We start from the raw sequence: 72,089 nt of genomic DNA on the forward strand, positions 1-72,089 counted from the left end.
TTGTTGTGAGGCTTTGCAATGTATTTTGTCTAATATGACTGACCTGTTTGCACTTCCAACATTGTTATACAGCACTTCATACACATTTTATCTGCATACCACAGTGTGGGTAACACTGCTTACTACAACAGTACTATTTAATAACTTCAACAGTACAACAACATATGACTGCAGAGTAAACAGAAGCAATGCAGGGGTTACACCTTTATTCACAGCATATTACACAATTTGTATACTGGTACAACACTTTCTGAGGCTCTTCCATTTATTTGTTATGACAGTACATGCAGGCTATTTACTAACCTGCCTCGCGACGCATCCTTTGCAGCCTAGAATCATAGGCTTGCTGGTTTGCAGCACGCTCATCTGCAGCTGTCAGAGAAGTACAGTGATATTTAGCCATACCTATCCATAGTATACACAAGCTAGGCAATTATTAACTACATAGTGAAAGGAGTACTTACTCAGTTCTGGGGCATTCTGCATCTGCCTTGTTTCCTGGATCCACTGTTCCAGGACAGCCCCCTCTCCACCGCTTCAGGTCTGCATGGTGGTGCCTGACCTGCTCACCAGTCCGGGGATACCTGTGGCACTAGTGAGGTCATGGACGAGACTGTCCCAGGCCTCCGTTTCATACTGCGAGCCCTGGTACTGGCCCTGCAGTAGTCTCCTGTCATGGTGCTTTGCCAGGTGCCATACCATGAATTTGGACTCATGGATGCCCCAGAGCTGCGCTCTAAAAAGATTAAAATACCAATAAGGTATGTATAAAATTTAGTATGTCTGTGTATGTAGTACCTGTTCTGTAATAATTACAGTGTAATCAATGCATATAGTGGAAATAGCTATCTTGTAGTGATGTATTGTTGAGCAGTAGTAATGCTTGTAGTATTCTATGTGTGTACTGTTCATAGGTTCATAGGTTGGTACTAGGCTATCAGCCCTAGAGCCTATACAAGCCGAGCCATAACAATTCCCTGGCTATTTCTTCCCACACTATTTACTTCCCTGGACCCCTGTCTAGCAGGCCGACTGACGTGATCCCGGGGGTGAATTTTCTTTCTCCCATCCAATCGTCAAGGTTCCTTTTGAAGAGGGCCAAAGAGGCACTCTGCTTGACATGTATGGGCAATCTATTCCAGAGTCTGGGAAGTCTCTGGGTCAGGAACCTATCCCTCCAGCATGTTTTGTTTATTGTGATGACAAGGTTTAGATCCCTGGAGCTTGTGGCTCTGAGGGATTGGGATTTCTTTAAGTGTAGCATGTCCAACAGCTCTGGGTTTGACATGGCCTTGTATGTTAAGCAGAGATCACCTCTGAGTAGACGATATGCGACAGAGTATAGCTGGAGTTTTTTAAGGCAGTCAGCATAGGGCATCTGCTTTAGGCCTGTGATTCTTTTAGTGAGGTATTTCTGCGGCATTTCCAGTTGTTGCAGATGTCTTGAGAGGTACATACCAAACGGGGCATTGTATTCTATAATGGGTCTAATGAAGGACAATGACTTCCTTTTTTCTGGATTAAAAGCCCTTAGTGATGAGGTGTGCCACATAGAAGGATTTCCTGACTGTTGTGGCGATGTGGTTATCGAAGGTGAGACCACTGTCCACCTGTGTCCCTAAGTCTCTTATCACACTTTTGGTGTTTAGTGTACTGCCACCTAGATGGTAATTCACTGATACATGTTTTTTCCCAAAGGGATAACTATACATTTCTTGGCATTGAGCTTGAGCCCATGGCTCTGGCACCAAGCATCTGTTTCCGTAAGGCCCTTTTGTAGAGTATCCACATCATTTGGGGATTCAATAATGGCTCCTAGATTGCAGTCATCTGTGAACTTTGTTATCCAGAGTCCCTTAGTGTTGGCCTGTACTTCCGAGAAGTAGATGCCAAACAAGAGCAGTCCCAGGACTGAACCCTGAGGTGCTCCACTTGTCATTTGTCTGGAGCTGGATTTGGAGTCGGCTACTTTTACAGTGTGGGTTCTATCAGTAAGCCAGTTAGCAACCCATTGGATGATGTAGGGATTAATGCCCAGCTTAGTAAGTTTATCTATGATTCCAGAGTGGGGGATGGTGTCAAAGGCCTTGGCAAGATCTAGATAGGCTGTGTGGACCACCTTACCCTTGTCCATGGCTCTGGAGACTGATTTGAAGAAGTCAATCAGGTTCAGGAGACAAAATCTGTCCTTCACGAACCCAAACTGGGTGGGGTCCAGTGTTTGAAGGTTGCTAATGTCTTTGTTTATAAGTTCCATGATAATACGCTCCATGGCCTTGCATATAAGGCTTGTCAGACTGATGGGACGGTAGTTTCCAGGATCCAAGGTGGATCCCCCCTTGTGGAGTGGGATAACTGTAGCTCTGCGCCACTCAATGGGCACAAAACCTGAGGTGAGGCTATGATTAAACATGACACTTAGGTGAGGCGCCAGTTCATATTGTAGTTCATGTAGTACACAGCCCAGGATGTCATCTGGTCCCATGGATGCTGTATTCTTAGCTTTGGAGAGTGTGTTTTTTACCTGTGTGGCCATTATGACTGGAATTTGGCCATCTTCCGGTATTGAGATGGGCCATTTAGGGGGTGAGAGGAGAGTGAAGTTGGCACTGAATCGATCTGCCAGAATATTGGCAATATCCTTGGGATCAGTATATTTAATGCCATTCTGTTTTAGCTCAGAGCAGATATGAGCATTGCCATTTAGATTCTTGACATAGTTATAGAATGCCTTGTGGTTGTCTTTGGAATCTTTGGAAATTTTATTTTCGTAACTAGCTTTGGAGGATTTTATGAGGGATCTCAGTTTCTTACTGAGGCTGGTAAGGAAGTTTTTTGCATCCTGGGATTTTCCTCTTTTCTGCAACAGTTTCTTCCTTTTTGTTGTAAAGTTTGTTTATGGCAGGAGACCACCAGATTGGCTTCCTTTTTTTGGATGAGAGCATCTTGGTTCTATTTGGGATGTCACGATTCATGCATGAGTGAATGTGCTCGTACAGTGCCTTAGTGTAGGATTCAGCAGTTGAACTTTCAGTTCCCGTTTGCATGGGTGTCATGAAGTTTGTCACTTCTGACTTGAATAGCATGAAGTTGGCTTTGGAGAAGTTTTTTTATGGAGGTTTCCTTACTGGGGGGTGGGGGTGGGATGTGGATGTTAAGGGTGATTAGCTTATGGTCAGATCTTACTAATGAGGGGGTGACCATAGGTGTGGAGCATTGATTTCCCATGTTGGTAATGACCAGGTCTAGGGTATTGGAGCCCCTGGTGGGACTATGGATTAGTTGATCCAGGGCATTGGAATTTATGAATTCCAAGAACCGTTGGGCAAAGGTGTTGGTACATGAGTAGTTTTCCCAGTTAATGGCAGGGTAGTTAAAATCACCCAGTATTAGGGTGTTTGGTTCTATCTTAATATTTTCCAGTATGTTTAGAAAGGTGTAGTGAGAATCTTAGGATATGGTGGGGGATCTGTAGCAAGCTACAATTTGGATTGCAGTCTTACCTAGTGTTAGTTGCACCTGGAGAATTTCAGACGCATTGTGTTGGGCAACTAGCCTGGTGGTGTGAATATCCTTGGTGAATATTGACACTCCTCCACCTTTAGTGTTTCGGGCCTGCTTTGGTGGCCAGAAAGTGTGCTAAGAGTTGCAGCCTGGTATTACAGGGGTGCTCTCTGGAGCCTTGAACCAGGTCTCAGTTACTGAACAGATATCGATGTTCTCCATTTTTAGGAGTGCCTCGAGAGAGTGCATTTTGAGGTTTAGACTTCTAGCATTGAGTAGCATTACCTTCAGATTTTGCATGCTTGTACCTGTTACGGTGGTGGTTTTGTCATTTGAACTTTGCCTAAAAAATGCACTATAGGGGTGGCAAGAGCCTTAGCCAGTAACCTGAATCCCAGGGGCGGCAGGGGCAGACCATCTCTGGCAAAGCATCGTGATCTGTCAATCATGTCGTCCCAGGCAGACAGATACTGGATCCCCTTTGAATGACACCAGAAGCTTAGCCAATTGTTGAAGTCAATCATTTTGTCCTTATATTGTGGTATCATTCTGGGCGAAGGCAGGATGCTACTCAGGGCTAGGATCATACCTGCCTGGGCCACATGATCGGAGAGCTCTTCCATGTCTCTTTTCATGTAGTCCAGGGAGGTACGTCTCAAGTCATTCACTCCAACATGGACAATGACAGAGTCATATTTGTACTTGTTGTGGAGTGACTTGAGTGCATGCGTTATGTGACGGATCCTGGCACCCGACAGGCAGCTGCCTGTAATTTTCTCCTTGTTCAACCTGGTGAGAGGGACATCAGTATGCCGGACTATAAAGTCACCTATGACTAAAGTGTTAGGTACATTGTCTTGCCTTAGGGGCTGTTGCTGGGTGGCACACTGGTGTTGTGAACTATGTGACACTTTGGTTGTGATTGGTGTTTGTTTGCGTTTCAGCTACAGAGGTCCTTGTTGCTTGGACAGGTTACAGTTAAGGGCCTCTGCATATGTGGATTTAGTGTTGCTATATGTGGGTGTTGGTGGTGTGAGTTTAGAAGGGCTATGTGTTGCTTGAAGTGTAGTGTGGGTGTTAACCTTCTCCTCTTGACTGTCTAGCACAATCTTGGGTGGAGAGAGCTTTGCTTCCATTTTGGCTATGTAAGTGTATCTCTCACAGGTTGTAGTGTTGGGTGGTAGGAGGAGAGGGTTGTCTGTGTACATGAGGCAATTGCTGCATTGCCCCAGTATGCCCAGATTCACCAGGTGGACAGGAGAAATCACTGGAAGCTGACCCTTGTACATGCCTGGTTTGGTGCTTTTTTTTTTTTTTTTTTTTTTTTTTGTAAAGTAAAGAGCTGTTTTCCCTTACCTTAGCAAGGTACTTTGCAATTATAGGCTGTTTAGTGCCTACTATTAATTTTTCCTTATTAACAAGGAGAGTTGAGTGCTTGTATCAGTTTAAGGCTTCCTAGTGCTTTCCAGCAGGTATTAGAGAAAGTGCTAGTCAAAGGGATGCTTAAAGGTAAGATGAAAAACAAATGCACACTGCAGCGTGCACTAGAAAAGTTAGATGTGAAAGTAGGTAACTTAAGTTTTACCTGTTTAAAAAGTTAAGGTTTAGTGGAGAGTTACTATTTTTAAAACAGCAAGATGGGTTGAAAGGGATGGTCATTTTTGTATTCTGGTACAAAAGGTTTAAGGGGAGGGGTTTTTGATTTAGTGATTACTCACACAAGCCAGTGAAAGTAAGTCACAATGCAAACTCCTCATACACCACAAGGGATGATATATATGGGCTTGGAATTCACCAGTTCTTTTCCAGCCACTGTCAGTGTCAGGGTTGGTCCAACACGTATGTGCTATAACAGGGGATAGTATATGATGATATATTGTAACAGTAGACATATGTATGGGTGTATTAGTGAGATGAACATGTCAAAGGTGGGCTTACTTTGCAAATATGATTTACATTGTGGGATATTGTGCCAATAACTGTGTAATGTACAGTATTCTAGGCAGATCTGTATTCCATTTTACATAGCATTTCTGTTATGTTATGCAAACATTAGTTATGCCTATTGGCGATTACAATACTCAGTCACAGGATACATATGACTTGTATTCATGACAGTTTAGCAGCATGATAGCAAAGAAAACTGGAAGAGCTAGGTAACTATCCATGTACATAAGACAGGTAATATCCACCTCTCTAGTATTGTTTGCAAGCAATAACAGCTGTGCATGTGTACATGTTATGCAAATGTGTAGTGACCCTTGTTACAGGGCTGGGCCAAATGGCTATGTGCACACCTACATAGAGTGGATATTGAGAGTAGAGATACACTGGTTGAACTTTCAGGTTTGTGTAGCCTAACCTCTCATTGCCAACCTAACAGCCTCTTGCAAATACTGTATGTAAGGTTGTGCACAGTACTGTTAATGAAACAAGTTGCATATCATCTTTAACTCCAGTGTAACATCTGCAGTAGGAGTGTAAGATGTAGGAGACTGCTGCCCATGTGTAATAGCCGCTTCATAGGTGATGGCTTTCACTATCTGATTATATCCTGATCATGTTGATAGTGGCAGCAGAGTCTATTGATACTTGGCTCTGTTTGGGGAGTGGGTGTCTGTGCCCAACAGAGCTCATGGTTCTGGTGGATATGTGAGTATATACCCAGAAAGGGATACAGACCTGTTGACACTTGCATCATCTGTAATCAACTATCAGGATGTGATGTGCTCCTCAGATGAGGATTGCTGCTAAAAGTAGCTACTATGTTTCTGTAATAGCCAGTGTTGTCACATCCATAACACAAATATTTACTTGTGAGCATCACTGTCTAAAACATCTTCATAAGCAATAAGTAAACTAAGTACTTGGTAGTTGTAGTACTGAATGCTCATACAGGCATGTCCACTAGTCAGCTACTGGTGTTTATTAATGTCAGCTTTGTGTATGTGGCCATCCTGAGGGAATGTAATCTCTATGCCATGTACACTGCCAAACTCACCTAACACCACACACCACACATTGTCTGGGATGCAGCTACAGAGGAAAGCTGGAAGGCAGTCCAGATTACAGCCATGACTGGACTGGACAGTCATGAGGTGTAGGTTAACACATGCATCTCATCACCACAACCAACACATACCCTTACCAGAACACAGTAAGGACACCCACACATACCACCAGAAATCACACACATTCACAGAGGCTTCTAAGTGTCTGGCCAAGCAAGAGACCTCCCAAGCTGGAATAGACAGACAACAAAATACACGAACTGTATGACATAGTTTGCCAAATTGTGCCACACCTCAAAACACGTGGCCAGAAACATGTCCAACAGTACTCATTTGTGAATGCAAACTCTAGCACTATGTTACACACCAAGCTATACGAGGGCAAACATACTGTCAGCTGTCTGTCTGCCATGATTAGCCACATACCCATATACTCAGACCACCTTTTGAATTATACACATGGCTCTGGCATATTCCATGTTGTTGTGCAGGACCTGTGATGCAGTAGCCTGGACTGCATGGAAACACACATGTAGGAACTGTCAGGTCTTGTAGCCCATGCAGGTATGTCCCAAGGCCTGGGTAGCATTCTGCCATTGGCCAGAATGATACTGCAGTACAGGGACAAAAGGACTGTATTCCACAATTGTCTAATGCACTGGTGTAATTCAAAGGGTATCCAGTATCTCTCTGCCTGGGATAACATGGTTGACAGACCATGATGCTTTGCCAGACAGGGCCTGCACCTGTTACACCTGGGAATCTGGATACTGGCTAGGGCTCATGCTTCCCCTATAGTGCCTTCATCATGTAAAGTTCAATTGAAAGTCCACTGCTGTAACAGGGACAGCCAAGCAATAAACTTCAGGTCTCGCTACTCAATGATACATTTCAGAAACTCAATATGGACTCACTTACGTCAATCCTTAACATGGAGAACATGCCTGTGCAGTGACTGAGATATGGTTCAATGCTCCGGAGAGCACCCCTGCATGACCATGTTATAACACATACCTCACCTCTTGGCCATTATCCTTTATTGGAACACACAGGCCACAGGTGTGTCCATATTCCTGAAGGATATGTACACCCCCACGCTAGTTGCACTTGCATAACTTCAAATGCATTATGCTGAGCAGCTACCTTTGTGCCAAAGTGGAATCCAAATTGCACCTTGCGACAGATCACCCACCATGCCTCAGAATTCCCAACTGTCATATTGTGCTGTAATGGGGAATATTAGGTTTGAGACAAAAAAAAACATAATAATGGCTACTCTCAACTATCCCATTATGAACTGGGAAGACTCCTCATGTACCAACACCTGTGCTCAATCCATGTTGGATTTCATTAGCCCCAATGACCTGGATCACCACAGTCACACAAACAGGGCTAACGGTATGCTACACATAGTCGGTCTCCAAAGCCAATTTTATGCTTCTTAAGAGTGGAGTGGTGACTGTCATGGCACCCATGCAGATGGACAATACATTTGCAAATGCTGAATCCTACACAAATGCACTTTAAGCACTCACATACGTGCAGTGATTGTGCCATTGAAACAGAACCAAGATTCAACCAAACACAAACAGGAAGGCAAACTGGTGGAACCCTGCCTTAAACTGTACCACAGATGGTAGTAACTGTTGCAAGAGTGAACACACATGAGTGGAGGTGATCCCTGGTCAGCCTCAGTAAGATGCAGATACACCATATAAAACCACACAAAGCTACTGTGAAACTAATTAGCCACATATTATGAGGCCAACCACAGAGCATTCTATAGCTATGTCATGAATTGTAATGGCAACGGCAAGACCTGCTGTACTGTACAGCACTATGGCATGGGAAGTACTGCACCTACAGAAATAACACTTTTTCATCCAGATAAGATCTTGGATAACCTAAACCCACTCTCACCTCCCCCCAGCAGGTACACATATTTATATATCCATGTACACTACAGAGCCCCTGTAATAACAACTATGAAGGTACAAGCTGCACTCTCTAAAGCCATGCATACAGCTTGCATGGGACCTGTCAACATCCCAGGGTGTATTTTACACAAATGTCAGAACAATTTGCTCTCCACATACACATCGTGTTCAATCATAGCTTCATGTCAGGCTGTGTACACAATGAATGGTGCACAGCAACAGTTACCACACACCACAAAGGAGGAGATACCACTGATAATGAGAAATAGTTAACTACTACCCTGCTGAGTCTGGTCTGTAAGGCCATGAACCTTGATCAACTTATTTGATGTAGTCAGTACAGATGTAGATGGCAGTAAGATTGATTCACACAGCATATCATGACCTTGCCATGTCTTAGGACACCATCACCCATACTGTGTTCCAGCTACACTCAGTAAACTATGTGTATTCCTATGTAACAGGATAGGTTGGCAACTGGACTGCTGGCAGAACCAACACTACAGAAGGTGTCTGACTAATACACGCACATCAAACCAGTGCCAGCTACAGTAATACAGGGTTCATTCCTGGTACTCCCCCTCTTTGTTATTTATACCACACAGACTAACACAGAAGGCATCTGCCTACTGAAGTTTGCAAATGACTATGAACTAGGAGCAATAGTTGACTCAATAAGTGCTGCGGGCAACATACAGAAGGGCCTTTCTGGGTCAGATGTGTGGTGTGTAATGTATGGCCACAATCTCACAGCTAAGTATTACATTGTCATCCCCTATGTTAAAATCCCTGTACCCATGAACTACCACCTAGGCAGTGGTCAACATAATGGAAACTGTGTGTGTATGGGATGCAGCTGGACAGTAGTCTTTCCTTTGACAGTCACTTCACCACATCAGTCAGGTAGTGGTAAGTGGCACCCCTAATCATGACAGGGTGCCATCCATGAATATAGAGATCACTGTTCAGCCATACTCAACACTCAAGTGACCCATAATAGATCACATATTTCTTTAAGGGTTATCGGCCATGTTCAGACAGCCTACATCAGCCTTCCCAAACCCTAGCTCCACTATATAGCATGATGCCTACCCTGAATAAAGCCATGTCCAACCCAGAAATGTTGGACATGCTACTCTTACACATCCTGATTTCAAATAAACACATACTTCATGGACATCCACTACAAGGATCATAACATGCCTGACAGATCCCTGTCCCATACACTTTACATACTCCTGCCATACTATGCATCCCTGTCCAGCAAAGCTGCACATTGCCCCTCTTTGAGACATGGTGTAATGACCACATGGCAAATATATCAGTAACCCTGTGGATCAGTTCTGTGGCACTGCTTGAACTGGCCACTGAAAGTTACCTGTCTGTTGGCTACAGCTAGGTAACCTTTCAGCCTAGGCTCATAAATGGTCCAGGGCATATAGCCTACTAGTTCACTATGACCATACATGCTATAGTTGATATCCAACCCAGCAAATACCATCAAGCTAGCCATTGTCCCATGTGTTTCACATGTGCAACACAGGTAATACATGGCAGGATGCTATACTGCTGTACAGTGCCATGTAGATGTATATGGCAAAACACATACATGTAAAACTTTCCATGAGCAAGTCTGCAGGGTCACAGGTCATGTCCCTTAAGGCTGTGTATGACTATATATGTGACATATACACAGCATTATGGTCTCTTGCATTAATGTGAACATGTCCAGGCATGTGCTGATAGATAAAGACATCAGTACAGGCAAACAGACATGCCCACATCAAGACAACATCCACATGGAGTATGAGCAATGTCATCACTTGACACATACATATATGGTGATAACATCAAATCACCAGTAAGTGTCAAATGTGTGTGAGTTAAACATGTCAGTGATGTTAGTGTCATGCAGATTTGCAAAGACATATTTGTAATCATAATAAATGTGATACACATGTATGTGCAGCTGTACTTCTGTACTTCTCATTGAGTTACTGTGACCTGTCTCCATCATTATGTCTTCCAGGTATGCCACATGCCAGGCTGCCAGCATACACCCGCTTGGAGGATGAGGTCCTCATTCCATACCTCCTTGACAACCATGAAACACTCTTCAACCATGTGCCACAGGATGCACAGCAGCGGGATGAACTTCGCAGGAGGGTAAATGATGTTGGCAACCACAATCGCACCTATCAGCAGGTGTGCCTACACTGCACTGACCCCATTAGACGGGCGAAACAGTGTGCCATTGCAATCACCAGGGAACAAGCTGCAACAGGTGGGAGGCCACTCACCCAGCCCCCACTCAAACATACCGATGAGCTACTGGCCAACTTGGGGACACCTGCAGAACTCCATCCACAAGCTTTAGCTGGTATTGTGGAGGTGAGTGTCTCACAACCACTGAGCCAGGAGTTGCCTGGTAAGTCACTACTGCACATATAACACAACTATATTTCATATAGTTACATGTGTTACTGTACAATATTTAACATAACATCATATGCAAGGCATGTATGCACACATGCCACATACTATAGTTTGCTACTACATGCACATTGCACCCTGTAGCTATCACACGTGTGGATAATGATCTTACTGCTGTGACACTTCTATTTAGGTACCTCTGGCATTTCACAGTGACAGCAGCCTGTTGCAGGTGAGATTGTTATTATTTATCAGGCTTGATAATGTACAGATCATATTAATTGCATGCTATCTGCCATGTGGCCATTTAACACACATACACATAATGTATGGTGGTCCTATTAATATATAAAGGTCAGACCTGCAATGCATCACAGTGGTTACCCATGTGGAATAACTGAAGACTATATGAAACACCTACACTAAACCTTACAAACTGTCATTGCCACATGTGTGGACAGCTATAAATACAATGGTGGAGGTGTGGTTCACTGTAGGGGCATGTACTACAGATCAGCATTGCACATGTGGGGAATACAAACAGTACTATACAGAGAGCATATGTGTGCATACACTCTAAATGTTTTGGAGTTGGAGCATGACCAGCCCACAGGATTCACCCTTGTGGATTATACCCTTGCTATGAATGTCAAACAATGTCATTGTGCTATCTGACACATCCATGATATTTTGTGGGCTGATTGCAACACTGGTTAACTATCCTGCGAAACATGATATCTCACATCCCAAACATACCACCCTTTGTCTGCCTAACCCTGTCCTCAGTGCAGCATATGACATCTATGGGTGTATGTCATATGGGACAACACTGACATGTGAAATAGATGCCCATCACAACCATTGGACAAAACATGTTTACACATGGCCATGGAGGATGGCCAGAGACACGAAGCAACTCAGTAGAAGGGATGTGCATGTGTGTACACCCTGTTGTACATTGGCTCGACACAATACAACTATGGCCTTTGTGTAATGGTGATATTGCAGATATGACACACTAAACATCATACAGGCCTGTGCACAGCTTGTGTAGGCATGACATCAAACCACCACATAAAATGTCTTGAACATCTTGAGTGTATCACGACATGAAAGCTTTCACCTATACAGTATCCAAATACATACATGTGTTGCACAACATACACATACAACCACATCAGGCTACATATACAGTACATTCACCTTGCTGGCATCAGACATCACTGTCATGCTTGCTAATCATGTATGTGAGGTACACAGATGGCATGTGGGACATGGAGTACTGCTAAGCTAGCCATGTCTGGGCATAGTTTCCAGGCATCAGCAATATGGTTGCAGATGTACAGGGGTGTCATCTGTATACCCTTCAGTGACTTGTGTCACACATTCCACATTAGGGTTTAGTGTGTATGCACCTCAGTGACTTGGGTCACAGTCCACATTAGATATGTATTGTATCTGAACACAGTCATGGCTATGACCTGTGTCTGTAACTCATACTGTATAGCAAGAGTGAAGCCACATGATGCCCTGCAATGGCTATGCACATCAGCTCAATGTGCAATATGTCACTGTATATCTGTAGGGTGGACTGACAACATTGTGTCAGCTGAAGGTCCATGTTAGTATAACACATCCCTGCATTGGGATACCATTACCTCACTGTATATTTGAAAGGAAACCATTGTGTTAAACATGTATGCATGTCATTCAACACATCAGCAGAAGGCATGCCATACTACATGTGATTGGCGAGGTCATATGCCACACATCAGGCTGGTGTACTGTTAACCTGTGCTGGTCTGTGGCACCATTGCAAAGTAAGGACATCCATGTCAAACATGTGTGTACAGCCACATGCACATTGTCTGTAGACTCAGCTCAGGGGTAAGCAGAATAATGTTGAACAGACATGCACTGCTTTGGGGGAGATATGCAAGCTAGGGCTCAGGCAAACATAGTATTCACTCAGCATAACCTTCTGCTCATGTCCTCCTCACACATAGCGGCAGTGGCCAACACAAAGCATCAGTGGCAGATGTACACGGGTTAGCGATGGTCTGTTAAAATATGGGGTATATTGCACAAAACATGGCAAGTGCGGTGCAACGGTGCATAGTGCATGCATTGTGTTGCAGGTTTGGGGCATAACCTACTAACACAAATGGTCCAACACAGGGATGTATGCTAACTACTACTATAATTGTGTAAGGTGCATGCCTTCTGCTATAACACATGCATGCTGCTGTGTGCAACTCAGGGATATATGATAGCTACCACTATAATTGTCTAAGCTGAATGCCTTCTGCCATATCACATGCATGTTGCATGCTGTTGGGTGCCATATCATGTGTCTCTGTGTCTGTCTGTGTCTGTGTCTGTCTGTGTCTGTGTGTCTGTGTGTCTGTACTGTATAACTTGTAATGTACAGTTCTTGTCTGCCCCTCACAAGTGTTGATGTAGGTGCATTGCCCTCCTGCAGTCCACCTGATGTTAGTGTCCCCACAGACTCTAGCAGTGATTATGAAAGTATGATAGAGGCACAGGCAGGGTTGTCAGGGGCTGAATCTGTGCCATTGGTTGCCATTTCACCTGTATCCCCCTCATTCCTGCACACAGTTCCCATGCCTACACATACCCCATCACCAGTGGCCATAGTGGAAGGACAGTTGGTGGGTGGTAGCATGGAACAGGAATGTGTGGAGACTATGGAAGGTGTGCCTGCACACCATAATCCCAGCCAACTGACTGGTGATGTCCCACACAGGCATGTGCCCAGGGCTGCTTGTAGGAGGACTTCTGGCCAACATGCCCCTGCAAGACATAGCACATCAGCTGGTGTCACCAGATGTATGTTTTAGGCTATAATGTAGGCACAGACATGTGCTGAATGGCACAACAAAGAAGGTCTGAGGCTTCAGAGGGCTGCTGTCCATTCTGTAACTGACAACATCCAGGCAATTGCAAATGCTCACCATCATCTTGCAGATGTTTTAGATAGACAATTGTGTGACATAGTGGGAGTCCTTGACCGTGGCATGTTAATCCTCGAGCGTGTAATGTCTGTGCTGGAACATTTGGTGGGAGTGAGGTGTCGGGCACGTGGACGTAGGCCAGCTACATCACCTGTTGAAGGTCTATGTGAACATGCTACTTCACATGCCTGCTCCCATAGTGGTGGTAGTAGCAGTGCAGCTAGTGCTGTGCTGTCCACACCAGGACACAGCAGGCCACATGCACATTGTCCTGGACTGTCCCAACAGGGACACGGTTCCAGTGGACATGTGTCATCAGACAGTACCCAATCTGGAACTCTGCCTGGTAGTGGTCATGCAACCCCTGGCAGGCGCAGGTCACATGGCCGTGGTCAGACACCATGAACTGTAAAACCTGCCCTGTACAGTCTGCAGCTGTCAATAATACCCCTGTGTAGGCCAGCCACATGCCAGACCTGTGTGCATACATGTACACACACACCAGAAACAAATGTAGGGCACCTCAACACACACACACGCATAACATCCACACATGCCCAGTGAGATAAAAGGCCCTAACCCATGCACATGATGTCATACAATGGTGCAGCCTAGGCCTCTGGCAAACATTATCACCCTGTGCATATGATGATGCCTGTGCCACATCTCTGTCATCCACACCATCGGTGCAGGGACATGCTCATATGGTCTGATGCATAGGGTGAACATACTAGGAAGACAAATGCAGATTACCATTGTTGAGTAGTGTTGACAGGCAGGAGACATACCATGTACTACAGTTTTAGAATGCATTTTGTACTTTTGACAGTATGTATCATGTGCAACAACAGTAACTGTATGTTGATCTTGATGTTCTGCCTTCCTCTTTCAGGTGTAATTACATGTGCCAGGGGATGTCAGTGTTTGCAGTTAGTGTCCCATATGTAAATGTAGACTACTCACAGGTCTGTATGACAATACCTGCATGCACTTTGTAGCTTCCACATCACAGTTATAATATCCCAAGTTTCAAACATGTTTACTGATCTAATGATCCAAGAGCATGATAGCTGTGTAATAAGCTATTGTGGCCAGAGCCGTCACATCCATAGTGGGTGACATCACAGGTATAGTTACCTGGAGTGGGGAAGAGGAGGTAAAAGAGGGGTTTAGCAGATGACAAGGCTAAAGGCCAGTGGAAAAAGTGGTTTCTCAATGGGAAGCAGTAATACCCACTCTCATGACAGGATGCAAACACACATACACACCCAGAGATTCACAGACACAGTAACACACCCTCACACTCAGGGATTCACAGACACAGTAAGACACACACACACACACACACACACACACACACACACACACACACACACGGTTGCCAGTGTTGGGATGACAACCCCTGCCTATGTACAAATCATCATTATAGTACTATGCAATTACAAGACGCACCACAGAGATTACACATGTACAGGTAGTCAGAATGGCCTAATATCGAGGACATCAACATGGATACTAGATTGTGGTGAGTGTATGTGAGGATGGGAGGTTCATCAGTAGGCTATGGAACAACAAGATTCACCCCAGGGTGTACATGTTTATAGACGGTTAGAATGCCCTTCTAAGATTGATGACATCAACAGGGATACTAGATTGCAATGAGTGGATGGGTGGAGGGGTCTTATCATTTCACTATGGTAAAATACAGCCTCACTCCAGGGACCAGACAGCCATACACACACACACACACACACACACACACACACACACACACACACACACACACACACACACACACACTGTGGCATTCACAAAGATATACACCTATGTCACACACATACAGACACTTGACATGTGTGAGATTCAAACCCCTGCCTATGTCTTGCTTTCTACACTTCACTCTGTACAGATGTCTACAACAGTGTACAGGAGAGTGAAAAACAATTGGGATGTATTCCCCACCATATGTGACATATATGGACACACACACACCCACATGTGCCAGTACTGTGAATCAAACACCTGCCTATCTCATGATAGGTATTACAGAATTACAGCATTATCACACGCACTACAAAGCATACTGAATCTTTCCTTTGTCAACTGTGCTGATATATGCTGATATATGCACAATATATGCACAGGGCAGGTGTTACTGTTACAGGTATCAAGAGATTTGCCTTCAGTGTCACCCTTACTGCATTCTACGTGGTGTGTCTTCCCCTTCAGTTAACAAAACCACAGCTTAGCAGTTACACAGGTTATTGTAGGAATGGTTGTAACAGACCTGTGAGCTGTCCTCAGTAGTCATTCATCTGCAAAGTAGCCCCACCACTTAGTAGTTATGTCCAAACATCTGTCCATACCTAAAGTACAGCTTACTGTACTTTGAGCATATCACCATATACAGTTGGCAATGTTGAGGCTGCATTGCAACTGCATGATGTACTAAGACAACAGTCACCTTCAAACATCAGACACTTCACATGGATGGAATCTAAACACACATCAGTTCATGTACACATATACAGTCTTCATCAGTAAGTGGACTAGCAGGTCAAGAGGATACATTCCACACCTTCCCCACACCATGTGTGAAATGTAGCTGAGCATTACACCATAATGGATGCTGTATTCATGTACTGGTAAGACACACAACTACCTTCACTGAGTAGCTAAGTGTACATTTATGCCAACAACACATATCAGCAAGACACACACACAGCAATATTCCATGTCATGATCCCACAAACTGTTAGTTGACAGTTCCACTGTGAAGCCAGGGCACTGTAATGGTCAACAGTGAGCACATCATATTTGCTACACACACACATCATATTTGCCACACACACCTCATGATTACTGGAAGAGTGCCAGCAATGTGCTCTGTTTGAGCTAGGCATTACACTTATTCAAGCATGTGCAAGGTCTGTGGCTTATAAACATTTCACCCCAGCATGTTCTGGCTACTGTGATAATAAGGTTAATGTCCAGACAGCACACAGCATGCATGGCATGCAATTGTTGACATGGGGTATATGTAGGAGCTGTGGGTCACACATGGCTGTGCATGTCATGGACATATCACCTGTAACTACTCAGGAACATACAGAGCATAGCTGTATTTCCCTGAGTCTATCAATACAGGCCATGTGTGTAGGTCCTACAATCCTGTTATTTGGGTATGTTTGTAGACATTGCATTTGGTGGACATGTCTAATGACATACATGCCACATGGACTGTTGTATGATATGATAGGTGTCATGGGTGACCAGTAGAGAGGGAATATTACCTCTGTCAACATAGATATTAAACCTTATGTACTGTTAACATTCAGCAGCCATGGACCTATCTTCCATGTGCATGTGTGTAATGAATTTAGCCACCTGTATGTACAAATGACAACAACAGCTATGGTATTTTCATTTATGTTGTATGAGTGTGGGATGTACATATCCAGGGCAAGTACATCTAGGTCATATCCAACCATGAGGATGTTGTTTACTGGTGTACAGCAACAGTCAACTGTGTTAATGCTGACAACATCCGAGGGACCCTGGTATGTGTACAACTGACCTGGTTACAAACAGTGGTATTATTGCATTGCATAACACATTATGCAACCGTGTCAGTAAATGGGTACTTTGCACAGTTGATATAGGGCTAGGTACAGTCCACCAGTCGAAGGTTATTTGGTGTTGTACCATAATATTTCATACCACATTTATGGATGTGTGTTGTTAGCCTGAGGACATGATGGTGGATGCATATGAGGATACAACCTAGAATGCAGTTTTTGCCACTGTCACCTGTACCTGACTCATCTGTGATGAATTATGTTGGAGTAGTGGTCTTTACTTGTGAGTAGCCTTTATGAATATGTGGACACCACCACTTGAAGTGGTCCATACCAGTGTTATGGCCCACATGTCTGGATCTGAGTTATATGGTGGTAGTGCTATTGTGCACTACAGAGCCTTCAGCCAGGTGTTCCTCACTGCACAGATGTCAGTATTCCCCATTGTAGGTTCTACATTAAGCAAATGGATTACGAAAGCCTCACATCTAGCACTGGTTAGCATAAGCATCCAATGCAATTGTCTTGTAGGTGTCATGGTGTTACTTCTGTGTTTAGGACATTTGCCTTTAAATGGCACTATATGGGTAAATGCAACCTAGGTATTATCCACACTCCCTTGAATCATGGATGCATGTGATCTGTGACAAAGGCTTGTCCTCTTTCAACCATGTCATCCTGGAATGACAGACACTGGACAACCTCATAATTGCAGCAGGACATTGGTTCATTGTTTTGGTCAAGCAGTTGCCACTCGTACTATGACATCACTGTGAGTGGCAGTATTGTGCTTAGTATCAAATGCTACATCTAAGGTGAAGGACAGCAGAAGACATTGTGTAGATGACCAATGTCAGATATACTTAGTGGAGTGGCCCTGCTAATAATGACAACTACTAACACAGCTGGGAGAGGTCATCTTGACACCTGCATCTCAGTACCATTAGACAATGAGGCTCACATATTATGCTTGCACATGCCACTGTTCCAAGTATAATGCCACTTTCCACAACCTGATATCAATGTATGCCTTTCAGGGCAGCAATGTGTGTGACACATGCTGTACTTTGCATCCACCTGTGTGTCCCAGTTAACCAATTGTCTGTCACTTCCACACATGCATGATTGTGTATACTTCACATATATATGGCAGTACTTCATGTATGCATGTGTATCACACAGCACAGACACAAATATATAATTTACGGGCCACATGCAGGTATCTGGTAGTAAACCTGTTTGATGTGCATATATACTGACAGTTAAGATGTACATATCTGTAAACCTGTGTGTTTACAATAGGAGTCCATTACAATGTGTTCTGTACATCTAAGTGTATGAGCATGCACACTGTGGCCTTCTGTGATTAGAAGCAGAGTGCATCCCAAACAGCCCTGTGCTACTAAGTGTATGAGCATACCCACTGCCACCTTGTGTAATTTGAGTCAGTGCATCCAAACAAGCCCTTTGTTTCTAAGTGTATGAGCATGCCCAGTATAACCTTGTGTAGTTGTAGTCATAGTGCATCCCAAACGGCCCTGTGCTACTAAGTGTATGAGCATGCCCACTGTGACCTTGTGTAATTGGAGTCAACGCATCCAAACAAGTCCTGTGATTCTATGTGTATGAGCATGGCCACTGTAAGCCTGTATGGTGATAGTAATTGTCCATTCCACAGATGGGCACACTCCAGTTCAGGGCTTGTTGTGCTACAACTATATCTCTCAGGCCTACCTATGTCTTACCTGCAGAAGATGTGTCTTGTTTGTGCATACAGGTTGTAATGGACTCCTACTTTAAACACACAGGTTTACAGCTATGCACATCTTAACTGTCATAAGCATCAAATGCAATTGTCTTGTAGGTGTCAGGGTGTTACTTCTGTGTTTAGGGCATTTGCCTTGGAATGGCACTATATGGGTTGATGTCCTCAATCTTAGAAGGGCATTCTGACAGCCTTGCAATATGTAATCTCTGTGGTGCATCTCATAGCTGCGTAGTACTGTAATAGTGATCTGTAGATAGACAGGAGTTCTGATCCTACCACTGGCAATCATGTGTGTGTCAGCAAATGTGTGTGTGTATATTTGTGTCTGCATCTTGTCATGACAGTGAGTTTTACTGCTTTCCAAAGAGAAACAACCTTTTGCACTGGCCTTTATCCTTGTCAGCTGCTAAACCACCCTTTTCCCCCCCTCCCCACTGCAAGTAATCAGTTCTGTGATGTCACCCAGCTCAGAAGCAGAAGCAGATTAAGTGTAACTGTATGGGTTATGTGGCACATACCCCAACTGCATACCACTCTACTAGTTACCTTTACATAGGCAAGACTTGTAAGCACAATACTGGCAAGTGTGTGTGTGTTTGTGTGTGTGTGACTACCCTGTAGCAAGGCATACACATATGTTATGTCTTTTAACATGCTGCACACCATGGTAGTCATCTGTGGTGAGTGGAGTCAACAAATTATTAAATAGTTAGGAATAGAAAAGAAGTCAAGAATGACTACAGTTGCGTATGTTATTTTCTTGTGCCACTGTTGAGCAGTGACACAGAAGTGGTCCCCGGGGTCTATTTCCATACCCATCATTCCCCCACCCAAACTCCACAATCCCCGGGGTATATTTCCTTAGCCATCATTCCTCACCCCAAACTCCACATACACAACAACCATCCCTTCTCTGGTGAACTGATTAAGATTTAAATGTTATAATACAAAAGTTGCCTCTGTTTTGTGTACACGTCAATTCCTTTGGAACCCTTCTGTGTCACAAAGGGTGTTCAGACATGTTTATATATATGGCTATAGCTGTGTCTGTGTATATGCATATATATATATATATATATATATATATATATATATATATATATATATATATATATGTGTGTGTGTGTGTGTGTGTGTGTGTGTGTGTGTGTGTGTGTGTGTGTGTACACATCCCGTAAGTGCATATATGAATTTAGTATTTATTTATAACAGTTGTACATATGTAGACTTGTCTATGTTGTTTCACAGAGTACAGTACATTCAAGGGTACTGTACATATGTACACAAAGTGACTGTCCCATTTGTTTTCAGTACTGCGGAATACCTGTACCAAAATGTGTATTATAAAAACCATGAAACATGTATACAGCCCAGATGGCTTAGTGGTACGTCCAGTGAACATAGTGTGCATGGTTCAGGGTTCAAGATCTGCAAGGGTTGTTGATAATGTCATTTAGGACTGAATAAGGCAGTTGTAAGTGGGTGTAAATGTGTTTTCACAACAGTAAGCAGTGGGTACACACAGTTAAAAGACATGTACAACTTGCAGTATACTTGAAATGCCCTTCTTTGGTAATCCTGCTGATGTCATTCATTGTGACATACCTTTGGGGAAGAAGTACTTCAGTAATGTCTGTACTATAACTCTGTAGTGTACGAAACTAGTTAGGTAGGGGTTCAAATACCAGATATGACAGGTGTGTGTGTGTGTGTGTGTGTGTGTGTGTGTGTGTGTGTGTGTGTGTGTGTGTGTGACTTGTATCCTCTGTACTGGTGGTTGTAAATGTGTGGGAAATGTGGAGGGGGTTTTGCATATATTTTATGTTGGCCATACTCTATATCACAATGTCAACCATACAGGGATAACAGATGTACATTAGCTGTGAGGCTGGGGTGCAAAGGCATACCCATACATGTGATATCAAGGCCAGCCAATCACAGTTAGCAACCCCACTATTACCCAGAGCACACACTCACCCATGTGTCATACGCACACACATGCCTAGGCAACAGCCAATATGTGGGTAGTACACTGCATGTTGGCCACTGATAGTAACTATGCAGTTATAGCAGTGGGCTACAGAGGGCATGTCACCCTGGCCATCTGTCCAATATGCACGTACAATCACACAGTGCACCTCCACCATGTTCCCCAATGGACACCTGCACCACTTATGGTGCCTTTACATGTGACTCACAACGGACATACCATGCCTGACAACATGCTTACAACCACTTTACAGTGCCTTAATCACTCTGTATCCATCGGCCCTTGTTCTGCCTAGCAACAAAATAAGCAACCTCTGCTAGGCTTGAACCCAGGACCTTGCACACCATAGCCAAAGTGGTTTACTTCTAAGCCACGTCTGATACACATAGCCCTGCTGTATTCACAAACATATCATCCGGCCCAGTCATTCAGCAGTACAGAGTATGTATTCTAACATGCAGATGTATGTGTGTGTCAAAATATATTAATGTCTACACAGATACAAATGTATGTATATGTATATATATATATATATATATATATATATATATATATATATATAAGAGAGAGAGAGAGAGGGATATATATATATATATATATATATATATATATATATATATATATATATATATATATATAGATAGATATATATAGATATATATGTCCACATATGTGTAAGCAGATATTTATATCTATATAGGTATATACGGACATACATCTGTAGATAAGGTGGGAACATAGCAGAAACATATATGTCCACATGTACCATGAAAGGGGTTGACAGGCACAAACAACATAAGTCATGCACGAATAGGTATTCCCCCCACAACAAAACATGTCTGACCTGCAATACACTACCAACTGTTGCAGATTCCATAACCAGGACCTTACACAACAAGGCCACAAGATGTTAACAGTACCCCATCCCACCTGTATGATGTCAGGCTAGTATCAGTAACAAATCATGCAGTACAGTCAGGCTCATAATGACTCCCATTTTGCAGTCATCTTTTACCTTTGTTAGCCACAGTCCCGTACTGTTGGCCTATACTACAGAGATGTAGAATTCAAACAACAGTGGTCCCAGGATTGAACCCTGAGGTTCTCCACCTGTCACTTGTCTGGGGATGGATTTGGAGACAGTTACACCTACAGTTTGGGTTTTGTCAGTAAGCCATGTGGCAAACCATCAAGTAGCATAGGGATGTATGGCCGGATTAGTGTGTTAATCTATGCTTCCAGACTGGTGTATGGTATTGAAGGGCTTGGCGAGGTCCACATAGGCATTGTGAACTGCCTTACCCTCTTCAACAGCTAAGCAGACTGAGTCAAAGCAGACAATTCATTTCAAGAGGCATGACTGGCCCTCCATGAATCCAGTCTGTGTGGGGTCCTGTGTTTGAGGGTTGCCAATGTCTGTGTTCTAAACTTCACTGATAATGCATTCCATGGCCATGAAGATCAGGCTCATCACACCGATGTGACAGTAGTTCCAGGGATCCAAGGTGGATCTCCCCTTGTGGAGTGGGATAACTGCAGCTGTGCACCATTCACTGGGCACCAGGCCTGATGTGAGGTTATGATTACACATGACATTCTAGACCCATGGATGATGTATTCTTAGCTGTGGATAGTGCAGTTTCTGCTTGTGTGGTCATGATTACTGGCCAATGGAACTCTGTTCATATTGCCGTTGGCCCTTTTGAGGGTGAGAGGGGGTGACTGTGGCACTAAACCAATCCGCCAAGTTATTGGCACAATTTGTGGGAGCAATCTATGTAATGCCATACTGTTGTAGCTCAGAGCACGTCTCAGCATTGCCTGGTAGATTCAGGACATAACTATAGAATGGTGTGTGGTTGTCTGTGGAATCTGTTGTGATTTTAGTTACATAATCAGCTTTGGAGGATTCCATGGGGGATCTCAACATCTTACTGTGGCTGGTAAGAGAGTTGTTTACATCCTTGGAGTATCCTTTTTGCTTCAACAGTGTCTACCTTCTGTTGTATACTCTGTTAATGGCATGAGACCACCAGAGTGCCTTGCCTATTTGGGAGGTGAGCATTGTGGTTCCATGTGGTATGTCAGGAACCATGCACAAGTGGATGTGCTCATACAGTACCTTAGTACAGGAGTCATCTGTAGAACTGTCAGCTCCTATCTCCATGGGTGTCACAAACATTGTCACTTCTGCCTTGTGTAGCATGAAGCTGGCCTCGGGGAGGTCTTTTATGGGCAACTGTATATACATTCCTTTTGCATGTTCACTTTGATTAGCCTATACTGGGATTACTGTGGTGAAACCTTAGTCTCATGTACTGTTGTGAAGGCTTAGTGGTTAATCACTGTGACTATAATGTACAGTGTCCTGGGTTCATGACCTGCAAAGGTGGGGTATTGTTGTCTGGCCGGGACAGCAATTAATGCATACAAATTGTGGAAATTAGGTTGGTCACACTTAATACAATTCAAATGCCCTACATTGGCAATCCTGCTGATGTCAATCACTGGAGAGTAAACCTTTGGGGAAGAGAGTACTCCAGCAATCTCTGTGGTGCATGCTATAACAGTGTAATGCTGTAGTGTGATATAGAACTCTGGTATGGATTCTAGTCTCGAACATGGGAGTTGTGGATTCTTTGGTGTCTGTTCCTATGCCTGTGTAGAGAGTGCTGCCATGTTTGGCTAGTCACACTCACTACGATTCATTGGCACTACTTTGGCAATTCTGCTGATGTCACCCACCTAGAAATACACCTCTGAGAGTGCTGTAATCCAGTAATCTCTGTAGCATGTCCTGTAACTGCGTAATGCAGTAGTGTGATAAGCTAGTTTGGTAGGTGTTCTAATCCCAGACTTGCTAACTGTGTGTGTCTGTCTGCCTGAGAAGGGAACAATGCTTTTAGAGTAAGTACACGCCTTACAATTCATATACTCAACTTTGGCAAGGATGCTGATGTCACCCACCTAGAAATACACCTCTGGGACTGCTGTAACCCAGTAATCTTTGTAGTGTGTCCTGTAACTGTGTAATGCTGTAGTGTGATAAACTGGTTTGGTAGGTGTTCTAATCCCAGACTTGCCAACTGTGTGTATGTGTGTGCGTTTGCATGCCTGAGAAGGGAACAATGCATTTTAGAGTGCTCACACTCCTTACAATTCATTTACTCAAACTTGGCAAGGCTGCTGATGTCATCCACCTAGAAATACACCTCTCGGAATGCAGTAACTCACTAATCTCTGTAGCATGTCGGGTAATTGCGTACTGCTGGAGTGTGATTTAGAACTGTGGTAGGGTTCCATCCACAACCATGGCAGTTATGTATGTTTTGTGTGTGTTTCAATGTCTGTGTAGGGAGCAATGCATTATAGCCTACTCACTCACAGGACATTTACAATGCCCAACTTTGGTAATCCTGCTGATGTCATTCCTTGTCAAATACACCTCTGGGGAATGAGTTCCCTAGTAATCCTCGTGGTGCGTCCTATAACATCTCCATGCAGTAGTGTGGTATAGATCTTTGTCATGGGTTCTATACCCACACATGTCAGTTGTGGATGTTTTGTGTGTGTCTCACTGTCTGTTTTCTGAGCAATGCATTTTGGGCTACTCACTTGCAGGAAATTTGAAATGCCCTGCTTTGGTAAACCTGCTGATGTCATTCCTTGTGAAATACACCTTTAGGGATGGGGTAGCCCAGTAATCTCCATAGTGCATACTATAACTGCATAATGCTGTAGTGTGATAAACTAGTTAGGTAGAAGTTCTGTTCCAAGACATGGCAAGTGTGTGTGTGTGTGTGTGTGTGTGTGTGTGTGTGTGTGTGTGTGTGTGTGTGTCAGTCATATCCTGTGTGGAGGTGGCTGTGAGTGTCTAACCACTGGACATGTTGAGGAGCAGGTTTTGTAGTTTTCCTATATGGTGGCCATATTATATGTCACAATGTCCACCTCACGAGGATTACAGATTTCAATCAGCCAAGAGACTGGGTTGGCAAGCCATACCCCTACATCTGGCAAAAGGCCTGGTGAACAAAGTAAGCAACCCATCTGAACCCATGTGTCATAAACAAACACACTTGTCTAGAAAAATCCTGCTATGTTGCTAGTACCCTGCACATTGTTGACAGATAGTAGGCATGGTGTGATTGCAGTGGGCTGCAGAGGGCATGGCACCCTGTCCACCAGTACAATAGGCACATAATTGCGGAAAATGCACCTTCACTATGTTCCCCACTGGATGCTTGCAACATATGTGGTGCCATCAAATGTGATCCACAAAGGACATACAATGCCTTACACACATGCCCTGTATGGACAGATGCCACTGACACCAGGGAATACCTGTATCATGCTATCGATGCAGGTGCAGAGTCAACCTGCTGTCTATTAGCAGGTCTTGCCACACCAGGCCAGGATTGGCACATCTGATGATAACAGTCTGTGTACATAACATGTGCTAGGCAAACCAGGTACACTTAAACATGTCACTGTACATTAATGTGGGACATGCACATCTCAAGCAATGTCCATGTCAAGGACTATCAAACACAGACATGGCATGCATTGCAAAGCAATGGTCACACACAATAGTAACCAGGATGACAGGACGGTTAGTACAATACCTATCTGTGTGGAACATTGCAGACACTACACCCCTGAACCACACTGCAGACCATTGTCAGGTGGCTTGATGCCAAGGATTATCCCTCACCCAGCCTTGTACAGCCATCTTGCACAGCCAACCACTACACACCCATGAAGCAATGCACACATGCATGTCAGTACTGGCACCTTGTGTCTGCATATGGGGCATGATGTTCCCAACCACAGTCACACCCAGTATAATTCCCATTGGCATACTGACTGATGTCAGACACGTTCACATGCCCTAGCCCATAGAACCTCAGGATAACCCCTGTGGTGCATTTAATACCTGTGCATTACTGTAGTGTGGCAAACTAAGTAGTTAGGAAGTGTATTTGTGAGCCTGCCAAAGTGTGCCAATGTATCTGAGTCCGTTAGAGAGTGTGGCTGTGTTGACAATGACATCTGTTCATGTGGATAGCCATGTGTGCTACACCTAATGTATGTCTACTATATCTCTGTTGCAGATGTCGCTCACCAGCACACATATATGTTCTTACAGTACACCAACATGTCAGCTATGTGGCACATGGAGAAACTGCATGTACTTGTAATTGTAATGACTAGTCAGTCAGGGGTTTGAACCCCTGTACTGGTAGGTGTTTGACAGAAGATGCTAAGGTTTTAGTCTCCCAGCCCTTCTCTGATGTACTTTGCCTCTGTCTGTCCCTCCCACACACTCTCTGGTGGATGTGGAGATGTACGCCTGCTCAGCAGTAGCTTGTGTTTTGTAAGTGATGGTCATGATCAGGTGATGGTCTCTGCACCTATTGCAGTCCTCCTCTAGCTGACTGCATGCGGAACAGCTGTGGTGACATTCCCATAGCCAATTGCATGGAAACACAATACAATATCTAGGAACATCATGATGGTGTTTGCCCATGACATTCGCTGTGAGTGGAACCTGGATCTGGTGTTTGGTAAACAGCATCACAGATGAAATCTGGATATTCCTCAAACAACATACACAGTGGAAAATAGCCTAAAGACAGGAGGGTGATGTGCCAGACAAGACTACAGCATGTAAGTGTAGCTATGCTTCATTCAGACTACTGCCAATTTAACAGGTTATGTGTGGTAATGGTGAGTCTGCATGTTTTAATAACTGACAAGACAGTGCTCTGTTTGTGAGGAAACCCCCATCTGTTGGGTCATCTGTGGACTGGTCAGTGTGTGGAACCATTTGTTTCTTGCGTTACTCACAGAACACACACCTGTGAACTGCAGAAGCATAGTGTGAGGATTGCAGTCAGTACATGGTGACAGTGATGAGTTACTGCCATTGCATCCCTGATTGGACATAAGTCACATGAAACAGTGGTATGACAGTCACTGTCTGAAGTTATCACAGTCACATGCCAATAATGGGCCACTGTTCATAGCTGCAGTCACAAGTCATCTACGCTTTGGACAGATGTCATGCAGTATATATGCATGTGTTGTGCTCCCTCTGCAAATGTATGACATCTGTTGTCTTGGGTTGATGGTAATATCTATGCATGCAATTATAAGTAATCCTGAATGCTGTTGACTATTACTAAGCCTTATCTGTGTTAAAACTGCAGCACCATAGGCTGTATGGGATTGGAGGTCCCGGCGGAACCACCTGTCCCACTTCAGCTGGCCATGGCACTGGGCACCAGCACATCTGGGGCCCAGCCTTGGACATCCACCTCTGTTGGCTCTACACCACCTTCGGGTGGAACTGCCACTGAGGATGGGGCTTAACCCCCCCGGGAGCAGGTCTAAACAGGAACTTGTCAGCTGTCGTACGGTCCAGGCTGTGGTGCATAGGGAGCTCAATAAGGGGTTTTGAGGCCAGCTATGCCAGCTTGAGGGCAGAGTGGCACATTTAGAGGGTGTGCCTGCCCCTCCTAGACAGCCCCCAGCACAGCCACCTTTGGGGCTGTGAAGGAGCAGTGGTGGCTGCCCATGGGTGGGGACCTCCGTCCCACTGTTTACATTTGGGGGTTCAAGGGCTTGTGACTGCCAAACACCCTTCCCCATCCAAGGTGCCCCCCCCCACATGTGTCATATACTGCCCCTGTATGCTGTCTTATCTGTCTTGTCTGTCATCCTACCCAACCTATCCTCCACGAGCATACCTCCTCTCCTTCCCCAACATCCCACTCTCACCTTACAAAAATGGAAACAAAATGCCAATCTGTTCCCTTTTGCCCCATACATAGCTGTCCATTTCACACACGTGTCCACTGGACACGTGTAACCTTTTTAATTTGCATCACAACATGCTACTGTTGTCCTCACCCCTCTCTCAGGCACATGATCCTGGTATGCACATGACTCCTAAAGGTTCCAAGTACACATGATGCAGATGACCCCAGTATACACATGACACTACCGGTCCCTGTATGGTTACCCCATTTAACTTTTTAATGATGATGATGTTGCACACAGCACCTTGCAAGAGTACTGTTCTCACATAATGATTGGACAGGAACTATTTTGTTAATGTAAATAAAATGCTCAAAGTAATGTATTTGGGCAATATACAAATGTTTGCCTGTATTAATGACATGTCTGTCTGAGAGAGTCTTGATATTACATAGGACAACACCACTACATAATACAGGAGTTGCTGGTGTTTTCCTTTTCATTTTTTTAATGTTTTGTTGTCACATGGTATGTTCTTGGTATATCTATATATATCTATATCTATGTATGTATATATATCTGGACATAAACACACACACATACATCTACATAATGGAATACATTTCCTATACTGTTGAATGACTGTGCTGGATGATATGTTTGTGATAACATCCGATGTCTGTATATCTGCCATGGCTTAGTAGTAAATCACATTGGCTGTGGTGTGCAGAGTCCTGATTTTGAGCCTTGCAGAGGCCGTTTATTTTGTTGCTGGGCAGAACAATGGCTGTTGGATATGGAGTGATTAAGGCACTTTTAAGCAGTTGTGAGCAGGTGTATGCGGGTTTTGCGTGACAGTAAGCAGCGCTTACTTTTGGTCACAGTTCCTTACACTCACGCATCTTCGTGATTGTTTAACCTGTGTAGGCAGTGCTTACCCCCAGCGCAAACAGGCTGAAACCCGCTCACTGCTGCTTAAAAGTGCTTACTCCCGTTTACCCCCGTGCTAATTTCTTTAAAAGAAAAGAAAAAAGGGGTGATAGGAAAGTGGTGAAAAAGGGGCACAAAGAGGGAAAGACAGTAGGCAAGGTAGCTAGTGATGTGCAGGAAGGGTGTAGGGAAGGTCCATAGCTGTCCATTTCTTCTACAGCAATGGCTGTGCATATAAAATAAATTTGGCGGTACATTTGGACACTCACAACCCTGAGAGAGGGGTAAGGACAACAATAGTATGTTGTGATGCCAATTAGAAATGTTTACATTTGTCCAGTGGAGATGTGTGCGAAATGGACAGCTATGTATGGGGTGTGCTTTTTTTGCGGGAACAGGTTGCCCTTTTTTCTTTTATGTTTAGGTGAGAGTGGGATGTTGGGGAAGGAGAGTAGGTATGATCAGGGAAGATAGGATGGGTAGGATGACAGACAAGACAAACAAGGCATGTACAGGGGCAGTATAAGAAACATGGGGGGGACACCTTGTTCGGGGAGGGGTGTTTGGAAATCGCAAGCCCATGAGTCCACAAATGGATACAGTGGGACTGAGGTCCCCACCCATGGGCAGTCACCACTGCACCTTCACAGCCCAGAAGGTGGCTGTGTTGGGGGCTGTGTAGGAAGGGCAGGCTCACCCTCTAATTGCACCACTCGGACCTCAAGCTGGCATAGGTGGTCTCCAATCTCCCTGTTGAGCTCCCCACGCATCATGGCCCGGACCATAACACGGGTGACAGGTTTCTGTCCACTCCCACTCCCAGGGGGTCCAAGTTTAATACTTTGGAACCCTTAGGGTTAAATAAGGAATATGACTGGAAATATGTAATTTAATTTAATTTAATTGATTAATTGCAGTGGGTGTGTTTTGTAAAGCTTAGGTGTATATATTCTTGATGTTTTTTATGTTATTTTACTCTGTGAAGGCTGTATAGCTGAGGCGCTAAGTAATAAAAGGTTGGACTGTTCATTGTCTTGGTGGCATAGTTTTCTTGTTTTGCTTTCCTAGTAGTATATAGGTCCGAGCCCCATCCCCTGCGGTGGTTCCACCCGAAGGTGGTGCAGGGCCAATGGATGAGAAGGTCCCAGGCTGGGCCCTAGATGTGCTGGTGCCCAGTGCCATGGCCAGCTGAGGTGGGCCAGGTGGGTACGCTGGGGCCATCCTTCCCATACAAGCTATGTTGTAGCATGTTTAAGGCAGATATGGGTTAGTAATAGTCAACAGCATTCACGATTAGTTATCATAGCATGCATAGGTATTCCAATTACCCAGGGCACCAGATATAAAATAGTTGCAGAACAGGCAGAAGACATGCATATATGGTTAAACAGTGGCCATTACAACAACATGCAGGTTTCATTGATAGCAACAGGCCACCAATATGAGAGTATTTTAACATGGCATATGCATAGAAACAGATGTGAATATTTATAAACCAATAGGACATATGTCCCAACAAAGGTTAGGAGTGTAGACATACCAAATGAGTTGTGTAAATTGGTTATTTTTGCACATATGGTAGGGGTGAGAGAGAGAGAGAGTTCAATTAACAACTAATAAATCCTTGTAGTTTTCACAACATTCATAGTCACTGCAGTGGTCTGTCCCTTACTTGTATTATTACACTACCCAATGATGTTATATTGTACAATGGTATGTTTGTAGATTAGTATGTATGGGACCTGTGTCTTACGTACAGGCTTGACAAGATGTAGGTGTTAATGCAACATGTTTTGAGACTGCTGTGATACACTTTGGGTGAGATGCTGGGATGACAGGTATGTTTGCATGTGCATTCTCTATCTACAAGTCTGACTATCAGTTATATGTTATTAACAGCTGCCTACATTTCTTGGATCATCACACTAATTTGTCATGGGAACAGGGCAAAAGGCAGGTGATGTGGGCCATTTATCAGGACATACTGGGCAGATTGGAACAGTTGAGGGGTAGGAATATGCATATCACTTTCTATTTGAGCATTCTAGCAAAATCTGTACAATTGTTAAGTGTATATATGCATACAGCTTTCTCTCTGAACATTTTAACAAACTGTGTGCAGTTGTGTGGAATGATTATGCATACAACTTACTAGCGCTCCTGGGATCCAAAGCCCTGCTGTGTTTGACAAAAGCATTACAGTTAGGATCATTGTGCACTATGCTATCAGGCAATTGTTGTGAGGCTTTGCAATGTATTTTGTCTAATATGACTGACCTGTTTGCACTTCCAACATTGTTATACAGCACTTCATACACATTTTATCTGCATACCACAGTGTGGGTAACACTGCTTACTACAACAGTACTATTTAATAACTTCAACAGTACAACAACATATGACTGCAGAGTAAACAGAAGCAATGCAGGGGTTACACCTTTATTCACAGCATATTACACAATTTGTATACTGGTACAACACTTTCTGAGGCTCTTCCATTTATTTGTTATGATAGTACATGCAGGCTATTTACTAACCTGCCTCGCGACGCATCCTTTGCAGCCTAGAATCATAGGCTTGCTGGTTTGCAGCACGCCCATCTGCAGCTGTCAGAGAAGTACAGTGATATTTAGCCATACCTATCCATAGTATACACAAGCTAGGCAATTATTAACTACATAGTGAAAGGAGTACTTACTCAGTTCTGGGGCATTCTGCATCTGCCTTGTTTTCTGGATCCACTGTTCCAGGACAGCCCCCTCTCCACTGCTTCAGGTCTGCATGGTGGTGCCTGACCTGCTCACCAGTCCGGGGATACCTGTGGCACTAGTGAGGTCATGGACGAGACTGTCCCAGGCCTCCGTTTCATACTGCGAGCCCTGGTACTGGCCCTGCAGTAGTCTCCTGTCATGGTGCTTTGCCAGGTGCCATACCATGAATTTGGACTCATGGATGCCCCAGAGCTGCGCTCTAAAGTGAGTGCCTTCTCCCACTCCAGCCATTCTGCCTGCAGGGGGATGCTACAACCAGTTATGAGCTGTATTCCTACCGCTTCAGTTTAAGTAGGGCCGGATTACCTCACTTTTCCATAATTGGCAGTTTTGAAAAGGCTAAGCTATGAGCACACCTGCTTACTTCAGGTTGGCACTGCTTAAAGAGGTGTACCTGTGCGCATATTGTATTGGCTTCCCTACACATTGCTTACAATTACTTAGTTGGGCTGTGCTGCGGTTAGCATTGTTTATTGATTATCTAGCATTATATTTGCCTTTTGTCAATGATGTCTTATTTATTGCAGGTTATATATGTGTCTGGTATCCGTGATTCATGTGTACATACACTGTATGGGGTACTGGGGACTTCAAAACTTTATTACAGTGACACCTCAACTCTATGTTTACTGCAGTACTCCAATTCACATATTTATGGTCTGCGGCGGGTTATAGAACATTACACTGTACATAGATTCAGTTCACATGTTTGATTTGATTTCCCTGTGGTGAGGATTAGTTTGCTGATACCTCCTTTATATGTATTGCTATCATGGCGTAGTGGTTAACGACTGTGACTGTGCTGTACAGGGTCTTGAGTTCTAGCCTTGCAGAGGCTGTTTATTTTGTTGCTGGCCAGAACACGAGCCATTGGGTACAGTGTGATTAAGGCACTTTAAAGCAGTTGTGAGCGGGTGTGCGTGGGTTTGCTTGGAGCTAAGCAATGCTAACCTCCGGTTACAGTTTTTTGTACTCAGTTAGCTTCTACTTTGCTTAATCTGTGTAGGCAATGCATACCCCCATGCAAACGCACTTAAACATGCTTACTGGTGCTTATATATGCTTACTACTGCTTATTTATGCTTAAACCTGCTTACTAGTGCCTAATTCATTATGACACTGACACTTCACTCCAGTTCACTTTTTTTAATTCTTATTATGCAGGTTATCCAGCAGACAGATGTCAAAATATGTTCATATACAGATTACCAATGGAAAATGGTATGTGCTGCAGTGGGATTCGAAATGGGAATGCCTGTTCATTAGGCATATGCTCTAACCACTACACTATTGCTGTGCTGCTTCATTTGCATATATACCCATGGATCCTAGTTCCCAAACACCCACCCCAACACTTCACTGACACAGCAGTCATCCATTCTCCAGTTGGGAACACGGTGCATCCACACCACTACACACTGGCCACTCCCTACTCCTCTGGACCCATCCCATGGGTTGACTCACTCAATGTATCCTCAGACATCCCAACCTTTTAGTCCACAAACATTGGTGAAATGAGTGACCAATAGGACACTATTCACAAATTTTGGGTTGTCCTACCTAGGACACACATGTCTTTTTTTCAAGATTAGACTCTATACTTCATTACATCATTACTCCCGTTAACAAGACACTAAAATAAATTTATAACTAAGACTATATGATAATGCACACGTTACATATATAAACCAATGATGTACAAGTTCGGCAACATTATATTACAAATAGGACCGGTTTAGTGATTGGCGTTGTTGTAGCCGGCAAATAACAGGAATTATTCAAATATTTCATAATGGGAAAGTCCTCACATTTTATTCTTTTGAGAACAGCACTAACTTCGAAACTAAATACACAACTCTGAATTATTGCATATTCGTCCTGTCCCTCTATCTTCTCGTAACTCTAATATTATAGTACTGCAATATACAATGGAAACAAAGCAACAGCCTATTTTGCCTTGGAAGTTTATATCCCAGCAGAATCATGGAAATGTTGCAAAGACATACATATATATATATATATATATATATATATATATATATATATATATATATATATAAACAACCATTTCATGACAGTCTAAGTAAGGCCTGCACTGTTACAAAGGCCATGCATTTGGCATAAAATTGAGTCGGGATATATAAGCCACAGTGCAGAGAAGGGGGTCACCGTCTTTTCTGTACTGGACTATGAATAAATGTTTATTTAACATCTGTTAACTGAGTATGCAGACTGTTCCAGTGAGTCAGGACTCCATTCAGTCATGACTTGAGCCTTAGAGGCCAAACAACACAACTAAACATACACGAGAATCATACCTCTCAACCTCTTAATGTAAGAAGTCTAGCCAAAGCCAAATATAATTGGAGGTGGGGGTCAAAGATTGGGGCATACTGGGATCAATTCCATAGCTCTGCTTGACATAGGCAAAGTAAATTGATCAATGGGGTGGCATGAGCCGACACACCTTGCCTAGGCTTATAAATGCCCTTCGGCAGATAGCCTAGTACCTCCCTATGAACCTATTACATTTATGGTTATGCGCAACCTATTATTTTATCTACTGTCGAGGTTTGTAGGGGCACTTTCATGTTATTTATGTCTGCAAAAGGAATGAATGTGGTACAGGGAATGTACTTATACAAATAGATGTATGTATGTGTGTATGCATATATATTTATAACAAACTCGCTGACCTCCACGAGGTGGTCCAATTAGAACCGGACCATCCAACCCTGACACGCCTGGATCTATATTTCATATCCATGGTTCCTCCACCCCACCTGAGTTCCACATACACACAAACCATCCATTCTCCAGTTGCTATCCCAGCCATAACACACCTCCACACATTGCCCTCTCCCCAGTATTAGGGACCCTACACATATGTTGTCTCCACCCATGTATCATCAGGCTCTACAAACCTTTTAGTCCTTGAACATACCTGCCGTGGCTTGTGTACTGGTCGGAAGTCCAAGCATCCCGCACTTTTTGGGTAGTCCCACCAGGGACTACCCTGTAATTGTTTGTAAGGTAGACTTAGCAGGTGGACAGTGTTACTCTCACTGGTAGTATCCTGCCTGTGGTTTGAGAAGCAATGAAACTCTAGCTTGATATGACATAAGATGACAGTACAACATAATACAGGTGCTGCTGTTGTTTTCCTTCTCATTCTTTTTGTACGCTTTATTGTCACAACATTCATTCTTCATATATATATATATATATATATATATATATATATATATATATATATATATATATATATCTGTACATACACACGCACATACATCTACATAATTATATACATTTTCTATACTGTTGGATGCCTGTGCTGGATGATGTGTTTGTGATCACAGCAGCTGAATGTGTATCTGCCCTGGCTTAGTGGAATGCACGTCAACTATAGTGTGCAGGGTCGGGGGTTTGCAACCTGGCAGTGTATATTATTTTGTTTATGGCCACAACAACAGCTGTTGGTTACAGTGTGACTAAGGCACTGTAGAACATTTGTAGGTGGGTATGCGCTTGTTTGCGCGAAGCACAGCATTACTAACCTCTGGTTGCGGCGTCTTGCACTCAGTTAGCCACTACATTGCTTCACCAGTGTGGTACTCGCATACTAGCAGCTAAACAGGCTTACGCCTGCTTGCTCCCGCATACACACACGCAATGTCGTGCATTTTGTTCACATCTGTCAACCGGGACAGTCAGATTGTATGCTTGTCCATTGTCAGCAGTGGCCCAGGGTGTAGAGCTCTACACTGACTCCAGCTACGTATCCCAATTAATACTGGGGTGTTCACATTCATAGAGGGTAACAGATATAACATAGCTACGTCCCCCATTAATCATGCTTAGTTTACGTTGAACCGTCGGTATTATCCATGCTTAGGTCAGGTTTACATGTCAGGTATGACTGTTGACAAAGGTCGGTTTAAGGTGAGGTAGGATTCCTGTTTCACAGGTCTGGGTAGGTTACATGCAGGTATTTGGGGTAGGTGTAGTTATTCCATACCTGTGTGGTACAGTAGAGGCGAATAGCTAGGGAGTAGGCAGGTAGGTAGTGGGGGTGACATTGTACCTGTATAGTAGCCTGTAGGTATAATTGGATGGGGAGCAATAGGGAAGGTATGTCGGATGTTGGGATTTGTATGTGAGGCAGGACAAGAGGTGTCAGTATCACTAGTTGAAGTAGTGGTATAGAGTGTGAGGTTGGGGGGGTTGCAAGGTGAGCCTGTGCTGCTCCAGGTGTGCTTGTGGTGTTCCTTCATGTGTTAGCTACATGAGTCCTGTGGGACAACTGTGATACTACATGTGGGTTGGGGTTCCAGATACTGGCAATTTAGTGGGGGAAGAGGGTGTCACCTACATGTACCCGTAGACATTAATAGAAATGGAACAGGGGTTGATAGACATGTGGTGTGCATGGGGCACAAAGGGGGGTGTTAGTAGGGGGATTATCCAGGGATGTGCAGGATGGCCGCAGGGAAGGTCCACAGCTGGCCATATTGTCTACAACAACAGCTGTGCATATGCACTGCATTTGGTGTTTGTGTCAGACACTCACACCCCTGGGTGAGGGTGAGGACTACAATAATACATTGTGATGCCTATTACATTGGCTTACATGCCTACAGTGGGGTGTTGTGACCATGTGTTCGTAGGTGTTGTGTAGTGGGTTATGCAACGACACATATGGTTATACTGTACTTAGCCATGTAAACTGGACTGTGCTGCTGTGAGACCCATATCGGGAATGGCTGCCCATTAGGCGTAAGCATGCCTGTCGACTGTACAGAATCCACGGCTTGTCCAGAGTTTGCTTCATACTATTGGTGTGTTCCTCTTACAATCTGCACCTGTCTGGCAAATACCTGGGAAATGACACCATTAAATGCAGACAAGTAATTGGGTTTAGGAACCCACATCCTTCAGCCGAGTCATGCTAATGCATAACCTATTATTCTATCAGCTTTCTAAGGTTATAAGTGGAATATGTGCTTTCTGTCCCTATTTTTTCCCCAACGGTTTAGGTTCTATCAAGTGGTTTTGCTCTTAGGGGTTGAGAGGTATGGGCATAAGTTCTGCCCATTTTGCAATATTACTTACATCTCCGGGGCAGTCCTAATACAAATACGCCAGTCAACACCTGCACGCTTAGGCCCATAATTGCATACCCATAGTTCCCCCACCTGCCCCTCCTCTACAGCACTCATCCTTACTGTGGGTGCAGGTGGGGTCTAACCACACCACTACACACTGCCCACTCTCCACGTGTTAGGACCCATGTCGTAAGTTGTGTCGACCCATGGGTCATCAGGCTTGCACAACCTACTGGTCCATGTATGTATACAGCCTGGTTGGATAAATCATTACAGGGACTGACTCCAATGATCATTCATTTTTGGGGTGTCCCACAAGGGACATTGATGTCTTTGTTTCAAGATTAGACATGGCAGGTCTCTCCCACTGGTAGTATCCTGCCTGTAGTTTGGGAAGCAGTGGTGTGTTTACTTGTATAGTGTGTTTGTATGTTTCACCTGTCTAGATGGGGGTGGTTGACGCTACGTGTTACACGTTTGTTTATTGGACCTCTCACCTCCATTTGCATGGCCTGTGAACATATGTAATTTGTAACTGCTGTATCATACCCTAGCTATTTACATGTGTATATTTACACACACACACACACACACACACACACACACACAAACATATATATATATATATATATATATATATATATATATATATATATATATATATATATATATATGGGTCCCCTTCAAACCATCGAACGTTTAAAATATCGAAGTTCAGATCATCGAGACCAGAACATCAAGTTTTAAAACATCGAAGGTTTAAAGGAGAAGATAAAGGTAAGTGTAGGTGGGAGAATGTTTGTATTTTTGCAGGGCACCAGGTGCCCTGCATACTGTGTGTGTCTATACACCATCTGTGTGATGGCACTACAGATAGGGTACGGAAAATCTCCCGTTTAGCACATCTGCATATAGCGCTAAACGGGATCTTTCCCTCTACTCCACTGTAGTGTGGTCTCGGAGTTGGAAAATTAAAGTAGAGCAGGTGGGGGGGGTTCGGGGGGGGGGGTGAAGCCCCCCTGCATACAATTGTTACAATTTCTTTTTCTTTTTTTTTTTTTTTTGGTTACACTTGTAACCTTCGATGTTTCAAAATTCGATGTTCTGGTCTCGATGATCAGAACTCTGATGTTTTGAAATTTCAATGGTTAGAAGTGGAACCATATATATATATATATATATATATATATATATATATATATATATATATATACATATCTACATTACTATATACAGATATATCTGTATATGTATGCATACATGTATATATATTTATATATTGCTGTCTATGTATATCTAACAACATATGGGTGTCTGCATATGTATATATCTATATGTGGGTATGTATATGTATTCTGTCTCTGTATGTATACATTTGTACTACGGAGAGGGAGAGGTATATCTCCATGTAGCTATGGGTAGATATACACACACATTCCTCTACATATATACATCTACATCTGGTTATTCCGTTTTTTGCCATGTAGATTAGACTTTGCTGCAGTGGTACTCGTAGCGGGTGTGGCTGCTCATTGGGCGATGCCTCTGCTCAATGAACACTTTTGCTCACATCTCTGGGGCTGTCTGTATAGACCCACATCAGCCAACACCTGCACACCTAGACCCATAACTAGCTACCCATAGTTCCCCCACCCACACCTCCTCTACAGCACCCACCCTTACTCTGGGTGCAGGTCAGGTCTGAACACACCACTACACGCTGCCCACTCTCCACTTCACAGGACCCATGTCATACGTTGTCTCGACCCATGGGTCTTCAGGCTTTCCCACCCTTGTATTTCAGGTATGTACACACCCCAGCCAGAATGGTCGTTGTATCAGCTTCCTTTGGTTATATGCCAATTTTTGGGGCATCCCGCAAGGGACGCTCCTGTTTGTGTTCCAAGATTAGATTTCATGGGTGCACTCTGTACATCCCCTGGTTGTATCCTGCCTGTGTTCTGGGGAGCAGTGGACTATTTACATTGTTTGTGGGTTTGTGTGTATGTTTCTTCTGTCCGGCTGGGGGGGGGGGTCATGCTACGTTTTACATGTTTCTTGCTTGGGCCCCTCACTTCCATTGGCATAGCCTGTGAACATATGTCATTCTTGTGTGCTGTTTCCTATCATAGCTGTATATCTGTGTATATCTACACACACACACACACACACACACACACACACACACACACACACACACACACACACACACACACACACACACATAAATAAATAAATATATATGTATATATATATATATATATATATATATATATATATATATATATATATCTGCAACTATACACATATATATATATATATATATATATATATATATATATATATGTCTGCAACTATACACATATATATATATATATATATATATATATATATATATATATATATATATATATATATATATATATATATATATATATATATATATATATATATATATATATATATACATATATATATATATATACATATATATATATATATATATATGTATATATATATATATATATGTCTGTAACCTCTGGTTGCAGTTTCTTACACTCAGTTAGCTTCTACTTTGCTTAATCTGTGTAGGCAATGCATACCCTCGCGCAAATGCACTTAAACACGCTTACCGGTGCTTATATATGCTTACTACTGCTTATTTATACTTGAACCTGCTTACTAGTGCCTTATTCGTTATGACACTACCACTTTGATTGAATGACATTAGTTAAACATTTCATGCAGTACTCCAGCTCACATTTATATGTTATTATGTAGGTTATGCAGCAAAAAGATGTATAAATATGTTCATATACACATTCCACATGGAAAATAATATGTGCTATAGTGGGATTCAAACCATGAATGCTTGTTTGTGAGGCCCATGCTCTAACCACTACACTATTGACATTAATATTGATTCTGCATGTTTTTTTTCTATTTGGATGATTTTGATGTGTACGCTACGCTAAGCAGAGGGCAGCAACGTGCAAACACACTGCGCTTCGCTTACACTTTTAATAATGAAGCAATACAAATGTAAAATAGGGACACAGGGAATCTAATTGTGATAGTTCTAGGGATGGGGCTCAACATTCCACTACGTGCTTGTGTGTTTACTACTTCGATTTTATTTCAGTGTTTGTGGACACTCTTGTATACTTAGCATGCATTTCAGTATCCACGGACACTGAATTTTAATTGCTTACTACTAGAGGCAGGCTCTAATAGTAAGCATTGTAGGTTTTGCAACTGTAGGGGCATGTTTAAGCCTCCATAGAGCACTTAAACATACCCCCTGCACTCGCACACATTTCTTGTGCAAGTCGAGGGTGTGGCAGCGCTCCCTCATAAATATTCATATGGTGTGCTGCGCCATCTGTAAGTAGGACGCTCGGCACAAGACTAAAACCATCCTTTCGTCGAGCTTCATGAATCACATCTTTAAGGGATTCAAAGATTGCACCTAGCTTGCAGACCTCAACAAATTTAGTCAGCCAAAGGCCCTATATATTTACATTGACTTCATAGCATTCCTCTCAACTGTGCAGATTTTTGCAGAATGTCCAGATTTTTGCCTCATATTTTTGTACTATTTTTCAAAAAAATGTGGTTTTCTGACAAATTAGTGGCAAATTATTAACGACTGAAGTTACAAAATGATGACACACATTTGAGTTTCAGACTTTATGTCCTTCATTAAATTCATGCAAAGCCTGTTATTCTATCAACTTTCTAAGTTTGTAAGAGCAATATTTAAAAAATGTCCCTATTTTTGGGCCTTTGTCCCACTTTCATTTATGGCTTTGTCCATATTTCTTGCTCTAAGAGGTTGAGAGATATGCTTCAGAGAAGTATTCCAAACAGAAGCGGTCCCAGTACTGAGCCCTGTGGGACACCACTAGTAACACACCTCTTGGTGGAGGTGGATTTCCCTACCCTAACTCCATGTGTACTATCTGTGAGCTATTTGGCTATCCATCAGATGACACAGGGATTTATGCATAAATTTGCAATTTTGTCTATAATACCTGATTGAGGTATTGTGTCAGGTGCCTTTGCCAGGTCAAGGTAGGCAGAAGTATGTAATGTTTTGCCCTAGCCCATGCCTCTAGTGACCTTCCCGAAGAAGTCCACCAAGTTTAGTAGGCATAACCTGCACTTAATGAAACCAACTTAGAATGGGTCCAGTGTTTATCAGGTCCACAATATTCTTTCCATAATCTTGTATATGACTAGTCAAACTTATGGGTCTGTAGTTCCTTGGGTCTGTTCATGGTCCGGCATTGTGTAAAGGGATGATTGTTGCAGTTCTCCATTCCCTATCTCCATAGGGACAAAGCCTGTTTGAAGGCTGTGGTTGAAGAGAGATACTAGTGGGCCTGACAGGTCATATTTCAAGCTATTTAGGAAGCTTTCTGGGATATTATCAGGACCCATTAATGCAGTGTTTTAGCTTTAGAGAGTGCAGTGAGGATCCGTTCTTAGTAATAGTCGGGGAAGAAATGGTAGAGGGTATTTCCAAGGGGAGGACTGGGGATGATGGGAGGGTGAATCATCATTATTATCAGACCCCTTTTTCCCATTTTTCTACACGGGGTCGGGGTATCATGTTAACTGTCGCCAACTCTCTCGATTCAGTGCCACATTCCTTCTTTCTTCAACACTCATGCCTGACTGTCACAGATCTTCTTTCACACAATCAATCCACCTCTTTGCTGGATGTCCTTGCATCCTCTTACCTTCTTCCTGTCTGTCTCAAATCTTCCTCATCAGACTGTTTTCTGCTTTTCTACACTTGCCCAAACCACCATAATCTGTTCTCTTTGATCTTTCCTGCAAATGGAGCTACTTTGGCTTCTGTTCTTATGTCCCCATTTCTTCATCTGTCCCACAGTGTGCATCCTACCACCTTTCTCAGGCACTTCATTTTCATCACCTCTAGCTTCTTCAACTGTTCTGCCTTTACTGCCCAGGTTTCTGTACCATACATTAGTACTGGTTGCACCACTGTCTTGTACACCTTACTTTTCAGCTTATTTGGCATTCTTCTGTCATAGACTACACCTGATACTGTATGTCAGTTGGCTGAAGCCCATCTAATTATAACTTTGACCTCTTCATTCAGACTACCCTTCTCCTCAACTACCCCTCCCATGAAATTGGAGCTAAATTTATATGGCAGCAAATTTGCTGTCTCCCCAGGTCAGTATATTAAGTTCCATTTACTATTGGTTCAGCACATTGTTGGGTGTTCCTTTCAAGGTTGTGTACATAACTGAAAAATGCCTTATTTTTATCCCTAGGCTGGAAGGCTATTTTTGCCTTGAATATGGCTTTGGTGGATTTGATTAGTCCCCTGAGCTGCTTGTTGAGACTGATGAGGGAGTTTTTCTTTTGTCTTTGGGCATAGACCTTCCTATTTTTGGAGAGAATTTGATTTCTTTTGTTGTACAACCTGTTTAAACTGGTGGTCCACCAAGCGGGCTTCTTTCTGGAGTTTGTCCTAAGTTTATTTCAGTTTGGTACTGCTGTTTCTATGCACTTATCTGCATGCTTGTACAAGGTTTCTGTAAACACTTCCACCTAGGCCACAGTGATATCCTTCCATATCACTGCTGCAGTATTCTTCACTAAAGCGATACCTGACAAGGGTAGTCCAATGTCTGGGGTGACTAGCCCAATGTCCTGCCAGTATACCAAAGCCTTATTTTTTTTCAGGGAAGTTGTATATCACACATATGCTCCCCACTCTCGGCATAGGGCATAAAAGTGATGTACAGATGTACATACCTCAAAACTTCTTTGTCACCAGTCCGAACACCATCTTCGATTTTTAGTCTGAACACTCCTTCATTTGTGTTGGTAACCAAGCCATTTTCAGATAACTGCCTTGTTGGTATTTTCTTCTTATCTTATTTTTCTTTTGAATTGCCAGTTTACTTGTCATACAGGAAGGGAAAATTTCAGTGTGGGAGACAGATTCCCCATAAAAACCATCTCAAGCTTTTTTGCTTGGGTGCTTCTCACAACCGTACTTCATGCTAGATTTGTCAAGTGTTCATCCCTAAGACCCTTCATAGTTGTCTCGCCTTCTTGTCTATCTACCTGGAGAACCAGCATCTTAAGTTGTTGGTAGAGGGTGCAATGGCACATCTTGAGGGCCAGCCATCTGCCAAGAAGAAGACCAAAAAGTTAGGTCAGATTCGACCTCTGTATAGCCTCCCTCAGACATCTCTCTCATGTCTGCTGAAAGCCTGGAGGATCATCTGGTTATTCTACTGGATTCCTCTGTCACAACTACATCAGAGGCTGGTATGGATCTGGCTTCTTGCATATCATTGGAAGCCCTGCAAACTTCCATTGTGGATGTTGAAGGGGAACCTCAATTGATTATATCTGTGGGACCGAGGGACATTCTGTGAATTATTTTTTGGGAAGAGATTCCCACTATACTGACTGAGTTTCAGCAAGAGTCTGAACCTCCTAAGGTCTTTAGGGATGATGTCCCTTTAAAGAAGAAGCAGAAAAGCTAAACACATTTCCCCTGCTTCCAAAGATCTCCAGTATGAATGGCAGGATTTTACACAGGGGGTTGCTAAATGCACTCATGGCCTTGAAGCCTCCCCCAAGGAGTTTCTGTTCCTGCCTTCCCTCGGTCATCTACTCCACTTAAGAGGTCTAGAGAGAAGGACTTTTCTGATGAGGACTTGAACTCAGGGGCAGAGATCTTGACTTGCTCCTCTCAGATTCCTTCTCCATTGGACTATGGTTCTGAAGAGCAGGATTCCATTAGCAGAAATTCTCCCTTTGATGAACTTTCTTTTGGGGATACTATCTCTCATATGATGGAATTCTTTAAATGGGGCTGTACTCAGTTTTCTAACATTCAGAAGAGGTATTATGAACTCCTCCAGATGGAGTACCCTAAGCCCTCTGACGTCCTCCTGTCCAGGATGCCCTGGTAGACACTTTTTCAGCAGCTGGTCAGGCTCCTGATTCCCAGCCCCTAAAAAGCCTGACAGGTTTTATAAGGTGCCTGATGACTGTAGGTTTCTCTACAAATGTCCTTCTGCTGAACCCTCTGTTGTGTCTGTCTCTTATGTCAGACATTCCAAGCTGTTGCCTTCTACTAAATTGCTTCCTTCTGACAAGCACAGCAGGGTCATGGAATGGCTGGGCAAACAGGTATATACTGCTTCCACCCTGGCGTTTCAGGATATTACTTATGAGACCCATATGTCCAGGTATGTCTGAGATCTTCTTTCTCAGGCTGTCTTTGACCTTCCTGACTCTGAGAGAAAGGTTTTAGCCCTCTCTTTGTTAGGCTCCTCTTCCCAAGTGGCTCACCATTCTAGTAAATGTAGTTATGATGCAGTTGATGCTTCATCTAGAGCTGCTGCCTTTGGTTCTGCATTGAAGCATTACTCTTGGCTTTCCTCCAGCCTTTGCTTGATGATAGTAAGGCTAAATTGATGGATGCTCCCTTTCATACTAAAAATCATTTTGGTTCTCCAGCTTCTGAGCTTTTTAAGTCCCTGCAAGAAAAGGACAAGGCCTTGCTGGAACTAAACCATATTTTTGTTTCTCCTATTCCTAAATTTAAGAGGAATTATCCCTCTAAGCCTGCCTTTGTACACAGACAATCTCACCCTGCTCCCAAAGGTAAAAAGGGTTCTAGATGATTCAAATGCTTTTGAATAATATTTGCAGTCCTAATCCTAAAAATTCACTGGACAGCCCTTTAGACAGGGACCTGCTCCTCCTTAATATTTTCATGTCTCACTGTTTCTAGGAAAACAGCCCCGAGCAACTGATAATCTTGCTGGGTAACATAATATTTAGTTCTTAGGTTCTGCAGATCCATACCCTGAGAATTGGTGCCAATAATACAGGTCTGTACCCTGGAACACCCACCTCCAAAATAAACCCTGATGTTGATTATTGTTTTTCTCACCCAACAGATTAAGACCTGCAACCAACTTGCTTTTTGGGATTAAGTCATCCAAACAACTTATTTTGTTCTCTAAACCATGACCACCAGAACATCAAATTGCAGGACAGCAAGACACATGACCCCCCCCCCCCCGCTTGCAGGGTTCATCACCACTGAAAGATATAAGTCTGATTCAAGGTCTGGTGAACCTCACTCTGTATCACCTACCAGGCAGAGTGATAGAATTTGACCCCCAGTTGTGCACACACTTTCACAGAAACAGCCTGTCATTAGTGCTTTCAGTCTGAAATCCCCAGACTGCCATACTTCCTAGGCAGTAACATCCTCTCCCAATTAACTCTAGGAGGCCTGCTGTCACTTATAAAGTATTTCATCCAGGCCCTAAATATGCATCCAGAACCTTACAGACATACAACAACTGCATGGATAAAGCATCTGAAGGACAAAAATTCTTTGGCTAAGATCCAGAAATTGGGCCTTCCACCTCTGAAGAAAAATTGAGAGAGTGAAACTTTTAGTTACTGGTATGTAGTGTCGGTAGTATTACAAACCAAGTTCACAAGCCAAATCCCAAATATTTCAATCTATTACCTCAGCTAAGGAAAGGAAAACACTGAAATAACTCATCAAAAGGACTGTAATTCTGTCTGATTACTTATGTCTCTGTTTCATTTACATTTTACACCATCCATCTCCTGATTCTTGCCAAAATCACAAATAACCCCCCTGAAATAATTTTCCTGATAAGCGAGAGTGATGCCAGTGATCAGAATATTGTCTGTATATAAAGCCACCATCTGTTCTTGTTCCCACACTGCAAAGTCCTTCATCTTGGAGGCTCATATACAACATGAAATGGGTCTATATCACTTCGACAAAATGGCAGAAGTTTGAACACCATATGTTTGAACTTCTAACCTCGAAGTACAAAACCATCGAAGGCTTAGAACAGCGATTTTTTCCCAGGGAAAAAAATCGCTGTTCCAAGAAAACACACACACAACACAAGCACACCAAAATAAATAATCCACACATATATACTTCATAAAACCCAACTTCTAACCCTACACTAAACCATAGTACACTGCTATCTATCCACTTACCTTAACCCTAACCCTAACCCTAAGGTCCATAACTATCACACACTCACCTTACCCGCTCTCTAACCCTAAGGTCCGTAACTATCACACACTCACCTTACCCACTCCCTAACCCTAAGGTCCGTAACTATCGCACACTCACCTTAACCCGGTCCGTTCACACACTTACCTTAACCCAGTCCATAACCTTCACACCACAGTGGAGGGAATAGTGAAGCCACAGAAACAGCCCACCAAATTCTTTCCCTGTGAAATAATTTGGTGTTCCGCGGCTTCGCGATAATCAGTTTTCAAACTTCACAGTTTGAACGTATGGCGTTTGAACTGCTGAAGTTTTGACAAACTGATAGGAACCCCATGAAATATGGTGTAAAAAATAGAGGGGAGAGGACAACCTTGCAATGTAGTATAAGCCAAAGAAAAAGGCCTAGAAAGTCTTGCCAGTGTCTTGACCCTAGTCACTGCTTCTTTATAAATAATTCTCAGAAAGGAGATGAAACTCTAACACCACAAAAAGAAATGGATATTCTACTCTATCAGATGCCTCCTCAGCATCTAGGCTTAGGTGTAAAACCTTATTTCCTGCCTGGGTCTCCATCTCAATATTTATTAATGTCCTTATGTTACTCTGCATCTGCCCCATCCTCCCATAAAGCCACATTGATCCAAATGCACCAAGTTGGAAACTAGTGGGACCAACTTCTTTGCCATTAACATAAAAGCTTATAATCATGACTTTATACTGAGACTGGTCTATATGAGGACAACAAGTGGATCTTCACCCTCTTTCACTATAATGGTCGCCACCACTTCTTTCCATGAAGATGGAATTAGAAAATAAGTGTTTACCTCATTCATCAAAGCAAAAAGACTAGACAGCAGGTGATCTCCACCAAGACTTCAAACCTCTATGGGGATTTCCTTGGACCATGGAGAATAATTTAAGTGCTGCAGGTGCAGAGCTGACTTGAACTGTTTAATGTTTATGCAGTCAAAGAGCTTCTAAGCCTTCATAGAGTCCATGCAAAGTTGATTGAGGGAATTCAGAAATTGCTTTGTCTCATCAGTAGAACTGGATGAGTGGAAGTTAGTATAATACTACAAAAAAAACTTTTCACTCTGTCATGGAGGGGGGCAGGGTTCTGTGATACTCCTACATTACTTCATCCTCAATTCCTAAGATATGTGGGTGTGCTGACTCCTGTCTCAGTCTCAAAGCTAAAGTCTGAAGGGATCTGGGAGTTGCCTGAAAGTAAAAGTCTTTCAGAACCGTCATTTGAAACTCTAAATACTTCAGAAAGCACTCCTCTATCATAGCTGTCATTTCCAAATATTGTTGATGATAGTAGCGACTTACATGTTGCAATTTTCTCTTGTAAAGTAACATCTGTTCACATGCTTCCAAGTGTCCCTACCTTTTCATCTCCCTTAATTGTCTGAATTTCAGAATTTCATTGAAACCTGACTCATAAAGTCTCTCTTAACTGAAGCCCATAACGTCACGGACTCTGACCCCCCAACACACACACACTTAGTCCAAACAGCCAGATAAGAGCTGCTGGCAGTGTTGTCTAAATGCTTCATTTCATAAGGACATTGAGGCAAATTTCCAGTGCTCACTCTCTCCCTCCATGTCTCTCTGTCTGTAAAGGCAACTCCAATAAAAACTGGAGCATGGCCTGCCCACAGCAGTATACCTAGGAACTGGGATTGTTCTGGCTCTGCACTCCTTACCAGACTTCCAAATGGCAGAAAGCAGTCGATCCTTTAAAATATAATTCTCTAATCAAACCCAAATTGGATGGTGGCACCTTCCATTCAAATCTGATACAGAGAGGAAGAAGCTGTGAACCCTTTCAATTTGGATTTTGCTTTCTGGGAGGCCCAAATATCTACCAAAGTGCATTTTTAACACCTTTATTGAATTATCACTTAAGACATCGGCAACATACATTTATATAAAATAAAACAAATCATGTTAACATGTTCACAGTTGAAAACATTATATATCACATACATGCTTTTATGCAATTATCATCAATCCAACATTATATAAATTGCTCAATTCCTGCCTTCCCTTAAACCTCACTCCTCCTCCAAAACATTATTCTACATGTATTTTGCCACAATTTCCATTTTTTCTATGTAGTTTGCTCCTACCCTTTTCTAAAGATGCCAACTTCCAGTTTTTTTATCTCAGTTACTATATTCACTGCTGCAGGTGTGTTTGGACTTTGATTTCCATTTTCTAGTAAATGCTTTTTTGGCAGCCACAACAATTAAACCTAACAAGGCCTTACTATGTCTAGGCAAGTCATATCCTGTATCCCAGAATAAAAATTAATTTCCTTAGTTGCATCCATTTGTTCACTCAATATTTTGACAGATTATTCTGTAGGGATTTTTTTAAGTCTGCCAATTTATTACACTCCCAAAACCAAAACATATATTCCCATTTACCTCTTTCTTCACCATCACAGCTCCAACATTTGCCATCTGCCTGAGGAAAAATGATTTGGAGTCTGATTGGGGTATAAAAATATCTATGCAAACACTTGCATGCAAAAATCCTAAATCTTCTAGACTGTGTTGCATGTTTGGGAGCCATACATTTGTTCTGCCATTGTTTCTTTGTGATTTGTGTATCCAATCTCTCTTCACAATCTTTTCTAACATCCTCTGATTGATTCATATAGCTATTGTGCAATACTTTATATGCCCTACTAATTATCCTTTATAACAGAAACCTATGTTCTAGATTCAACTAAAAACTCTATCAGAGCAGCTCTTTTCACTTAGGATTCCCCTACCTACCCCTTTCCCTTTGACTATACTCAGATATCAGTCCATGATAGAGAAGGCAGTCTCTAACCTGAAAACCAAATGTCTTCTTGGCCTCTTCCCATTCTATTACCTTTAGTTATTTGCTACTAATACTGTGGTTCCTTTGCCAGTTTTCTGCAGTAAATTCCAGCCCCTTCTTGTCTATTCTCTGTACCCCTAATTGCAGTCATCCCTATCGACAGAATGTCATTTCTTTATTCTTACTTTGGCTTATTTCTTAGAATACTTTCTGCTATTTTATGAATAAAATATTATTTTGTAGTCTCCTTAAGGATCTGAATCCAAAATCCCATTCACTCCTAGTTTATTGAATTTCTCCCCACTTCATCATCATCCCTTTCCACTTTGAATTATAGATTTCTGCATGGGTTATGTGCATGAGTCTTAATTGTGCACCTTTAAAATATCCGTTCAAATCAGGTAATCCTAAACACCTTGTTCTACTGGAAGGATCAGCTTATCAGACTTGATCCTTTCCCACTTCCCCTCCTAGATAAAATCCTTCAACTCTTTATTAATTATTGTCTACAACACCTGTATATAAAACTAAAGGAACTAAAAGCATTTTCATTGCTTGTATCTTGCTTTCTATTTCCATAAACTAAGAGCTTCCAGTTTCTCAGTTTTTGTATTATCTTTTATTTAGTCTCTTCCCACATATCATTAGCTGCCATTAACAGAATCCTTTTTAACTCCTGTTTCTAAATACTTTATTTTATCGTGTCCCCATAAATATGGGAATTGCTCAGTTACTGAAACCATATATGATGTGTGGGTACATGGTTTATAGCTATAACCTTTGTTTTGTCTGCATTATCATTTTAACAAGCAAAGCAGACAATGGACCACACCAAACACAGTCTAAACAAGCAGAAAGTGGAGAGCCCTGTCTGTACTCATGCCATCATATTGGAAGTTCCATGCTTTCTTTCTGCATGGCAGGTTTAGCCTTTGGACACCAAACTATTTATGTTCAAGTGAACTATGAAATGTTTGCTGTCTAAATACAATATATACATTCAGTTGCACTCTCATTGCATGATGTAACCTTGGAGTTATTTATTTATTTATTTGTTTATTTATTTATTTATTTATTTACTGGGAAATTCCAACTGGACACAGGTCATTTTTCAGTGGAGGCCCGGGGAGAAAAGCTCCACAAAACAATTTTAACTCCAAAACTCAGCAAGTCATAAAAGAAGACTCCAAATACTTAGCACTTTCGTTCGTTTTAATAATAAAACACGAATTTCATCAGAACAAATACTTTAGTAGAACACCACCCTTTTATACTAAAACACGTGACAATAACAACCAATGACAGCAAATAATCAATTAACAATGCAAACCTTATGAATCAAGTTTTAAAAGGCATAAAACTCATTACAATGAAAATCAAGATAGGAAAATCTAAAAATTATTTACATAAATGAAAAGTTAAACCATTATAGTTTCTGCATTTGTAAAAAACACTTTATATTTTATAGTTTCATACAGTCCTGGAAAATAATCTGCACACAAAGCAATTTGCCATTTGCTCACCCTACATTCTAATTGAGCTTTAAAATCTCCACTAAAAACACCTGAATCCACAGTGTCTAATACAAAAAAATGTAAACTTTTTAAAGTTATTACAAACCATGGCATGGTGTGCCAATGCATTTGTCTTGTCCTTATTTTTAATAGCAGAAACATGCTCATAAATTCTTTTGCCCAAGGCCCTAATGGTTTTACCCATATAGAAACTTGTGCAAGAATTGTACACTGCAATGTAGACAACACATGGAATCACAACTGTAACAACCTTTGGCCCATAACATCTTTCTAAAGGGTTTTAACTCCACAGAACCTGAGTTGACAATAAATCTACATTGTCTACAGTGACCACAAGCAAAAGTACCAAAGGATACATGTCCTCCTTTGTCAAAATCAATTGTATTTTTCTCTAAAATAGCTTTGATGTTCGCCATTCTCTTATAAGTGAACAAAAGCTCACTTCCAAAGATTATGACCAAATATGAGTGCTCCATCAACACCTTCCAATTATCTATAATAATACTTCTGATGGCACTTATACCATTAGAAATTGGTATGGGAAAACCCAGTTGATATCCTATTGTGTTATGACTTGACTTGGAACCAAAATTCCCTTTGCCCATCAAAATGGGACTGGCTATACCTTCACATAACTTCATGACTTCAAAAACAATTTTCTTTAACCAAAATAAATCATAACCCCTCTGTCTGAATAACTGTACTAATTTATCTACCTCAAATGAAAAGGTAGATTTGTCACTGTTCAAATAACTCAACCATATTAACTGCCCTTTCACTATACCTCTTTTCATGTGTTGGGGATGTAAATTATTTCTGTGTAGGTACTGATTGGTAAATGTTGACTTTCTGTAGATCTTACTAGAAGAAACTGAATTGTCATGATCGAATTACAAATGTATATTCAGAAAATCAACAGCTTTACCAAAACCACCAAGGGTGAATTTAAAAAAATCAGTAGTGCTGTTTAAATCCTTCACAAAAATAGAAAATGTCTCAAAGTCCCCTTGCCACAAACAAACAAAAAAAAACAAAAAAAAAACAAATCATCTATGTAACACCTATAAAATAATATATTATTAGCCAAAGGATGTGTGACAAGGTACTTTGTTTCCCACATAGCCATGATTAAGTTAGCAAAGGATAGCACCACCCTAGAACCCATAGCTATGCCAGAAATTTGTTGGAACAGAGAATTACTAAATCTGAAAAAATTGTTATCCAACACAACCTCCATCAAAGCACGCAATGTGTTGATTTTGTCATTATTGAAAACAGTGTAGTTAGTCAAATACTCCCTAAACAAATCAAGCCCAACTTCTTGATCTATACTTGCGTATAAGGAAGTAACATCCAGTGATGCAAAAAGAAAGGATGTGTTGATGTTGTTGAAATTACATAATAATTCTAACAAATACCATGAGTGTCATAGGTAAACCTTTGAATTTTGGACAACTGGATTTAAAATGTTGTCTAACCAAATCGAAATTGGATCAGTTTGGGAATATGCGGCAGACACTATTGGTCTAAAAGGGGGGTGTGCTATGTTTTTATGTACCTTTGGGATACCAAACAGTAAAGCTAGCTTAGGATATTCAACCTGTAAATATCTGTAGGTAAAATTACTAATATTACCCAGAACAGGTCAAATAAAAGACAATCAACTCTTTTAAAACAATTCTGAATGTACTAACAGTGACTTGTGTGTAGCTCTTCTCATCAACTAAGAGTTCCAACATTGCCTTTTCATAATCACTAGACTGCATGATGACAATGGACCCACCCTTGTCTGCCTTCATTACCCTTAAATCATGGTTAAATGCCAAATCAAACAAAGCTCTTTTTTTTCTTTTTTTGAAAGATTTGATGCACTGGTGTTACCACCTTTTAAATGTCTAAATTGTTTTTCAGAGAGCTCCCCAAAAACCTGCAAAGTAGAACACAATACTGGATTGTAAGTATTTCTCCCTTTAGGTCCCTCTAAAGGTGTGTTGCAAACAGACAAACCATCAAAAATTAACTTCAGATTTAACTTTCTTAAATACAGTTTAAAGTCCACTATTAAGTTGGTTATATTAACCTTATTTGATGGAATGTAAGTGAACCCACGTTGTAATAATGTTACAGTATCTTTAGACAAAGTCTCACCACTTAAGTTCACAATATCTATACAAAAATTCAATTTTTTTTTTGCTCCACAGAACAATAAATGAGCAGCAGTGTACATAAAGAACAATTGAATATACATACAATAGCAAATCATGAATTCTGCACTTAACATTAGGTATACATACAATATGAAACATTAATGAACAGATATACCAATATCTAGCTAGAGTCAGGGAATAAAGTTAGGATGTATATACAGATAGTACTAAGCTTAATCAGATACTGTTCTAAACTCATCTACCTAAATCTTATATACAAATATTGCACTAAACTCAAACAGATATAAAGCAGATGCCTCACACAAAGGTGGAACAAGCTAGAAGGGCTAATGGGATGGAAGGGGAAGGTAGAGGAGTAAGAGAGGAGACTGAATGAGAAGTATACATGGTAGTGAGAGAAAGCTAGGTGTAAGTCAGTTGGATATGTATTTGGAGTTGAGATGAAGTGAGGTAGTTAAGTGTGTTATAACATGTATGAGAGATTGAGTGAGGAGGGAAGAGGAGGGTAAAGGGTGAGCCAGAGCCTGCAGAGGAAGGAATGCAATGATCAGACAGTGTGAGTTGGGTGGCTAGGGGAGGGGAGAGAAAGGGGAGGTAAAAAGGAGGATTACTAGTCTGGATTGGTGCATGGGCATAACCAGAAACTTTTTAAGTGGGTTTTTAGTGCAATCTTAAAGTGATTGCAAGAAGGTAGTGTGGTTATGGAGGGGTATTGTTCTATAATCTGGATATGGTGCAGGAGAATAGTGCTTCTCCCACTGAATTCTTGGGTTTGGTCACTGGAAGTAGATTTTTGCTGCTGAAGCCTAGTGGTCTAGTGGAGCAGTAGGGCTGGAGAAGGTTTTGAAGGGATGGGACTTTAACAGGATGGTTTACTAACTTGTGGACAAGAGAGAGTTGATTCAGGTGAAGAAGTTGAGGGAGTTCAAGCCAGTCAAGTTCTGTAAGTGAGATACAGTGGTGGCTGCGATAAGATGCACCAGTGGCAAACTTAGCAATTTTATGGTAGCAAGCCTCAAGCTTGCTTAGGTCTGTTTGTCTAAGGTAGATAAGTATAGGAGAGGCTTAGAGTAAAGAAGGAGATTAAGTGGGAATTGGCAGCAGAAATTCTGGCTGTCTTGGTGAGGAATTGTTTGTTTCTGTACAATGCATCTAGTTTTTATGAACCTTTTTTATGATAAGAGAAATGTGGGTGTCAAATCTGAGATTGTTATCAATCTCAACACCAAGTAGTTTTGTGTGTTCTGTTGGGGAGATGACGGTATTGTCTTTGGCTAGAATATTATAGTGGGGGATAATTGGGTGAGATTTAGTGGGTTGGAAGTGAAATAATACTCTGTTCTATTTAGTATATACTGTCTTTTCAAACTACTGCTAGCATGATTATTAGCTTGAATAAAAGCTGCAAGAATGATATGAAGGGTTAATTTAGAAGTAGTATAAATGCAGAAAAATAGTAAGTGTGCTGGCAAGCATATATAGCTTAGTTCGATTTTTTAGCATCCATGTAAAGGAGTATGTTATTGAGAAACAAAGTCTGTAAAATAACTGCACAGATGGCAGCTGGAAGGACATCAATGAAGTAAAGAAATGTAACATCAAGCAAGATAAAGCTGGAACATCAGATAGTGCTGGAACACCACGTTTCAGATAACTAAGTTTCCTTGAACCACCGAGCTTTATTCAAGGACAAATCTTAAATTAGAAGAACAAATAAAAACTGTTGTACAAAGAAAGAACTGTTTTACATCAGACGTTGAGAAAAATACCAGACCTTTTGGTATAAAAATGAATGTGTGTAAACAAGCTTTGGGTATTTGCCATACAGAGCTGACAGCATATGTGTTACTTGCTTGTAGATTTGAAAATAAAAATGTGAAAGTAAAGCGTATTAACTGAAACAGTTATCTTTGTGTATTTATTGTACTCAGTACAATACAGTAATAAGACTAGTTGATTACAATAAATAGTTATATGAACTGTGATATGCATGCATGTAAATGCAAGTAACAGCAAAAAAAAAAAACAACAGAAGGCAGTATAGAATTCTTAAGGAAGATAAAAAGTTTAGTCTTGCTCGAGTTGAGTAATAACTGGGCATTAGATAGCCAGTTTTTTGCAGATCTAAAGGCTTCTTGTGTGATCTTGTGAAGTTCAGGTGTAGTTGGGCCTGAGCAGATGAGGGTGGAGTCATCTGCATATTGTATAAGGAGGCATGCTTGGTGGCTGTGAATAGATCATTGGTGAAGAGTGAGAATAATAGGGGACCAAAGATGGAGCCTTGGGGAACACCAAGTGTTACAGGAAGTCGAGGAAATAGGTCATTATGCCAGACAACTGATTGTTGGAGGCCAGTTAGATAGCTGTGAAACCAATCAGCAGCTGATTGGGAAAAGGATAGGTTAGTGAAGACAGAGATTAGTAGATTGAGTGAGACCATGTCAAAAGCCTTGAATAGATCCAGAAATATAGCAGAGGAGAACAGGCCATTATTTTTATGATGAAGGATAGCATTAGTGAAGGAGACCAAGGCGGTAGTAGTGCTGTGGTATGGCCTGAACCCATGCTGGGTGCTGGAGAGGAGGTTATTAGCTAAGAGGTAGTGTAAGACTTGAGAATGTATGCATTTCTCAAATATCTTGGAAAGTGGAGAAAGGATGGCTATGGGGCAGTAATTGGAAAGTTCAATGGAGGAGCCACCTTTATGGAGGGGAATGATGTGGGATATTTTCCACAGTGTGGGGACATAGCTTTCTGATAAGGACCAATTAATTAAGCTAGAGACTGGATAAGCTAGGGCTTCTGCTGCTATTTTTAGGTATTCAGAGGGGATATTGTCAGCTTCAAGTTTTGTAGGCTTAAGTTCGAATAGAAGTTTTTTTGTATAGGAGGTAGGTACTGATGAAAAAGAAAAGACTGTGAACAGAGTATTTGGTTTTGATGCAGGGAGGGTGGATAAAGGGTTGTGTTGTTTAGTCAAAGACAGAATGGTTTCAGTAAAATGTTTATTGAATGAGTCTGCAATACTGCTGGAGGAAGGGGGAATGGTAGGTGGGGGGATGCCTACTTTACCTGAGTGGAGAATGGAGTTTATTGTGGACCAGAACTGTTTAGGGCTGTGATTGGAGGCAGAATGATAATACTGGGTTTTATCTTCTTTTATTTTCTTTTTGACCTTGTTGCACAACTGTAGGAATGACTGTCTAGAAGAGGGGATTTTTATTAAGCACCAGTGCTCCCAGGCCTATCTCTGATTTTCATTAGTGCCCTGGTGCTTTTTTGTAGCCAAGGGGAGTACTGTGTTTTGACTCTGGCATTTCTTATGGGGGCATGTGTGTTTAGGATGTTTAGGAAGGTGCCATTGAAGAAGTGGATGGCTTCATCCAGACTGAGGTACTTTAGTGGTGTCCAATCAAATTTTTGAAGGGATGAAATAAAGGATAGAGGTTTAAAGTTTACCCTATTTCGGATTTGCCTATAGATGATGGGTTTAGCACAATTTAAGTGCTGTCTCAGAAGGAATGTTGGAGTGTGGGCACTGAGGCTGTCTGGTAGACAGCCAGCTAAGTATGAGTGAGGGTCTTTATTTACTAATATCCAGTCAAGAGTAGTATGTTTGTTAGAGTTTTTTTTATCTGGGCAGATGACTGTATTAGTTGGGATAAACCATGAAGGTTTAGGTGGTGGGCTGGGTGATTGTTACTACAAGATAGCCATTTGCTATTAAAATCACCGAGGATTATGGTTTCCTGGGGTTGATATAGTTGATATATATACATCTATATATTTTGGTTAGTTTGACGAATAGTACTTTTGTCGACTTCTGCTTAATCAACATAATTTGGTCAACTAAACAGACAGTCAACAGCAGTGTGAGATCGACAATGCCCTGGTAGGGTAATTTACCCTTTTCCCTGGGAAATGTGTGATCTCAGAGTTACAATATATAATTAGAAGGGAGTATGGGGACACAGTGATGCTTCCTTTGTGTTTTTGTTTTTAAGTTTTGCATGCACCAAGATTAATTTTTGGTGCATGTGTAGTATGTGTCAATGTGTATAATGCTGATCAATTTGTTTCGACATTATGCATGTCAACATAAATGTTATTCAATGATTTTAACTAGATTGATATATGAAATATATAGTAGGGGTGTGGAGACATAGCCCCATCATATGGGGGATCCAGGAGGGCATGCCGTCCTGCAAAAACTGACTTAATTTTGTTTTTCCACATGCTTGACTGAATGTGCAGTTGGACGATTTTTGCTAGTGATCTGTGTATCAGCTATGATCCTGTTCAGTTACTGAAACAATATATCACTGTGTACTTTTATATAAGGGTGCCATATTGACTATTGATTTACATATAGTAAAAAGAAATAAAGTCAAACCTTACCTCATCAAGCTACACTGGTTGATTGACAGCTTGAGAAAAGTAGAATTTGCATCCCTCCAGGACCAATGCTAGTACTGATGGAATGTCACTGGATTTGCTCTCGTGCACTTTTTTGACTGTATGTGATTTGATCATGTGAGTGGTTGATTCTCAGTGATATACTCATATGGTAACATAGTACAGTAGTTATTACCAGACTGGTATTTCAAAATTATGTAAAACAATATAAATAGTGAAAACAGAACTGTTGCTTTAAAAATATTGTAAATATGTATAATGTCTATAAAAAGAAGCATTTATAATTGAAACAGAACTGTTGCTTTAAAAATATTGTAAATATGTATAATGTCTATAAATAGAAGCATTTATTTAAGCAGTCAGATACCACTATATATTAGACGGAAAGAGAATATCTGCATGGTTCAGTTAATAGCATCAATTATGCAAAGATATAGAAGAAGAGGGCAATAAGCCTACCAATTCAGAGTGAAGCTGGCCTCTTGTGGAGCTGGAATATGTGCCTGGATCATGGGTGGTATCCTGCAGTAAGAAGATTTGTCATGGAATAATAGTTATGAAAATATGGACAGTTTTCTACAAGGAAGCCAGAGAGTAGAAAGCTAATTGGAAGCAGCTGTAGACATGAATGTCTGACCCAGAAGAGAATTACTGGATTTTGTGTAAGAGATCACATCCTTTATTTTGTGGGACTTTGAGATTTAGAAAGAAAAAGGTATTTTGTATATTTTTCTTTTGGTTGCCATTACAGAAAGTTGTTTTTTTTTGGTGCTATTGTTTAAATAAATAACTTTGACTTTACAGTAGAACTGCATTTTAATGACCATGTCGGCAGTGGTGCATGAGTATTTCACATTGTTGGGTCCAGGAGGCATTTTTTGGTCTAGTCCTTACATGAAAAGTCCTGATTTTCTTTTTGATGTCTGCACAAAGTCATGCCATTTACAGCCAATTAACCCCACTTGAAGAGAGGCATTCCTGTCCTGTTGCAGATTTACCAGGTCTGTGGCGTGTGCTTTGTTGAGTTGAGCAGAGTTCACCTATATTGTAACTGCATAGATGCCAAGATCGCTGTAGTCAAGCAACTCTTGCAAACCACAGCCAGTGATTCTGAGCGGTATCATGTCTACTGCCAGAGACCGAGATGTGCCAGTGTCCAAAGACAATTCCACCATTGAAGAAGACCTTTAAACAAATCTAGTAACCTTCATTAGGTATGCCCATCAGAAGGGATGGGACAAGAATGCCTGACATAGTATTCTCTCATCTCAGCTTACTAAGGAGCCTTTAAAAGCCTTCACAGAAATGGAAGGAACTGACTATCAGGACTATGAAAAAGTAAAGAAGGTATTGTTAGGCTGAACTGAGGTTAACTTTGATACACAAGCTCAGAAGTTTCACAGCTAGACCAGATTTCTTCTATGTGATCAAAAATGTGTTCTTATACTATGGCTGGATCCTGTTAGACCCTGGTAGTTAACGTACTAAAGTAAAATGACAGAAATCTTAACCATGGATTAAATTAAAAGGGCTTCGCCTTATACTTTATGATGTGGGTATTTCAAAGTAACTCTAAGGATGATGAAAAAAAAATGTTTTACTGGTACAGAGATTGTAATGCAATAAACTATGTTTAAAACTGAAGATTATACAATAACTGGCCATTACCATTCAAAAGGGAGCACATTGATTGGTCAGCCCAACCAGCGTGCTCACTGCAAATCGAGCATATACCAAAAGAAAAAAGTCTGGCTGCCCGGATTTTCTTCTATTAATATATGCTATGGAAATTCCAGTTTTCTTTAATTAAAAAAAATAAATAAATAATAAACTTAGAAATCCAGAGACTTCAAAAAATGAGAGAGACAGGACAGAGAAACTACAAGGATAATCAGGTACATTATGCAAAACTAGAGAAACCTACCTGATTATCCTTATATATTCTCTGTCCCTTTTCTCTTGTATGTTTGAAGCCTCCAGGGTTCAATTTTTTTTTTTATTAAAAAAAAACAAAAAAAAAACAATGGAGATCTTCCTTTCTCCATTGTTTCCTTTCCATAGCACTGATGTACTGTGTAAGCATGGGAATGTAAGTCCCATACACATGTGCAGTACATCAAAAAAGCCCCATGATACAGAGGAAAAATGCAGAAGAGCACTGTGGCACCGATATACTAAGACATTATTTAAGAAAATAAGTAACTTTAGTTACTTTTAGTTAGTTTTGTTTGGTCACTTTGGCTTCGCCCTTTTGATCAAACCACACCAACCGTGGGTAAATTCAGCATTACCCACACACAGCCATGGGTTATTACTATATTATATGATAAATTCTCATTATTATTCTCGTGTCTACCAATAAGCGGAACAGCCAAAAGACGTCTCTTGGTTAAAAAAGATGATGTTTAATCCACATAACGCCCCAATATCACAGCCAATATTCCCTTAAGACAACGAACTCCACAAGCAAAGACAAACAACGAACAACGAACAACACGCTAAACGCAGTTTAGCGCTTTCAACCAAAAGCTGGTCTTCTTCAGAACTGCAAGCTAAAGCATTCACAGCAGATAAATAAACTTTTTGGCGCCAAAAAATAAATCAAATCTTAAAGCCACATACTTAAAATATAATACAATACAATAATATGAAAAGAATACAATAATATGAAAAGAAACATAAAATTAAAACGTAAAAAACGTAATAAAAATATAATAGAATGTGATACTATGAATTCACTGCTATTCCAGAATTCATTATAAAATATTAACAATATATAATGATATATTGGTATATTGATATTATATATTTCAGCACATGTCTACAAGTTTATGTACTGACCCCTGCTAATTCATGATATGCTATATACTGTATGCATTAATTCACTATTGCACCTGCTAAAATTCATATATACTAGTGGTACACATTATGACCCATTATAAGTATAAAAATGTATGTATACAAAATAACCATTGAATATACATGAGTATCTACAAGTTTTATGAGTACCATAAAGTAGACAGTACTACATATATACAAACCTAACAACTGTAGTCAGTGTATAATAAATATAATGAATATGAAATATGAAATATGAAATGAACAACTTGGGAATATGAAGTGAATGAAAATGAGAATATGAGATAAGATCGGTATGAATGTAAGAAAACAAAATTAATATGTGATGAATGAACAAATAAATATATATATTAAGTGAATAAGTATGTAAATTAAAAATGCAAAATACAAACTGCAATTAACAAAGTAAGCATAAGACATATATACATACAGGACTTGATTATCAAAAATCTAAGCCCAAAATGACGATAAAAGTATAAATATATATATATAAGTACCTCTATGTTCCTCAATTGTATTTCTAAACCAATATTAAAATAAAATAAATATATAACTGATATTAAATAACTATTGTATAAGGAGGCTTTTAATTGATATAAAGTCATTTAATCCAGGTGGTGTGGTCGCATCCAGGAAAAGTTGCCACCAACTTTCCCTGAAGGCGATAAGAGTTTTAATGTCACCACCCCTGGGGTTGTTAGGTATCACTTCCAATAATACGAATTTGAACATGTGTGTCTCTCCATATTGTTGAACATGTCTATATAAAGCATTGGTAAGATCCTTAACCCTGATGCTGTAAATGTGATTATATATACGCTTTTTAATACTTCTTTCAGTGCGGCCCACATAAAAGGCCTCACAAGAATCACATTTGGCTAGATAGATAACCTGTTTGGTGTTGCAATTCCCCTTTTTGCAATAAATCTTACTTCTATGTCCATTGTCTAACCTGAAATCACCTTTACAATACATAAATTTGCAAAAATTGCAGCACCCGCATTTGTTGTTATATTTAACGCCACCAGGGTTGTGAATCTCTGTAATAGGATGTTCAAGTAATTTTTTCATATTAAAACCCATCCGATACACGAAATTCGGTTTCTTACCCAAGATGTTAACCAAATATTGATCTGTACTTATCAAATGCCAAAATTGCACTATTATTTGTTTGATTTTATCTGACCAAATGTTAAATGGTATTATACATGCTCTTAAGTAGCTGGGTCCCATCCCTTGATTATTCAAAACAGGCAGATTCTGAATGTCACCCGAACCTAATAATGGTTTATATCTAATACCCCGATTCCTCATAATATCAGAAATTATGTCACTCATCATTTCCTGTGGGTACCCCCTTTCACTGAAAAAAACTTGAATTTGTGTGAGTTCCTCCTGTAAATCCACTTCATCTGATACCATTCTAACCGCCCTTATGCATTGTCCCTTGAAAACATTAGATTTCAGTTTTTTAGGATGGCAGCTGGTAAACTCTAGGTAATTGTTATATTATGTTATAATTGTTATATTATGTTATAATTGTTCATTATATTTATTATACACTGACTACAGTTGTTAGGTTTGTATATATGTAGTACTGTCTACTTTATGGTACTCATAAAACTTGTAGATACTCATGTATATTCAATGGTTATTTTGTATACATACATTTTTATACTTATAATGGGTCATAATGTGTACCACTAGTATATATGAATTTTAGCAGGTGCAATAGTGAATTAATGCATACAGTATATAGCATATCATGAATTAGCAGGGGTCAGTACATAAACTTGTAGACATGTGCTGAAATATATAATATCAATATACCAATATATCATTTTATATTGTTAATATTTTATAATGAATTCTGGAATAGCAGTGAATTCATAGTATCACATTCTATTATATTTTTATTACGTTTTTTACGTTTTAATTTTATGTTTCTTTTCATATTATTGTATTCTTTTCATATTATTGTATTGTATTATATTTTAAGTATGTGGCTTTAAGATTTGATTTATTTTTTGGCGCCAAAAAGTTTATTTATCTGCTGTGAATGCTTTAGCTTGCAGTTCTGAAGAAGACCAGCTTTTGGTTGAAAGCGCTAAACTGCGTTTAGCGTGTTGTTCGTTGTTCGTTGTTTGTCTTTGCTTGTGGAGTTCGTTGTCTTAAGGGATTATTGGCTGTGATATTGGGGCGTTATGTGGATTAAACATCATCTTTTTTAACCAAGAGACGTCTTTTGGCTGTTCCGCTTATTGGTAGACACCGGAATTACCTTAGACTTGTTGTCTGTTGGGAACCAGGTTATGATGTCGTTGAACATTCCGGCGGCTTCCGGCGAGAACGCCAACAGCTTACTCCATGCGGAGAATCCAGCGCCAGTTGCTAACACTTCACCTGCAACGGAGAACAACACACACGCTACTGAAGCGTTCACATCTCAATTAGCCGAACTGAGAGGTGAGGTTAATCAGTTATCGTTGTTGGTTGCCAAATTATTACAGGGGGACTCAGCATGTTGCCTACGGGAGTGCAACAAACCCTCCATTAACAGTTTTGTTAACAAGATAAGAGAGAAAAAAGATGCAATACCTGTTGTAGGTTCGCTGAGATTGGGGGAAAACAGTGACTTTATACCATCTGGGACTGACAAGGGGGTGGCCAAACATCCCACCCTCACAAGACAAAACCATCAGGGTAACATCGCAGTTAATAATCAGTTTGCATCTGACCTTTTGGATGATCATTTAAATGACAGTTTTGATATTCCTAATGGACAGAAATCTTCTCACACTAGCCCCACTCCTGGTTTGGATATTATTGCACCGCTATCCAGTAGCAACATTAATATTTCTGACTGTACTTTTGATTTTTCCATTTATGACTACGATTTGGAGGCTAAGAGGGTGGGTACTAAGCCTAAGAGGGAACCACCTCATAAAACCTATTCTACTGTGACAGTGAATAGAGCTAATTTACAGACTAATGAATCTGGTCAGCGTACACACCTACCCACACCACCTATGGGGTCTGGTACTGTTATGCAAGACATTGACTTATTCAATCAGTTTTTGTCCTTTGACTTCTTTGTTCAAAAAAGTGCAGCAGCTGACAATATATCTTCACCATCTGGCTGTTTCAATACCCATGAGACTGTTAACTTAAAGACTATGATTTATTCCTTGGGAAAGAAGCTCAAGACTATCAATGGACTTACAGTGGACACTTTATATTTGCAGAAATGTATTGAAGAGAGGACAGTTCCCAAGGGATTGAGATTCTTTAAGTTACCCTTAGGTATTGATTTAACTGATGAATGTATGAAAGATTTCAATGATTTTTTTGACAAATGTGGATTTAATTATATTCAATTACTTATGAGGTATTATGATGAAAAACTTAGTAAGGCTATACATGAAGTAGAATTATTGAACACACAAATAGTTAATGATTTAGTGTTCAAGGACTGGGTAAAACTTTACAACAAGCAATATTCTGAAGCCAAAAAATGGGCAAACAATTTATGTAAGCGGAAAACAGATAAAATTAAGAGGGACAGTGTACAATATCAACAAAAGACTGCCTATGTATGGCCGAGAAAAAGGAATACTCAGGGAAAGTCTTTTAGGGACCCTTTCACCAGAGATGGAGAAGGTGTACCGGATACTGATTCATGTTATGGATTTGGAGTGAATGGTAGGAATATTGTACAGGAGGATTTTCGGGTACAAGGGCGGGCCCACCACCCCCCATTTTCAAACAGGGGACACAGGGTTTACACCAGGACGAGGTAGGTAAGACTGTTCTTCCTACTTTGTCCTTCTTATCCAGCAGCAGGAGACCCAATTTAGTAGATATTGACTGTCATTCATTAGAACATGGATCAGCTGAAGGCATTGATTCAGAGAGAGATGACTCTATAGTAGTCACAGGAAGGATGGTGTCGTATCGACACTTTCACATATTCAATTATACGGACTTGATTATAGATAAGGTATATTTTCAATTGATGGAGAAAGGGTTGAAATACATACCCAATCCGAAGTTTTCATTAACTGAAGTATTGATAGACTTCAAAAAATACATCAGGAAAATTAATTTGGAAGTGTATTTTAAAGAAAAAAACATTACCTGTGGTACAAGAGAAGAGAGTAAAGGTATCAAGGGCTCCAACTTGACCATTAGGAGTAAATTCACACCACCCAACAATACAATCATAGATAGTTTTGACAAAGTTGTTACTAGGGAAATATACAATGCATACAGAGGTTTCAGTAAGGTAGATGAGTTTAGTAATTTATCCATTGAGGAAAGGGAATTACTTAAATCCATCAGAAGCAATAAATCTATTAGATTAATGAAACCTGACAAAGGGGGGGGGTATAGCTATTTATGATAGTATGAAGTATACACAAAAAATATATGATATATTGCATAATACAGCCAACTATGTTTCTATTTCTAGGAATCAATTAAATATAGCCTATCGTAGGATTGATTCCTATATTGAAGAATTTCATATAGATGGGAGGATTACCACCGAGATTTATAAATACATTAAAGTTGAACATCCCAAGTTGGCTAAAATGGTAGGTATACCCAAAACCCACAAAAATAGTGAGGACCCCCCCTTGAGACCCATTGTATCCGGTAGTGAATCTAAAACTTTCAAAATGGGGAAGTTTATTGATACGACCTTAAAAAATATTTATACCCTAATTCCTCATATGGTCAAGGATTCGTGGTGCTTTCTTTCAAATTATCCAGTTTGTAGTTTTGAGAATGTAGAGATTCAATATGTGATCACCATTGATGTGATAGACTTATTTACATGTATCCCTAAGGAGAAGGGATTAGAAGCTTTTTCCAACAGTTTAAGGAAACATACTGATCTATCATGGGACACTATCTCCTTACTAACTGAAATGATGTCACTAGTTCTGGAGAACAATTACATCTATTATGAGGGGGAGATTTTTCAGCAGACCAGGGGGGTAGCGATGGGGGCGGCTTGCGCCCCAATTTATGCCAACCTGGTCATGCTTCATTGGGAAGATGAATTTTTGTTCCAAAACCCTCTTTTTTCTAAGGTAACATACTATTCCAGATTTTTAGATGACATATACCTGTTATGGAAAGGAACGCTGGAGGAAATGATGACATTCATCGATACCATTAACAACAGTAGTGATTATTTAAAATTCACCTATGCATTTGATTCCAAGGGATTACCATATCTGGATACATTGGTAACACATGATAATGGTAAAGTAAGTTCCAATATTTTCAGAAAATCCACTTTTTCTAACAATTACCTAGAGTTTACCAGCTGCCATCCTAAAAAACTGAAATCTAATGTTTTCAAGGGACAATGCATAAGGGCGGTTAGAATGGTATCAGATGAAGTGGATTTACAGGAGGAACTCACACAAATTCAAGGTTTTTTCAATGAAAGGGGGTACCCACAGGAAATGATGAGTGACATAATTTCTGATATTATGAGGAATCGGGGTATTAGATATAAACCATTATTAGGTTCGGGTGACATTCAGAATCTGCCTGTTTTGAATAATCAAGGGGTGGGACCCAGCTACTTAAGAGCATGTATAATACCATTTAACATTTGGTCAGATAAAATCAAACAAATAATAGTGCAATTTTGGCATTTGATAAGTACAGATCAATATTTGGTTAACATCTTGGGTAAGAAACCGAATTTCGTGTATCGGATGGGTTTTAATATGAAAAAATTACTTGAACATCCTATTACAGAGATTCACAACCCTGGTGGCGTTAAATATAACAACAAATGCGGGTGCTGCAATTTTTGCAAATTTATGTATTGTAAAGGTGATTTCAGGTTAGACAATGGACATAGAAGTAAGATTTATTGCAAAAAGGGGAATTGCAACACCAAACAGGTTATCTATCTAGCCAAATGTGATTCTTGTGAGGCCTTTTATGTGGGCCGCACTGAAAGAAGTATTAAAAAGCGTATATATAATCACATTTACAGCATCAGGGTTAAGGATCTTACCAATGCTTTATATAGACATGTTCAACAATATGGAGAGACACACATGTTCAAATTCGTATTATTGGAAGTGATACCTAACAACCCCAGGGGTGGTGATATAAAAACTCTTATCGCCTTCAGGGAAAGTTGGTGGCAACTTTTCCTGGATGCGACCACACCACCTGGATTAAATGACTTTATATCAATTAAAAGCCTCCTTATACAATAGTTATTTAACATCAATTACATATTTATTTTATTTTAATATTGGTTTAGAATTACAATTGAGGAACACAGAGATACTTATATATATACAATTATACCTTTATACGTCATTTTTGGGCTTAGATTTTTTGATAATCAAGTCCTGTATGTATATATGTCTTATGCGTTTACTTTGTTAATTGCAGTTTGTATTTTTGCATTTTTTAATTTACATACTTATTCACTTAATATATATATTTATTTGTTCATTCATCACATATTAATTTTGTTTTCTTACATTCATACCGATCTTATCTCATATTCTCATTTTCATTCACTTCATATTCCCAAGTTGTTCATTTCATATTTCATATTTCATATTCATTATATTTATTATACACTGACTACAGTTGTTAGGTTTGTATATATGTAGTACTGTCTACTTTATGGTACTCATAAAACTTGTAGATACTCATGTATATTCAATGGTTATTTTGTATACATACATTTTTATACTTATAATGGGTCATAATGTGTACCACTAGTATATATGAATTTTAGCAGGTGCAATAGTGAATTAATGCATACAGTATATAGCATATCATGAATTAGCAGGGGTCAGTACATAAACTTGTAGACATGTGCTGAAATATATAATATCAATATACCAATATATCATTATATATTGTTAATATTTTATAATGAATTCTGGAATAGCAGTGAATTCATAGTATCACATTCTATTATATTTTTATTATGTTTTTTACGTTTTAATTTTATGTTTCTTTTCATATTATTGTATTCTTTTCATATTATTGTATTGTATTATATTTTAAGTATGTGGCTTTAAGATTTGATTTATTTTTTGGCGCCAAAAAGTTTATTTATCTGCTGTGAATGCTTTAGCTTGCAGTTCTGAAGAAGACCAGCTTTTGGTTGAAAGCGCTAAACTGCGTTTAGCGTGTTGTTCGTTGTTCGTTGTTTGTCTTTGCTTGTGGAGTTCGTTGTCTTAAGGGAATATTGGCTGTGATATTGGGGCGTTATGTGGATTAAACATCATCTTTTTTAACCAAGAGACGTCTTTTGGCTGTTCCGCTTATTGGTAGACACCGGAATTACCTTAGACTTGTTGTCTGTTGGGAACCAGGTTATGATGTCATTATTATTCTCATTAATATTCAAAAACATTCATACTGATTGGACAGCCCAACCAACATGCCAGTTATAAACTGAAAAAAGTCCAGCCAGTGAAGTACTTTTGAGCAGCCAGACTTTCTTTTGGCATATGCTGAGGGACAGAGCAAATATAAGAAAAATTGTGTACAGTCTGCAAAACTAAACAAACAGAAACCTACCTGGTTTTCCTTATATGTTTGTGTTGTCCCTCATAAATCTCTGATTTTTTGATAGTTAAAAAAACATCAACAGAAATTCTGTTTTCTCCATCACTTCTCATGCAGTGATCCACTGTGCAAGTGTGGGAACCTAAGTCCAATACACATGCTCAGTATATCAGTACAGGCAAGACAACATGGAAGAAGACTGAAGTGCCATTATACAAATACATTGTTATTTATTATTTATTTAACATTTGTTTGCCAGGATAGTCCGACTGGACAAGTGTCCATTTTCAGTGGAGTCCTGGGGAGAAAAACTCCATAAGTTTACAGAAAGAAAAAAAATTTACAAAAGAGACATTACAGAGTAGTAGCATATAGGTTGTAGACTTTACAGCCGTTAGTATACAATAAGAGGATATTCCCCCTTTTGGTTGAAAATACAAGTGTATAAAATATACAATGAGAGTAGATAAGAACCTGGTAGAGCATTGCAAGATATTTCACAACTGAATAAGAGTATATAAATGCTTAAGTTTTCCATATATATACATTCAAGCAAATATACATGTAAGAGTATACATACATATATATGCATACACATACATACATACATACATACACATACACATATATACGTATACACACATATATATATATATATATATATATATATATATATATATATATATATACACACACACACACACACATACACACACACACACACACACACACACACATATATATATATATATATATATACACACACACACACACACACATGCATACATATACACACACACACACACACACACACACACACACACACACACACACACACACACACACACACACACACACACACACACACACACACACACGTACATACACTCATATATAGGTTATTGCTCACACATTAATAGGTATAGTTAGATGGTGTTGTTTGTGTTGTCCAGGACAGATGAGGTATAGAAATAGTAAGTGGACTAGGCTTCAGGGGGTCAATTACAGTTGTATAGATGGCTGCTGAAGCAGTATGTTTTAAGTAGGCTTTTGAAGGAGGGTGTGGAGTTCTGTAGTATGAGGTCAGGGGGAAGGTTGAACTTGTTCCATATTTTTGCTATTTCATGGGCAAATAGTGATTCCCCGGAGTTGTTTTTGCATGTGATGGTTTTGATTAAGGCTTTGTTGGAAGACCGAAGTTGTCTCTTTGAATTGTAGAAGTTCAGCATGCCAGTCAGGTCGGGGATTTTCTCGGGATAGTACAGAATTAGATGAGCTAGGCTGAGTTGATGGTATGTTAATAGGTTCGGAAATTCAAGCCAGTGCAAGGCTTGTAGGGAAAGGCAGTGGTGGGATCGTGATTTGGCATTGGTAGCGAATCTAGCAATTTTGTTGTAACAGATGGAAAGTTTATTAAGGTCAGTTTTGTAAGGATTAGTTAGAATTGGGAATGCATAAAGTAGAGTAGATAGGAGGTGGGTCCTGACTATTGCAATTTGAGATTCAGTGGTTAGATAACTTTTACAGCGATAGAGGGAACCTAGCTTTTTGTGGACTTTAGTGATGGTTGTTGATATGTGATATGATTGTTTAAGAAAGGTAAGTAATTTCCTCTTAAATAATGTAATTGTATAATAGCAATAATCCACTCCTGTTGGTGGGTATATCAGGCTTTGCCCTTGTGATCAAACCACAGCAACAGTGGGCAAATCATGGTATAACCATGCACAGTTATGGTTTATTGCTTAGGTATACATTTATGGCAATTCAGACAGTTGTAGAAATACTGTTTTAAATGTGGGAAAAGGGTCGATAAAGCTAAATTTTGTAGTTCTAATGACAACACTGTTATACTGATGAGAACGGTAGCCAGTGAAAAACCCTTTTTATAATGATATTATGCTTCTGGAATGTAATGAATTGTCTGCAAGAACAGTAAAGTCAGCTTACTGTAATTGTGGTAAGAAAACCTAATTAAGTGCGATGTCTACATTGACAACAGGAAACTAGATTACAAAACTCAGGCAGAATGGCCACACATAAAGTTACTTATATAGAATACTTACTAAAAAGACATTTAAGTAGTCTGCATTCATAGGATCCATATGAATCTTAGGAATATTTAAGGCAAATGAGTAATCCACCGATTACATCTTGCTGGTACCCAGCCTTAGACTGTACTTCAAGCCAGTCAAGCTTGGGATGAATGTATGAATGCCCATTCAATTATCAAGTCCCATTTCAAGAAAGAAAGCGTATCACAATTCTTGATCTGCAGGGGAAGTTCATTCTACAGGTGCAGGAGGCACCAATTAATGAACCCGTCTCTGGTCTGTGTTTTCTTAATCTACTGATGAAGATTTAGGAATATCTGATTTGTGAAGGTACAAAAAGATCCAGAACCACTGGGTCCATAATTGCACAGAATGCAAATCATCAGTCTCTTCTGCTAGGTCTATATAATGCTGAAGAAAGGGACCGTGCTTCTAGTCTTTTCTTGTGTCTTACAGCTTTTAAGCCTGCAATTTTCTTACGTAAGAATGTCTGGGATCTTTTGCTTTATTATGTCTAGTGAGGTACATCCCAAAAGGGGGTATTATATTCAATAATTGGTATGATCAGTGCAGTACATAAGAGGACAATGGCCTCTTTAGATCTGGATGATATTCTTTTAGCAATTGGCTATGATAAGTAGAAGGGTTTTGTGATTACTGTCATTATGTGGTGATAAACCCAAGTTTCAAGGTCTCTAATTGCATTCTCATTTTTAAGTGGGGTAGTAGCTTTGTTGTATGCTTGGGGTGGGGATGGGGTTGTCTACTAAATGTGATAACACTGTACTTTTTAGCATTTAATTTGAGCCCATTTTTAGTACACCAGATATGAATGTAAGTTCTTACTGGAAAGGTTGGGCATCATAGAGGGATTTTATGATGACTCCCAATTTGTTGTCATCCACATATTTAGTTAGCCGGAGGTTTTGATTCTTGGTCTGGAAGTTGGAAAAATAAATGCCAAATAAAAAGAGGTCCCAGGACTGATCCTGCAAAATAGCACTGGTTACATTCATATTCTCTGATGCTGCACCTGATACCAGCATCGTGTGGGTTATTGCTTTTAACTCTTTTGCTATCCATTGTACCATGTAGAGCTCTATTTGTAATGCATTTAGTAACTATGCTAGCACTGGGGATGCTGCCAAATGTCTTGGTCAGATCAAGGTATGCCATGTGGTACTATGACCACTGTTAACAACTTCTGTTACTATTTTGAAGAAGTTCACCATATTCATTAGACACAATCTAGCCTTTAATAAAAAACTGTTGCAGTCTAGCCTGGCAAGACTTCTAATGTCAAAGTTTATAAGCTGTTTATGATATGTTGCATGACCTTACAGATGACACTCATCAGGCTGATGGACCTATAATTTCTGGGGTCCATGGTGGAGCCACCCATATAGAGTGGCAACACCACTGCTGCGCACCATATCTCTGGAACAGAGCCTGTTGCTAAGCTCAGATTAAAAAGTTTATAGAGTGGATCCACCAGAACATATTTAGTACTGTTAATTAAATATGGATAGGACATTTCTGGATAGTTTTCTCTGTTGTAAAATTTGTATTGAATTTGTTTTTCTAGTATACAGGCAATGTCTACTAGGTCCAAGAATGTGGTGCCATTTAGTATGAGTTTGGTGCAGTGTTGGATGTTGAGTTTCATGGAAATAGGTAACAAGTAACAGTATACCATTAATCAAGCATAAATATAAATTATGTTTAGCAAGATAGTAGATTCTGTTTCTATACTTCCCAGTTTAACACACAGAATGATATCAGGGAATCATTTGCCCGTATGGAGGCAACAAGAATAAAGCACTCCATTTGACAGACCACCTTGTCTGTGTAAGGAGGGGTAGTAGTAGTGAAAAAAATAAGTCAACAGATACACCTCTGTCTAACCTGGAAAATAGAGGACTAACCTCCATACACAGTCATAAGCATATATGAGTCAAACAAGTATCAAGTAATAGTGCTAGAAAGTGACCAGGGTACTACCATTTGACAAAAGTTACAGAGAGAAGAACTTGCACATTTTTAAAAGTAATTTCAAGAGATATGTCAAAACATACCTGTGGCACAGCAGCCTATAGGAGCACAGGGAGTTATAAAGTAAAATACTGAGTCTGAAAGTATTGTAAAGTAGGAGGGAGAAGTGACTAGTATACTTAAGAGAAGGAATCACTCACAGAGAAGATGCATTCCAGGGTAAATAAGTTAGATTAAGCATGAGAAAATACACAACCTGAATGGAATTCTAAACTTTCTGTCAAGCTAAAACACACAACTTCAGAATGGATAATTTTAAGTAACAGGTGAGTGTTAAGGAGGAGAAACCTAACAATATAAAACACTTGTGTAGCAAAGGAGGAAATGGCTTTGCCTGCTAATGTATGAGGTGAATATTTCTGTCAGGGTAAGGCAAAAACTTGATGTAAGGAAAGGTTCTACACAACAGGTATGTGTAAGCTGCATTTATTTGGAAAAGAGTTAGATGCTAAGACTGCAGTGTCTGTATTAGTAAGAGAGGAGGAAGTACATTCTACCTTATGGCATATACTGACTCTGAGGAAACTCCTGAGTGGACTGATCTCATGGTAATGTCCTAGTAAGCCAGATACAATTTAAAAAGGCACAATAGGAATTTGAAATTTGAGTAGAGCAATGGAAAATATAGCTAGAGCTAACACGGAGAAAGCTGAACAAAATCCTCCAACTTCCTACCTATACATTCGGTTACACAATTATTTATTGTGCAGAGTAAGTAAGGACAGAGAGGAAGTAGTATATCAACTAGC

The sequence above is a fragment of the Protopterus annectens genome, chromosome 8.part1, assembly GCF_019279795.1.
Source record: "Protopterus annectens isolate FY-2018-M chromosome 8.part1, PAN1.0, whole genome shotgun sequence".
Taxonomy (NCBI): Eukaryota; Metazoa; Chordata; order Ceratodontiformes; family Protopteridae; genus Protopterus; species Protopterus annectens.